Source organism: Pleurodeles waltl, chromosome 5 (assembly GCF_031143425.1).
Source record: "Pleurodeles waltl isolate 20211129_DDA chromosome 5, aPleWal1.hap1.20221129, whole genome shotgun sequence".
Lineage (NCBI taxonomy): Eukaryota > Metazoa > Chordata > Amphibia > Caudata > Salamandridae > Pleurodeles > Pleurodeles waltl.
In genome coordinates, this window is record NC_090444.1 from 1,491,179,587 (window position 1) to 1,491,251,675 (window position 72,089).

Sequence of the window (72,089 nt, forward strand, 5' to 3'; positions counted from 1 at the left end):
CCCCTAACTCTTGAGGGCAGAACTAGTCCAACACCTATCTGTGCTCCATCTGAATCATAGATGGACGCCCCAAGCCAACAATTAAATACCGATGATCGCTAATGGGTTGCTCAACACCCACATTTATACAAGATAGTCACGAAATAATGAGGAGACAAAAACGAAGAGAAAGGGAATAAAATTAACGATGATAAGAACATATCTCGTAGTCCTTTCTATGACTCAGTTAATCCACTAAGCCCCATGTCATAGTCACGCAATTTGTAGGAATAACCCGGTGTTATTTCATTACGTATTGAAAAGAAAAATCGTCCCGGCAGTTCAATTCCCGCAAAAATAAACATTAACCCCTTGTCGTAGCCAAACATATAATGTTCTCTGGCCCCAAGGATAATCGTGCTTTATTGGTAACTCAAACAAAAGACCGCCGTGCTTCAGAAGTTACCAGTGTCCTTGTCGAACTGAAAAAAGAAAGGCGAGGGATTCCGGCACCAAATCGTCTCACCGCTTACCACCTCTCCTTCGTGGCAGGTTCCCCTGGGAAAATAAACTCGACACTCCCCCTGATAATTGGGAAGGTCCCCGGCTCCATGGAAAACCGGAGGAGGAATTAAACCTCCTAAGCAAACAACTCAACCTCGGAAACGCCGACAGCAAGAGCCCTCGCTGTCCATCCGACTGGTTTCAAGGAAACGAATAACGCACATTACTTCCTGTATGTGCTTGCTTTTTAAGCGACCTCTTCCCCTCTAGGCGTCATGGGATATGTAGTCCAAAAGGACTATGTATCCCGATCGGCAATGTAGGCGCCGTGGCTAACACCTGACAGTACGCCCGCCTCCAAAGCGCCTCTTAGGACCAGGTTTAGAGGGATGACGGGCATGAAACAGCCGTACTGCCCTAGGGGCATGGACATTGCTTTCCGGCTCCCATGAATCGTCCTCAGCATTGTACCCCTTCCATGAAACCAAGTACCACAGCTTACCCCCCCGTCGTTTGGAATCCAACACTCTGCGCACCTCGTACTCCAGCTGCCCATCTCTGACCACCGGAGGCACCGCCTGCCGGGTCGCTGAAAGAGCCGGTTTCAAAAGGCTGCAATGAAATACCGGATGGATCCTTAAGGAAGCAGGTAAGTTGAGACGGTAAGCCACAGGGTTTATCTGGCGTAACACCTCATAGGGACCAATGTAACGAGGATGAAAGACGCTACGCATCTTGAAGCGTATATACTTGGTGGAAAGCCACACTCTATCACCTGGCTGATATGCCGGCCCCTCACGCCGATGTTCATCACCCCACTTTTTATACTGTTCTTTGGCCTTCTCCAGATTGAGTCGTATCTTCTTTTGCACGGATTGGAGATTCTTAATCATGGCATGAACCGTAGGTTGATCCGTGACTTCCCTAGGTATGTTTATGGGCAACATTTCCGCGTGGAACCCCGTGTTAGCACGAAAAGGAGATTCTCGTATCGAGCTATGCCAAGCATTGTTGTATGATAGTTCTGCCAGCCATAGCAACGAAACCCAGGATTCGTGAGCGTCCTTTGCATAGCACCTCAGATATTTTTTCAGGGTTTGATTGAGGCGCTCCGTCTGGCCATCGGTTTGTGGGTGGAAACTGGTGGACAGTGCGGATTCAATGCGCAGTACCTTGCACCACATACGCCAAAACCTAGCAACAAACTGGGGGCCTCTGTCCGAAATAATGGTTCTCGGTAGACCATGTAACCGCACCACTTGAGACAAAATTAGATGGGCGGTTTGACTGGCTGTAGGCAGATTTCTAGAAGGAAGAAAATGACCCATCTTGGTAAGGCTATCGATTACCACCATGATAGCGTTGTACCCCTGATCCATTGGTAATCCTACCACAAAATCCACGCTAATGGTTTGGCATGGTTTATCCGGAGTGGGCAAAGGTATCAGTCTGCCCTGGCTCTTCGCGTTTTCTCCCTTGGCCCGTGCACATATCTCACACCGAGCCACCCAGACCGCAACGTCTTTAGCCCAACCTTCCCACCTGAAATGTCGTCGAACTATTTGCGCCGTTTTGGTGTAACCAGGATGACCAGCCGTTACCGCATCATGACACCAATTAAAGGCTTGCACTCGGAGTTCACGTGTTGGCAAATACAAACGATTACCTTGCAACGGTATTCCATGCTTAAGGGTACGGTCCTGACTTAACTCCGCCCATTTCTTCCACTGAGCAGCAGACTTATGCTTAGAAACCTTTTCTAAGAAATGGGAGATATGAAGGGCACAAAGCACTCTTTCAGGTTTGATGATTGCTTCCTCAGGTCTTGAAGCGATGGTTCTCACGTCCTCTTGTCGAGACAGTGAATCTGCCTTGCGATTGTCAACCCCAGGACGGAAGGTCACCACAAACTCGTATTCTGAAAAAAACAGCATCCACCTCATTTGCCGCTGGGTAAGTTGTCTTGCCTCCTTCATATACTGCAGATTTCGGTGATCAGTATATACCGTGACCGGGTGTTGAGCTCCCCATAGGTAGTGTCGCCATTCCTGGAATGCCTTTTTTATGGCTAACAATTCCTTTTCTGCCACCGTATAGTTAAGTTCCGCAGCCGATAGTTTCCTAGATAAAAACGCAACAGGATGAAGCTGTCCGGTGGTTTTGTTTCTTTGTGATAACACGGCCCCTATCGCTATATCCGAGGCATCCGCTTCGACGATAAAAGGGGCATCCGGCTGTGGATGTTGAAGTATAGGTGCGGAGCAGAAGGCCTGTTTCAAAAAGCAAAAGGCCTCCTCTGCTTCCTCTGACCAAACAAAAGACACCCCCTTTCTTAGTAACCTTGTTATAGGTGACACAATGTGAGAAAAATGAAAGATGAATCTTCTATAGTAATTGGAAAACCCAAGGAAGCATTGCACGTCTCTCACACTAGTGGGTACTGGCCACTCCTGAACAGCCTGTATTTTTCTTGTCGACATGCAAAACCCTTCAGGGCTTAAATCCACCCCCAAGAACTCAACCTTCCGGACATGGAACTCGCATTTGCTCAGTTTGCAAAAAAGACTATGCTGTCGCAATGCTAGGAGTACTAAGGAAACATGGTCAGAGTGGCGCTCCAGGGATGTGGAATACACCAGAATGTCATCTATATAAACGATCACGAAACGGTCTACGTATTCCTTGAGAACATCGTTCAGAAAATACTGGAATGCCGCCGGGGCGTTACACAACCCGAACGGCATTACCAAGTACTCAAACAGACCATAACGGGTTTTGAACGCCGTTTTCCACTCGTCCCCTTCGCGGATTCTGACCAGATGGTAAGCTCCCTTCAGGTCCAACCTTGTATAGATTACCGCCTCTTTCACCTGTTCCAATAACACAGGAATGAGAGGAAGAGGGTATCTATTCCTCACTATATTCTTGTTCAGCATTCGATAATCGATGCAGGTTCTCAACTCTTTATTAGCTTTAGCTATGAAAAAGAGTGGAGAGGCTGCCGGAGAACAAGATGGTCTAATGAACCCGATCTCCAGGAAGTGATCCAAGTATTTTCTCAAATGCTTGGTTTCTGGGTCTGATAGAGCATATACCCTACAGGAAGGAAGGAGAGCTCCAGGAATCAGATCTATCTTGCAATCATATACACGATGGGGTGGCAATGTCTCAGCCTGACCTTCGTCGAACACATCCTTGAACTCGGCATAAACAGAGGGCAATATCACTGTTTTCTCCATCACTGTGGCCAACTGTAACCCTTGAGCCAATGCTAACATGGGGGATTCGTCATACAAGAAGCAGTTATTCTCACACCTCGAGGACTGAAAACTAACCGTCTTGGTTTGCCAATCTATAACAGGATTGTGTTTTCTTAACCAGGGCATTCCTAAAATAATTTCATACTGAGGAGCCTCTATTATATCCAGTCTAATTCTTTCTTTATGTTCCGGAGATACCCCCTTGAAGATCAACCCAACGTCCTCAGTATGTTCTGTAAGGGGCCCAGATTTCAGCGGTGTACCATCAACCGCCAACACTATTTCGGGGTCCTTTCTCGGAATGCTAGGAAGTCCCAATCTCCTAACCACCCCTGCATCTATGAAATTTCCCGTGGCTCCGGAGTCTATCATCGCCCATACTGGAAACTTTCGTTCTTTGGACACCAGCTCCACTGCTAACAAAAGGTGGGACGCCTTTTGCTCCTGTGGAAAAAGGGCTAAGGAAGTTAACCGTAACACCGGTTGGGGTTCTATAACGGGCAATTCCTCTTTCTCCGATGTTTTTCCTGCCGTAACCGCTGCCTTTTGAGTGGGGGAGTAAGAGAATCTCTTACGTGGTTTCTGGGGACACTTTCTTACATAATGACCCTTCCTGCCGCAATACATGCACAACCCCTGTACCCTCCTACTCTCCTTCTCGGACTTCGACAAGGGTGCCCTAACGGCTCCCACGTCCATAGGCTCCCCACCTATATCATTGGGAGTAGAAACAGATCGCACTTCCCTTTCTGGAATGCCTGGTCGCCTATCCCCCGCTCTACGCTCTCCCCTTCTTTCTGCTAATCTGTGATTCAGTCTCAGGGTAAGATTCACAAGATCTGTACAAGTGGAAGGCTGCGGGTCTATTTGAGCGAGTATATCCTTCATGTCGTCTCGTAAACCTTGATAATAGAGAGACATTCTCTTCTCCTCTGGCCACCCTGATTCTGCTACCAATCTATTAAAGGTCGTGAGATAAGAGACCAGATCAGACCGCCCCTGTCTCAACTCCAGTAATTCCCTGTCAGCACTAAAAGTGGTTGTTCTATGATCAAACACCCTCTCGAAAGCCGTCCGAAAGGCATTCCAGTCCGATAACAAGGGGTCATCGTTCCTGACTAATGGTACGGCCCAATTGGCTGCGTCTCCCGAGAGATAAGAAATAGCGAAAATTACCCTGGAAAGATTAGAGGGAAAAGACGCGGGTCTACAAGAGAATTGTAGAGACAACTGAGTTAGAAAGGCCTGAACTTTCCTGGGGTCCCCTGAATACCGTTCCGGGCTGGCCAAAGGGATAGGAGGGGAGACATTCACGGTTACCTGTGGTGTGGATGCTGAAGCATCGAAGGGATTCCTAGTAAGCCTTTCTACCTTTTCCTTTAACGCTGCTGCCTCCACCCTAGAATTAGCCAACTCTTGTTGCACTACTACTAACGCTTGTAATACATCATCCATAGACGCCATCTTTGTATCACACCGAGCGGGAGGAGCGTTATTCGTGGGTGCGTTATTCTGTCACGTTGTAGATGCTCCTCAGACTCGGCGCGATGCAAATAAGGGTCCGCCTCCTGACTCCACCAAGTCACCTATATAAACCACGGTGCATTGGAGTAATCGGGTGAGGGAAGGAAGGGGAAGGAACAGCAGGGACGGGATATCTGTAAAGAGAGGAATACACAGTGTTAATATCACATTGCCTGTCTACTCTCGCAATGTCTCGCTAAAGTACCAACGACCGTACCTGCCCCTAACTCATGAGGGCAGAACTAGTCCAACACCTATCTGTGCTCCATCTGAATCATAGATGGACGCCCCAAGCCAACAATTAAATACCGATGATCGCTAATGGGTTGCTCAACACCCACATTTATACAAGATAGTCACGAAATAATGAGGAGACAAAAACGAAGAGAAAGGGAATAAAATTAACGATGATAAGAACATATCTCGTAGTCCTTTCTATGACTCAGTTAATCCACTAAGCCCCATGTCATAGTCACGCAATTTGTAGGAATAACCCGGTGTTATTTCATTACGTATTGAAAAGAAAAATCGTCCCGGCAGTTCAATTCCCGCAAAAATAAACATTAACCCCTTGTCGTAGCCAAACATATAATGTTCTCTGGCCCCAAGGATAATCGTGCTTTATTGGTAACTCAAACAAAAGACCGCCGTGCTTCAGAAGTTACCAGTGTCCTTGTCGAACTGAAAAAAGAAAGGCGAGGGATTCCGGCACCAAATCGTCTCACCGCTTACCACCTCTCCTTCGTGGCAGGTTCCCCTGGGAAAATAAACTCGACACTCCCCCTGATAATTGGGAAGGTCCCCGGCTCCACGGAAAACCGGAGGAGGAATTAAACCTCCTAAGCAAACAACTCAACCTCGGAAACGCCGACAGCAAGAGCCCTCGCTGTCCATCCGACTGGTTTCTAGGAAACGAATAACGCACATTACTTCCTGTATGTGCTTGCTTTTTAAGCGACCTCTTCCCCTCTAGGCGTCATGGGATATGTAGTCCAAAAGGACTATGTATCCCGATCGGCAATGTAGGCGCCGTGGCTAACACCTGACACCTTCCCACTCCGCCGGCTCAATTCTGAGCCGGCATCCTAGTGGGAAGGTTGATTTGCCCTGGGCTGGCGGGCGGTCTTTTGGCGGCCGCCCGCCAGCCCAGGGCAAATGTGCGATGTTCTGACGGCGGTACCTTGGCGGACGGCGGAGGTCAGAATGACCCCCTGAGTGTGGGCATTGGATCAAACCCTTTCAGCCTTTGGTCTTCATGCTTTTTAGGTCAAGCATGCAAGCTCTCTTATATGTTATAATCTATCTGTGGGCTTTCAAACACACCCACTGCACGGCCATCACTATCAATTGGTCATGGGCTTGCCTTCCAACCCTTTGTTATCATTGGGAAATACTTTACATTTGTCCCTCCTTGGGACAGTTTTGTTGCTGCATTCGTTATCAACCCTGTTACATGAATAATTGCACATTTGCCAATACGTTTGACTGTAAGCAAACTTCTTTTTCCTTTTGTGTCCCTCCTTCGTGCTTATGCTCATGGTGGTTGTGGCACTTTGAATTGGCTTGCTTATGTCAACTGTTTTACTTTTACTTTTCAATTTATGTGGCTAGTAAAGTTCAGTTAGGAATTTACAACGCTAATAGCTCTAACTCGAGCAAACGCGAGACCCATTGCATTGCATATGCTTATTATGTTTGCAATTATTTGGGGGTTCTGGCCATCAAACCCATAGCATTTTGTCCGTGCTTACACTGTCACACTTGTCAATCAATAGGGTTCAGTGACAAAACATCACTTATTCCTTTTGTTAGACTGTAGATATAAAATTTGCAACTGAGTGAAGGTGAGGAAGAAGGGGTTTCGTCAAGTGAAAAAAGATTTGTGAGGAAAAAATAAGATTTCATGCATAATTTACATTTAACATTGCATTCCCAAACAAATTTTCCACCAGTTGGAGGTTCTGCCAGGATCAATTTTGCTCAGTTGCGTTCTCCGGGAAATATAAAAATATCTTAAATTTCCTGAACTGCTCCTTGATTCAAGAGACGCGATTCGGAAAGTTTTTCCATGTGTAGTTGTCACGCATTGTATAACTGCTGGGAGGACTACTACTGATTCCTTCTTATGGGTAAAAGCTTTGTTATTCAGCACCTTATATACATTGCAAATATCGGAAATATATGCCACATACAGGGATAGTCCTACAAAAGCTGACATCCTATTTTTAACACAGAGTTTTGCAAATCAGACCCTACGGAATTACACTGGAGACATTCTCTATTTATTGTGACCACACCGTCCATTAGCACTAGAAGAAATGGACATCCTGAATCGTGCATAAAAAGGCAGTGTTCTGCCCAGTCATTTTCTCTCCCTCCACCTGATGCTTGTATTGTTGAAAGGTTGTTATTAAATTACAGGTCTGCATACCTAAGTTTTTTTTGTTCATCATTGCATTCACTCTCATACCAGCTTTTGGACCTTGGTGACTGTCACTGTGATAAGTTTGCTCTGTAAGTTTCACAAGTAAGTTAAAATAGGGCTGCTCTTGAACAAAGGGCGAACTGCTGCCAGTCTCTTTTCAGCCCGGCTTCTTGGCAGCTAAACTCTGCAGTTATACAATAGATGTATTTACTTACTGTAGAAATTCCTTGTATGTGTGCCTTCTGTACATAAATATTAATTAAATATATTTTCATGTGTCAGGACACATAAAGCAAGCTCTATTGATTACAGAGGGGAGAGATGATATATCTTAGGCTCTATGGCAATATATAAAATAATGCTTTCTTTAGAAGTTATGAAACGCCAAGGTTCTCAGTAAGCTAATTTTACCCTTCAACAAAGCACAGTTTGAAACTATTCTTGTTAGCCATCCATCCACTTTCCTTTCCTTCACCACCTCCGATTTCCAGATAGTGGCTTCGGTTACACTACTTTGTTTCACTGTATTTTCTTCCTTGGATCTCTCTGCACCATAAAGTCTGCCTTTGTTCGGCTGAACCATATGTGTTTTCATCCATTGTATCTTTTTTTTATTTTTTTTTTAGCAAACATGGGATCTTGTTTGAGGTACTCTCTTTTTGCTGCTTATTCTTCCCTGCATTGCTTTAATTGTGTGCCTTAAAGATAAACTATTGTTAGGACATTAGCTAGTCAAATTTAAATAGAATGTGTTTATATTGATAGTACACTGACTTCACAGGTTGTGTTTCAATGACTCTCTTTCACTTCTAAGGAAAGATCTTGGATGGATGCATTTGGCGTGTGTATCATCATGAACAATATTCAAAAACAGGACCTTGTTGAGATCCTATTTCAAAAGTTAGCAAACTACGTGTGATATATCAACGAAAACGAGTGTCCTTCATCATGCTTTATATCTTTGTTAGAAAATTACGCAGTTTGGTTGAGAAGAACGCTACTATCTCTTTCTGCGATTTCAACACATTAATAAAAATGGTTTTCTCTTAAATATCATTTTATCCTTAGCAATATCTCTTGGCCATTTTACAATAATTACAAGGTCCCCTTTTATACTTTTAGCGTACGCGTTTATTATTTAAGTACAATAAAAAAATGTTATTAGCACAGTCATCAAGGATATGATGCCATGTGTGACCTTGTAAGCTGAGTATTGGAGAAAGTTTATTTGAAATGATAATACATTTTCAGGTTTGGAAAATAGCATGAAAGTTCCAGCAGTAAAATCTGTTTAAAATGTTTTTTTAGGACTGTAGTAAAACGCTTGTACTAACCAGGTAACTTAACATACATTCAATTCATATTCCTCTTTTTAATGACATACTGGAAAAAGGTTGCGGGTAAGGTTGCTAAATCAACACTTCAAACATCAGCTTGAGAGAATATCAAACAAGAATAAAGGTTGGAAGTGGCCGCTGTCTGCATTAGAATGCCATGTGCATTAAGCATCCTTATGTCTTATATCGCATAGCTTTTGTATGACAATGAGGCATGTTACATGCAAAATAAGACTGATTATATGTAAACATGAATGCATTTAATATTAGAGGCTTATGAACTTGCGTAGGGTCCTGGGAAGAGAGATCAAATGGTGATGCTAACAAATGGGTACATGATTGTCGTGTTTTTAGTTTAGAAATGCCATGTTTTTCAGACACCATTCAAAGAACAAAGTAGAGAAGGAAAACATCTCACTTTTTGGTGCATGTGTTGTAATCGTGTCCGCAGACGATGACCAGTCTAGAAGGAGTGAAGGAAAAAGTAGCAGTAGCGTCCCTAGCATTGTTCGTACATTTGTCAAGCAAAGTAGTTTCTGAGCATGAGTGACTCCTCACTCCACGAGACACCATTAGCAATAACGGGATGTAAGGTACTGGTGCAAGGGCGGGGTTAGATAAATGGCCCCTTTGCAGGGGAGAGATGCTGAAGGGCTTAATTCCGACTGCTGGCCCGATCACAGCATAAGGTATGCGGGGAACCGTACGTGGGTTGTCACAATAAAGCTCAATGAATCAACACAGCCCTTTAGCTTGGATAGCTAAAACTATTAAAGGCACATTGGGTCCGAAATAGATTGACTGGTCAGTGATGGTTAATGAAATATTATTACTCATCACAATCCGGTTAGTCTACCTCCTACTCAGTGTGCCTATAATAGTTTTAGCTGTACAGCCTGTAGGACTTTATCAATTCAGTAAGCTTTATTATAAAATGAAATATTATTAGGCTCTTTTTAATCTTTCATCCTAAATGCCTGTTATCTGCTGATGTTTACATCAATTGTGATTATTCTAGTACACTCCTTATGTAGACACGTACAGTATAATAATCATATCATTGTAAATTACAAATTACTTTGTGTGCATATTTATGTGGGGTACAAGGAGGTGGTTCTACTTTATCACCACCTGCACATAAAAGATTATTTGACTAGATGGTCTGACTCCAATCCCTATAGCCTGGTGAAACATACCTCACCAGATGGGGATCGAGTGACAACTTTTAGTTCTCGTCTTCTCCACAATGGGCACATTTCTTTGTAGGGATAATATAATATTGGAGTCAACACAACAATGATTTCAATAGTATTCAATGCAGATTTGTCAGCTTGGTTCATGTAATGAGTGTGGTCTAAATTTGAATATCACAAATGATAAGTATAAATTAGGATTGTTAGCAACGATTGCTAGTCACGTTCACCAAATGTGAAGCACTGCTTCAAACTGGTCAATGCATCCAGCGTGCTACAATGTACAGTCTGAATTTCAAATAGGGCCTATTTAATCTGCAAAACAGTCAAAAGTGAACTAGGTCCTTGTTCACAGGTCAAATCAACAGTAGTGACTCTGTTACATCATGGTAGAAGGGACTTAACACGTTTTAAACAAATCTTCCAATATAATGAGATGCACATAGTAAACGCCCATTAAAAGTTGATGATATAGTTTGACACACAGGACATTGACTAAAAAAAAGAATAAAGGATCAAAGTAGAAAACTAAAGCATAGCCGAAGTAAAATGTAAGCACAGGTGTACTGGCACTTTTTAAATATATGTGCACTTGTGGGAAAATGCAATAACTCACATTGGAAGAAAGACAATGGTTTAGGTGCCACCCCATTGACCTTTGTTGTATGCTGTGGTGGGTGAAACAAAATGTGAATGTCGATGGAACAGGCCAATGGATGCAGAGGGCTGGCATGAAGGTCCTTAATGTATGTACTAAGGTTTGTATTTTATGTTTATGATTTTTTTAATTGCACGTGGCTGGCAAGATGTCTCCAGGCAAGATGTAAAAATCACCCCCTCACATGAGCAGTAGAAACCCACAACTCATTCAATCAGAAACAATATAAAAGAGAAATGCTCCAGATGTGGAGCAAGCAAAAGAAGATGGATTAAATCTAATGAATGAGGAACAAAGACAAACAAGTACTGTTGCCTACTGCTTCCACTGAGAGAGTTAATCCCCTCACGCTCACCGAAGCACTACAAAAGTAATAGTGGTACCAGCAGTGTCAATGCCTGGCTTAAACTTCAACCATTATGTGAGATGAGTCTTGGCTGGGTAGTACCTATCTCACAAGGGGCAAATGATGACGGAGGAATGGAAGATTGCCTTTACAGTCTTCCCAGTATAACTTCAGATGGGCGCACACAGGGACATTTGTTGAAAGCACAGGCTAACTTTGGAAGAGATGCAGATGGAAAACGAGCAGGTGCTGGGGCTGCATGTAAAGTACAGTGTAGATCTCAAGTATGTGCCTTGTACTGGATTAAAAAAGACCCACACTTTCTCCATCTTTGCCCATCTGAGGCATCACCTGATGGTCCCAAAACTATTTTTAAGAGGGATTAAGTAAAGTTTTTGTATTGCCTAATAGGTGCTACTATGCTGTTGTTCCATGGTAGATTTGAGAGGTTTGGTTGCACATATAAAAAGAGAGGAGACTGAGTTCTACAAATATAACTGGAAACAAAAGAAATTTTCCAAAGAAGCATTATTTGAAAATGTTCAAACTTCTGCTCATACTGATGTGTGGGGAAAATGTTCTACTCAATGCAAGTAACACTCTTCATATTAAGCTAATTATTAGAACTGAAAGAATTGAGAAGGAAAACAAGCAAGGAAGAGCTATTGGCTTTGCCATTGTTTGCTAACTTGGGCATGGTGCATAATTATTTTAATGTACCATTAAGAAATGGCTGCTGTCCACGCGTTGGCCAAGCCAGTAGGTCTTGCCGTTGAGACATATTTGTTTTGCCACCAAGTGCCTTTTGGCAGTGCTGTGGAGCATGCACAAGATGATGTGCAGAAAGTAAAAAAGAAAGGCACGGTGGCATGGTCAGGGCATCCACATTACTCTGTATGCAGGCAGATGTGTCATTATTGATGCCCATCTTAAAAAAAAATTATTTACTGATCCGGAATGGATTGGTAAAGAAAAGAAAATGAAAAGAGAGGTGCAAAATTGCTTTTTTACGGCGCTGGCAGCAGTTTGCTGCCTGTTCCACCCTGCAGAAAACAAATGTACTAAAAAAAGACGGAAGGCATTGTGTGCAAGAGAGGCACGTGTGAGGGGAAAAATAGAGGAATGAGTTTTGTTTTCTGAATTCAAACTCCTGCTTTGGGAGTGTGTTTTTTGAAAAACAAAAGTGTTTGCTGGGCTGACAAATTAAACATGTTGCCAGGTCCTCCAAAGTGAGTGAATTCTCCATGGGGACAGTAGATATCTCAAAATATGTTCTGCTGCAGTCCAGCCAGGGTGGGGGAGGTAATGACCTCTGTCACCATGATGGGTACAGGCCCACCTGCCAAACTCTAAATCCACCTCTAAGTATCCAACTGCTGGGAAAGCTTTTTCTGGTCAGTTCTACTGTCCCTGGTTTTTCGGGATAAGCTTCTCAACACTAGGTCTCTCACCAGTCCGGTCTTCTTAAGGGTCCAGCCCTCTGTGGTCAGCTAGTGCCTCTTGCAGTTATTTCATAAAACTTTATTCGGTAACCCGTTGGCAACCATAACATTCAAACAAAATACAAATATATATAAAATCTCAGAAGAACAAAAATGCATGGATATTGGAACATGTTCCAGTAGAAGTATAATACAAAAAACATCAGGACATTGTTCTGCGAGAGCATACAGCACCTTTCAAAAATGAACCAACATTAAAAGTTACCTCCTGATTTTCTAAAAACAATGAACATCTGAACGCAATTCTACAAAGGTGAAGTTCAGAGTAATACTTCTTTGCAACAGGAATTAAAAACATTCTAGTGTATCGCATATAAAATTTGAAAAAAAAACACAAAATGAAACATTGTCTGTTCGGAAACATTATCACATGGACCTGGAAAAGATTAAATCTGATCTGAATGTCCCATTGGGAAACAAAGTAAGTACTTAAGAGTAACAGGTCTTAAGCGAAAGAGCAGGGAGCATTCTCACCTTTTATGAACAAGCCATAAATAATTATTAAAGTAATGAAATTACCTTCGATCCAGATAGCTGCCCGAATTCGCACTCCCTGCAAAACTTCTTACCCACTCAGATTCCACAATGTGATAAAAAGTGCTCACCACAAACTTTTTCATCATAGAAACAAAAGAGGAAGGATCAGAAGAGAAATGACTCCAACCCCAAGCACTTCTAGGGATATGCAAGCTCGTATCCACGGAAAGACAATCCATTATTATTTCCTTCGTTATGGTTTAACGAGGCTGGTTGCCTCTGAAGTTTTCCAGATCGAAAGTCAAAGTACAACTGGGCGAATCTGAATCAGATCTTCAGGATAAGCCAACTTAAGTTCTTAATGACTAGTGTAGGTAGCAGAAGATACAGGGAGGGACAATAAACTGCAAAATATTCTATTTTCTTCTCCTTGGATTCCCATACAATTTGATGTGTCTCAAACATAAGCACCATACGTATCAATTGGCAGACATTGGCACTTCTAAATATGGAGCAATGACAATATTGACCCTCCCCCCAAGGGTTAAGGAAGGCTATGTAAAGCCCCATTAGCCTTAGAAAATTTACCTGGGTGATAGGCAGTGTCAGCTGACCAGAAAACGAGAGCTGAAAGAACGACACCTAATTATGGAAAGGTGCTTTTACTAGTGAGTCAGGACCAATGGACAATGTAGTCAGCGTTTTACACTTAAGGCTGCAGGACATAATATGGGACTTAGTGAAATTAGTCCTAAGATCAAGTGAGGACATAAAATTATCAAAGGCCAACACAAGAAGGCGCAGTTGTTTTGGAGTTCGTTCCAAGAGCACCTCATCATCTTTTGTACAAAAGTGCAGGAATGGGCTTTTCCCCATTCATTGGACCATCTTTAGTAGCACCTATAAGTGACAAGTGGAAATCTTTTATATGTAAAATAAGCCAAAGAAGGGCCAGCACACAGCCCTGCTTGACACTGTGGTGAATTTCAATATCTATGAATGGATGATGCGGACCCTTGCCTCATTGCCCAAGCAAGTGGGCTAAAAAATGTACCAGGACATAATCACAGTTTAGTTCTGATGAAGTAGTCGAATGCTGAGGTCAGGTCCATAAAAGAAAGATACATGGATGATTGTTTAGCCACAATATATTTAACTAACACCAGGTTACGTTTAAGGCATTATTCTATAGTACCTAATTTAAGTCTGAACCAAAATTGACAACCACTTACAATTGACCCAGCATCCACCCACTCGATGACCCTGTTATATATAATCTGACCCAGTATTTTAGCCATGCTGCCTATAAAAGAAATTGGTCTGTAACATGAAGGAAGGGGACTATAACAGACATGCTCCTTGAACTGGGTAAGGTGGCATGCGGTAAAACATTAAGGGCCATATTTATACTTTTTGACGCAAAACTGCGCTAACGCAGTTTTGCGTCAAAAAAATTAGCGTCGGCTAACGCCATTCTGAAGCACCATGCGGGCGCCGTATTTAATCAATGACGTTAGCCGGCATTAGCCGCCGGCGCTGCCTGGTGTGCGTGAAAAAAAATGACGTACACCAGGCAGCGCCGGCGTAGGGGGATATGGAGCTTGGGCGCCAAAAAATGGTGCAAGTCAGGCTGAGGCAAATTTTTCGCCTCAACCCGATTTGCGCCGTTTTTTCCGACTCCCAACCCCCATTGAAATGACTCCTGTCTTAGCAAAGACAGGAGTCATGCCCCCTTGCCCAATGGCCATGCCCAGGGGACATATGTCCCCTGGGCATGGTCATTGGGCATAGTGGCATGTAGGGGGGCACAAATCAGGCCCCCCTATGCCACAAAAAAAATAAAAAAAATACTTACCTGAACTTACCTTAATGTCCCTGGGATGGGTCCCTCCATCCTTGGGTGTCCTCCTGGGGTGGGCAAGGGTGACAGGGGGTGTCCCTGGGGGCATGGGAGGGCACCTCTGGGCTCCTTCCGAGCCCACAGGTCCCTTAACGCCTGCCCTGACCAGGCGCTAAAAAACGGCGCAAAAGCAGCTGGATGTCATTTTTTTGCCCGGGAGTGTAAATACGGCGCACATGCCTCGGAGTCAATTTTTTAGACGGGAACGCCTACCTTGCATATCATTAACGCAAAGTAGGTGTCCACGCAAAAAAATGACGCAAACTCCATGGACTTTGGCGCTAGACGCGTCTAACGCCAAAGTATAAATATGGAGTTAGTTTTGCGTCGGAATTGCGTAAAAAAAAACGACGCAATTCCGGCGCAAACAGAGTATAAATATGCCCCTAAAGATGTTAGTAAGAAGTGGGGCCAGAAAAGGATATTAGATCTGATCAACTCAATAGGCACCCCATCTGGGCCAAGTGCTTTACTACTTTTACTTAGGTTGATTGCGAGCTCTACCTCCAACAATGTAACAGAAAAGTGAGAAATTAATGACAAATGGACTACAAATGGGGCAACAGAGGGCGGTGCCACTTAGGTTTATCTGAAATGCTCCTCCCACTTACTACTAGTAATATTACAAGATATAGACATATGAGAAATAAAATTAGCCTTTAATTCGGAGATAAGGGTCCAGAACAGCTTACAACAGCCCTGATGTGAAGCCTGAAGGAGTGATTCCAAGTGCAAGGAGAGAAACTCATGGCAGCTCTTAGAAACAGATGTTTTTATGCCTTGCGTAAACTGTGCACCAAATCAATATCTCTTTGTTAAGCCATTAATGCAGTGAGAAGAACCCTGTTAGCTGCAGAGCACTCAGCATGAAACCATCTAGGACTATCAGGGGTTAGTTTCAGTGATATAAGTAAGATCTCCTTGATCATATCGCAAACTTTAATAAATGCCTCTACCACTGGATGCCAGAGTTCTTATCAGAAGAACATGCAAAAACTAAACTCAGAGTGTGTTCCTGATAAGTGTAATAAAAACACATCTGCATTACATAATCTCCAAGAAAACCCTCAGCTTATCGTAGTGAATTGGAGATTATAAGCACCCACATCTCTCCTCAATTTATTCCTATGTGGGATAGCCAATTCAATTGCTATTGGGTTATGGTCACTAATTTCACCAAAACAACCGAACCATGTTGAAGACAGTCAACCAAATTGTCAGTAACAAAAAAATAATCTATCACAGGGGGGCTCCCATTCCCCTTAACTGCAATTTGGAGACAAATCCACTAGTGCATTAAACATACTTGCAGCATCAAGAAAGAATAGTAATTCATGGCCGCCCGGGAACTTTTCTGTTGCATGAGTAGATTTACTACAGGGCTCAGAAATGTTCACCACATGTACATTAAAATCATCAGCTAAACAAAGGTAGAAAAAAATGGCCTGCTGTCACTGTCCTGTCCACTAAGTGAGAAATTAATCCAAATAATAATGGAAATTTTGAATTAGGGATGTTAATAAAATCATTATTATAAAAGTTTACAATATGTTAAACATTTTAGACCTACAAACTATAGCTTGGAAGCTATTCTCATACGTCTTAACAACTTTGACAGTGCCTCCTATTTTAGTATTAACTCAAATGGCCAGCCCCTCAGAGGCACAACCTCTACAGAAGGCATGGCTGGATTTGAGAAGCATTAGTACCTATCAAATTGTGTAGAAATAGTATCCCAAGTTTCCTGGAACAGAATAATATAGGCCATAATAAAGTCCTGCCAACCCAAAGTCAAAATCTTAGATTTTAGACCTGCCAGGTTCCAATTTAGAATTCACAATGACTCACTCCCTACATTTGAAGTAGCCTTAAGTGGGATGGGGACTGTCAGGCTGAAGGCACCAGCAATTGGAACTTCGCTATTTCTGGTACCGTACCAAACCTCAGGTTGTGTAAGCACTGAAGAATCCTCTGCCATTCAGTCCACGGATTCTAGAACATTCAAATGCATTATAGCAAGGAAACACGTCAGGGGGTAAGATATAGAATAGGAAAAGCCTTGCTGAAGGATATATGGGTTATAAAAGAACCCCAAAGGCAAGGTAACAATATTAGTTTCATTCTGCTGAGTGAATTTGTTTATGCTAAGTCTCCGCTTAACATTAGCTGGTTTCCTAAACTTTTTTACAGTCCCCTTGAATGGTTTTCTGTGGGCAGCCAAGCCACCCCACTCTGTGCACCATCAAAATCTCATACAAATCCTGAGTGACAACATTTTTATGCCTAAATAACCAATATTTAATCTACCACTGAAGTTGACTCCATGACTCCTGCTGGCTAAATTTCAGGGCAGGAGCCCCGGCCAGCACTAATACATAGGGGCACGCTGCAGGAGGAATATTCAAAATATCTTTACATGAAGCAGACACAGAATCAATAGATGATTGACCAGAACATTTACCTAGAGCTGTGGCAGGGCCAGATTGAACCACAGGGGCCAGTGAATGCCCTATAACATTAACAGTGTTAATAGCAGTGGTAACAGATGATGTCTCAGGTAACCCCTCAGGTGAAAGGGGACAAGTAACAACTGGCCCCACTGATGGAGTCACTGAGTTGGTACACAAGGGATGGGCTTTAACAATAGCACCACTCTGTAAATCAGGCACATGAAGGGAACACAAATTGCTCAAATTCAAAAGGTCAACTTATCAGGAGAAATAACAGCACCCTCTTAGACACACCCTCTAAGCAGCCCTCAGTACGGCCTAGTCGCTCTAACAGTGGCTGAAGTTTAGCCTCTAAAATAGATGACACCTTAGAGCAAGCATGTCAGTCAAGCATTGAACCAATGGAAAAGAGTCACAGATTTGAGTAGCCATAGAGGACGATGTAGCACAGCCCTCTGAGCCCACGAAAGGATCTGATTAGGAGCCTGACTGCTTTGTCCACACAATGTTTCCTTCCTTTTTGTAGTAACATTTTTGTCCAACTGCCTCTTGTGCTATGCACCACAGTCACATTTAAAGAAATGGGATGTAGAAACATTAGTTTGATCACATGAGCCCACAACAGCGCTACAAATGGTTTAATTCTGAACTACCGGATGGTCTGAGTTCTTATTTGCGCATTCAATGCTATTTAAATTTAAGCGGGAACTAGAATCAGCACCAGCAACATAGGGGTGAGACCCACCATTTTCCGCCAATAGCCTGCATTCGGTGAGCTCAATCTCTCCAGCAGCTATCCCAATGGCATGCTCAAGCATGCCTGAAGTAGTAACTGTAAAAGATGATTGTGCTATATCCTCTGGTGCTTTATGTTTCCCCATACTCAGCTCAGCATCTCTCACCTTGCTAACTGAGCCAATTAATGTGGCCGACCCAGGACTGCAGCAATTGCCCCTCTGGAGCAACAAAATAAAAAACAAAGGCGAAGGTGAAGAACCAAGGGAGGATGTCAGCCCAGCCATGTCTGGCTGTGCGCCTGGGCAGACAGGCTCCGAATGGAGCCGGCGGTGTTGCAGGGGTGCGACGGGTGCAGTTGCACCCGTCGCGATTTTCACTGTCTGCTATGTAGACAGTGAAAATCATGCTGGGGCCCTGTTAGGGGGCCCCTGCACTGCCCATGCCAGTGCATGGGCAGTGCAGGGGCCCCCAGGGGCCCCACGACACCCGTTCCCACCATCCTGTTTCTGGCGGTGAAAACCGCCAGAAACAGGCTGGCGGGAAGGGGGTCGGAATCCCCATGGCGGCGCTGCTTGCAGCGCCGCCATGGAAGATTCTCCCAGCCGGGGGTAATCCGGCGGGAAACCGCAGGACCCGGCTGGGCGACAGCCGCGGTCGGAATGCCAGATGAAGCACCGCCAGCCTGTTGGCGGTGCTTCCGGCGACCTCCACCCTGGCGGTCATAGACCGCCAGGGTTGGAATGAGGGCCATAATGTTGTTCCCTTTTAAATATATTTCTTTTAAGCTACATACGTGAACTATTTAGATATAAGTGACAAATATATATGGCAAGTTTACTAAAATGATTCTTCTTTGTAACATGATAATCAACCCTGCTTGAAAATATTCATTTTTAATCTGAATTTAATTCTTTGTTCTAAATACCTGTGTATAAGTTCAGAACAAGACTTCATTGATGTTGTCAGTGTAAAAAGAGGTAGCTGACCTAATTCTGATTATAAAATTCAGATATGACCAGATATGTGAAGATTAGAATGTGAGGAGCGAGAGAGAACTTCATGCCAGAAGACTGAGATTAGACAGGCCATACAAAATCACTCCTATTTTTTGTGAAGGCTACTAGGAGGCACATTTAGCCATCACTTGCTGGGCTTATCAGCCTGCCATCCAACTCTGGCAAGAATCACAGACCATGATATAATATTGAACAGTAGCCTCATTGTTCAAAGCAGGTATGCAAGTGTGAACTATCTTTGAAACTTGAATTAGGCCTATCTTTTGGTACTGTGTTTAGCTTAATGAGTCAAAGAGATGAGGGTGGGATTGCCATGAAGTTACATAACCAATATGCTACAATAGTTTCTGCTGTTCACATTTCTCATACATGTTGCCATTACTATTCTGTTTGTTTTTTGTAATGGTTACTACACATGTAATGTGCAATGAGATAAGATTTTGATTTTAAAATATATATTGAAAATGTATCCATTGTTTCCTAGTGTGCTTGAGTGTGCCTTAATACTATGAAAGAAGGTTTGGATTCCACTAATAATCCCTGTGATATTTTATATAATTGTTACCTGATATGCATCTCACTCAAGTACCTCTCAGTGGTTTGCAAGGTGGTTGCATTCTGTCTCATTTTGGCAGATTCACAATGTCCTTAGTGTCAGGGGCTCTAGAAAGCCTATTTCCAGGCCATGATTTGGAAAATTCAGAAAATGTATCAATCCAATATGTAGTGTGTTTTTTTATATATTGGATCCCTGCCCTGTGGGCTTACACACCACATTTCAGAGTTATGTAAAAATATACATTTCCTATATGCAAAGGTGTGTTTTTGCAGTGTGTTTAGACTGCATCCCAGTTCATGGCAAACATACATTTGTGTCATACATGTAGGTCCTGTAAATCACACTGCAGACCACGTATGACATTTTAGCTACTATGACATAGGTGCATTTCATGAGCTATTACAATAGATTTATAGGGAAATTAAAGTGCAGTTGTAAAGTGTGTATAGTTCTAAAACCAGCAAAAATAAAAAAGGGGGATAAGGCCAATAATCTGGAATGACAATGCACAAAGGCAAATCTTCTACATATCCATTCTCATAGAATTGGCTGACCCAAATCCCATTAATATGTAGATTTCATGTACACAATCATTCTTCGAAACACAGTTAAATTTACCTGTATGCAAAACATAAGAAAAGATCACACAGGAATTATTTATTGACACTCTTGGAAATGAGAGTTTAAAATGTGGCCACTTCAATATGCAAAATGCATTCAGTAGTATGCTGTTGCCTTTCAAAAAAGACAGAGAGTGCAGTTTAAAATCTGGAGAATGGAGAATCCAAAGCATTGACGACAAGTAAGAGATCCTAGAATACAGCCTTGCTTCCTGAGGAAGAATTAACATAGGCTATGTGAAAAACCTATTTGTGATCATGGAGTGGGCTAGTGACATTGATACACAGACTTGTTGGTTATAATGTTGCTGTGATTCCGAGAACATAGAGAGAATATTTAAAGGTGCAACATAAGGAACAGGCATCGAAAAAGGGAAAACATGAAGAATATGTATAGTGCTTATGTACCAAGACACACCATGTATGGGTACAGATGGATGCATAGTATACATGTCCACAGAACAATAGACCGAGAGAAACCTATTTTCACAAAACCAGCCAACACACATACATCTATGGACAAGGAGTACCACCCATACAAACATAATTGACTACTACTTATCCATAACCATGTGTAAGGTTGATTTGCAGTAGTGGAGCACATAATGAAGAATATCAAGAGGGCATATGAAGAAGTGGATCAGGGGAGCATCAGGCTAAGTGCGCCATTGGAGCACTAGATATGCACCTCAATGGGAACACTGAGGGATGAGCTTCAGAGGACTAGTGGGTGATATGACTCACTGAGCAGTCCTGTCAGGGGAACACTGGGTTTTGTACATGATGTGGGCGTGGGGGTTTTACATCAAAAGTATGTACAATTCAGGAGCACAAGGCTCTATGTATTATTCTGGTACAATGTTCAAGCAGCACTTAAATAAGTTCAGGTACCATCATACTGTGTACTAAATATAGTGCTGAAAGAATATCACAGCAAAGCTATCCACAACCATTATATCTACATGGTGTAGGTAAGTATAGGTTTACTATACTTAATTCTAACCATATGTATCATAGCATTAGAAGAGTTAAGTATAATAAATCTATATTTATCAATGAATACTTCAATGTTCCTTGTTGTGAGAGTAGAGACCTCCATAGGCTGGTTGCAGCTCTGGCAAAAGACTGCTTCAGGACTTGGGGGTCATGAATTTAGGGGTTTAGATATATATTAAGGGATTGATTATGATATTGGCGGATGGGATTACTTCATCACAAATGTGATGGATAGCCTGTCCGTGGTATTACAATTCCATTATATCCAATAGAAATTCCGTGAACGAAATATCTGTCACATTTGTGATGGAGTATTCCATCTGTCAAGATCATAATAAGGCCCTAAGTCATTTCTCTTAAAGCCCTATTGCACACAAATTGGTTAGATAAGATAGCTTTTTCAGATAGTATTATCATGTAAGGCATCAGCATTTACATTCACTCTGTCTTCTTTGTGTAGTAGGGGTCAGATTATGTTATGTTATGTTGATTTGTATAGTGCATTAATCACCGAAGCGGTATGTAGGTACTTGGGCAAGGTATGTAGGTGTGTGGTCCCAAGGTGCTTATATAAAGAGCCAGATCTTTTGCTTCTTGTAGACCTCAAGAAGTGAGGAGGAGGGTCGGATGTGTTCAGGGATCTTGGGTACAATGTAGGAGAATGAGCTACCTCCAGTTTTGCTCCTGTGAATACAGAGTGTGTGTGTATTAATGAGTGAGAATGTAACAGAGTGTAGATGCCTTGTGGATTGGTGAAAGTGTATGCAGCTGTTATGGTATTCTGGTCCTGGGTTGTGTAGAGCTTCGTATGTGTCCGAGAGAAGTTTGAATTGCCTGCATTTGTGGATGGGGAGCCAGTGAAGCTTCCTAAGGTGTGGTGTGATGTGGGTCTGGCATGGGAGGTCGAATATGAGTCTTGAAGCTATGCTTTGGTTGGTTTTGAGTCTGTGTAGGAGTTGTTTGGAGAATCCAGCTGTCAGAAAATTGGACTGATTGCAGAAGCTCCCTAAAAATTTGTGACCCCATTTTTCACTTTTTGCTGATGTTTTCCTGACTCTGATGGTGCCCTGGGTACTGTTAACCAGTCCCATGGGCTGTGCTCTGTGTAAAATGAGTATTCAAATTAGGCTAATTATAATTGGCTATGTCAACCTACTTATAAGTCCCTAGTGTATTGTAGGGCATGTAGGTTTAGGGACCCAGCATAGGTAGTGCCCTCATAGGTGCATTGCTGAAGTACCCAGGGTCATTTCAAAGGCAGGCCTGCCTTGTTGGCTGCTTTTAAATTAAAGTTAAATGCAAATTTGACTTTGGAATTAGGTGCACTTCCAAAGTCTTAAACTACCTTATTCTTACATATAAGTCATCCCAAAGGTGGGCCCTAGGTGCCCCTAGGGATGGGTGCAGTATAACTATAAGCAGGGACCTTATAAAATATGTTTTATAAGCCCTGGTGAGGAAAAATAGCCAAATTAGTTTTTCCCTCATTATATTGAGTAGGCTTCATAGGCTAAAATGGGGAGACTTTATTTTAATTGATAAAGTCTCCAATGGAGCTAGATATGGCACATTTGGTCTCAAACTGATTGTTATAGTAAATGCAACAATGTGCCATTGTTGGATTTCATATAACTAATTCAGCGAAAGAGTTTTAGAACTCTTCCTAAAAGTGACCAGTTTCAGTTCTTTAGTGCCCTTTTCTATTTGGCCTTGATGAGGTGTGAAGTTGCCTGAGCTGAACACACAGGAAATACCTAGGGGAGGAGATCTGCCTTAGCAGATGGTGAAACAGGATCGGGGAGAGCAGCCAAACTGGTGTTCAAAGGAGGGAAGGACATTTGGAGCAGCTCAGGACTTCCCCCAGTTCCTGCACATCCAGACAACCAGGTGCCCTCTTGATTAGATTAGTAGAGGGGAGGAGTGAGGTGTGTTAAGTACTTTTAGCTACACCAGTGGGTGGGCTCAGCCAGGACTAACCTCTAAAATTCAGTTTCTGTCATTTTTGATTGTTAAAGAATGTTGCTCCCTGGGATTACATTTTTTCCAGGAAGTGGTCATCCAAGAGGGTACTGGCCTCTCTGTGTTGGACAGTTTCCCCCATGCATTTTACCACAGGAGCAAGGATAAAGTTGGCAGAGCTGCACCCACACCTCAGATCCCTACCAGGAACTAGACAAGAAGAAGAAAGACGGCCTTGCTGGACCCCTGACCTGCACTTGGACACTGCACTCTGAAGGTCTGCATGAGCTGCACACTTGGGCATCACCGCTAAAAGGACTTTGCCTGTCTTCAACTGGTTCAAGAAGGGACTCCCTGCCTGTTACAGGTTAAAAAAAGCTAACCAGAGTCCCTTACATCAAAGCCTGAAGGACCTGACCAGCTGACCAGCGGCTAGTGGTCATTTTTGGATTTGAACCAGGTGCATTCTGGGAGTTGAAGTCCGAACCCTCAAGCAGCAGCTCAGAGCTTCTAAAAACTTTGGATGAGCTGTGGACTCCTAAGGGACCTTTTCCGGAAGAAGATCCAGAAATTTGGAGAACCTTTAGAAAAAAACTCCATAAAGGGACGACCCCCATGGTGAGTAAAGCTAGCTTACCTCAACTGCGATCTGACGTGCAGGTTCATCCCGCTGAAAAGCTCTAGAGCCCCAGACTTCCATAATTTCACCGGTGGCTCCTGGAAAGGTGATCGGATGACCTTGCATTGGAATCGACTTGTTGTGGAGGGTCGATCCCCATCGAAAGGAAAAAGCTCCAAAAAAGTCCAATCGTAAAAAGTTGACAGGGACCTTCCCACACATCATGTCCGAGGAGGGCTCCAGGGACGTAAGATCAAGATTCAGCTTTGGCCCAGATGAAGATTTCCATCCTTAAAAATCATCTAAGTCTGAAGGTAGATTATTCATTGAGGTCTCCTGCAGCGCATATCCGAAGAGGGCTCAAGGGAGGTCGGATCGGATTGGTGACTTTCCGCTGAAGAAAATCTTCAAGAAAAAGGCTAAGTCTGAAGGTAAACTTTTGACCGAGGCACCTAGCTTGCTGTAGCTGAGCTGAGCTCCATCACGATCTGCCTCAAACTTTGACTTCGCCCTATCTAGTGGGACCAGATGTCTAGATTGGCGATTTTAGTTTCGATGCACTAGAAAACATTAATTCTTTAAAAATTCATATCTCCGGTTCCCCTTATCCGATTCTAATCATTTTGGTGTCATTTTAAAGATAGAAATATAACCTATCTTGATAAATTGGTGCTGGATTTTTATTGTTTTTTGTGGTTTACCTATTTACTGTTTTGTGATTTTTAAATGCTTTTCACACCTGTCTCCTAAATTAAGCCTTGTCACACGTTGCCAAGTTACCAAGGGTTGAGCTGGGATTAATTTACGGAGACCTGAATGGACCTAGTGGAGGTTAGTGGCCTTTTGCTAAGTGCAGGTACTTGCCTGCACTCACCAATAATCCACTTTCCAACACCAGCATAGAGAGGGTTGCAGTAGTCCAGCCTGCTGGTAATGAGTGCTTGCATGGCGGTCTGTCTGGTGTTCTGAGGCAACCATTTGATGATCTTTTGAATATGCATAGGATGCAGAAGCAGAAGGTGCACACTTCATTGACTTGAGCTGCAATGTTGAGCTTGTCATCTAGAATGATCCCTAGATTTCTTGCATGGTCTGTGGGTGTAGACACCAGGTGGAATCCCATGGGGAAGTCTTGTTCCCGAAGACTAGTACTTATCTCTTGTTGACGCTGAACTTCAGGTAGTTGGATCACATCCAGTTTACTACCATGGCCATGCAGTTGGTAAGGCTGTTCCTCTTTGTGTTTGTTTTGTCAGGGACAGGATGAGTTGGGTGTCATCAGCATAGGAGATGACAGTGATGCCTTGAGATTAGATGATGTTGGTGAGTGGGGTCATGTATCTATTGAAAAGAGTGGGGCTGAGAGACGATTCCCCGAAACACCACATATCAGTTCCTTAGTCTCTGATATGAAGAGTGACAGCCTGACACTTTGGGTACTTTCTATAAGGAAGGAACAGATGCATTTGACTGCAAATCCTTGTATGCCAATCTCATGGAGTCTTTTGTTGAGGGTGTTTTGGGAGACAGTATTGAAGACCACAGAGAGGTTGAGCATGATGAGGCCCGCTGTTTCGCCTTAGTCCAGGATGTTTTCACTTTTATAGGTGGCAGAAAGGAGAGCTGTTTTGTGCTGTGTTTTTTTCTGAATCCTAATTGTGTGTGGTCTAGAAGATTGGGAGGTTCTATGTGGGTTGTGAGTTGCTTGTTAGTTGCCTTCTCACTAACTTTGGCTGCAGAGCGGAGGAGGGAGATTGTCAGAAGTTGCTCAGTTGATTCGGGTCTGCTGTGAGCTTCTTGAGGAGGGCATTGATTTCTGTAACTTTCAATTCACCTAGGAAAGTGGAGGACATGAATGAAGGTGTTGTTGATTTGGGTCAAGGTGGTGCTGATTGGTGATGTTCCTAGGTTGTAGATGTGGTGGTGCATAGGTCCATTGGGGGCGCTGCATGGGTGGTCCACATGATTGCAGCTGTGTCATTTCTGGTGAGGGTTGTCCATTTTGTCGGGGGCTGTCTTGGTGAGTGATGGGTAGGTTAGCAATGAATTATCTCGGGTTGGGATGGAATGCAAAATTGTTGTAGATGTTTGTGATTTTGCTGTGAAAAAATTGAATAGTGTGTTGCAGAGTTGTTAGGAGGCAACTTTGTTGACAGTGGCTGTGAGCAAGTGAAATCCTTAATGATTGAGAAGATTTCCTTGCAGCTGTTGGAGCTTCCTGCTGTGTGGCCCATTAGTGCTTTTTTCTTGAGTTCCTAATTTGCGGGTGATAGTGGTTGAGTGTAGCCTTGTAGGAAGTTTTGTTGGTGGTTTCGTGGCTGGCTCTCTACTTCCTTTCTAGCTGTTTGCAGTGTTGTTTGGTGTCTCAGAGGTCTTCTGTATACCAGCTGGCCTGCTTCTTTGATCTATTATGCCTCTTGGGTTTGATGGGTATGAAGGAGTCTGCACAGTTCTTGATCTAATTGTTGAAGTTGTTGATGTCCTTGTCAAGGTGGTCTGTGGGGGTAGGTTGATCAGTGCTGAGGGCACTGAGCCAACCTTCCTCTGTGATTTTGCCCCAGCTGTGGCTTCGAGTACTGAATCTGGTAGGGATGTGTTGACTTGAGGTGTGTTGATTTGGAAGTGGATGATGGAGTAGTCAGTCCATGTGAGCTGTGTGATGGACTTCTGTTGTTGCTGCCTCTGGTACTGACGTTGGGGTCCAGGGTGTGTCATTTGGTGTGTGATGGTTCTATGATGAGCTGGGTGAATACGATATTGCTCAAACTTTCAAAGTGCGCTGTGAAACAGAGGTCATTTGGTTCTTCCAGGTAAAAGCTGAGGTCACTGAGGAGAATGTATGCCCTGGAGTCAATGCTAAGTGGAGTAACAAAGCCAGGTGGGCGATATAGAAGGGTTCCTTTCAGGGTGATTATTTTGGAGATTTGCAACTAGTCCTATCAAGTGATGTTGTAGTCCACTGGCATTGTCATACTGATGTCAAGAGCCAGGTTTCTGTGATGAAGAGGATGTCAGGTGCGTCGCTGCTCAAAAAGTCTGGAATTTTGGTTATGTGTTGTGTGATTGTGCAAGCATGCATGCATGTAAGCGGGTGTTGATGAACAGGTCTGCTGTGGCATCTGATGTAGGGTGGGAGTGTAGATATTCTTGTTGCTTGTGTGGGGCGGGAGTTGGGAGGGGGTGTTGAGGGCATTGTTAGTATTTGCATAGGTGTGGATTGGTGGCTTCTGGAGAATCAGCAGTGGGTACATAAAAGCTCCTATGATGGTGTGAGGTGCTTCTCAGCAGTAGTTGGGGTAATGGCATCTTGGGCCTAGCAACCTAAGGAGTGCTGCAGAGTATTGCTGGGTGATGATCAGACCAGGTTTCCTGGTGCTGGGCACAGTCCAGGCAGACAGCACACCCACTTTGTGTGTTTATTGAGTGTCCTTGCTGCAGTTGGCAGTAAGTAGGTCCTGAGAGGGAGGAAGAGACCATGGTATCATGATTTAGGGGGTCATTCTGAGTTTGGCTGGCGGCGGGCGCCGCCAGGCAAACGGGAACCGGCAGAATACCGATGCGCGGTCAAAAGACAGCCGCGGTTATTCTGAGTTTCCCGCTGGGCGGGCGGGCGACCGCCAGAAGGCCGCCCGCCCGCCCGCCCGCCCAGCGGGAAACCCCTTCCCACGAGGAAGCCGGCTCCGAATGGAGCCGGCGGAGTGGGAAGGGTGCGACGGGTGCAGTTGCACCCGTCGCGATTTTCAGTGTCTGCTATGCAGACACTGAAAATCTCAGTGGGGCCCTGTTAGGGGCCCCTGCAGTGCCCATGCCATTGGCATGGGCACTGCAGGGGCCCCCAGGGGCCCCACGACACCCGTTACCGCCAGCCAGGTTCTGGCGGTCAAAACCGCCAGAACCAGGCTGGCGGTAAGGGGGTCGGAATCCCCATGGCGGCGCTGCCTGCAGCGCCGCCATGGAGGATTCCCCAGGGCAGTGGAAAACCGGCGGGACACCACCGGTTTTCCGTTTCTGACCGCGGCTGTACCGCCGCGGTCAGAATGCCCATGGGAGCACCGCCAGCCTGTTGGCGGTGCTCCCGCGGTCGTTGGCCCTGGCGGTCCATGACCGCCAGGGTCAGAATGACCCCCTTAATTTCTTATGTGGGTGAGTGGTTGGAAATTAAGTCCTTTTGCTTGGCTTCTTTTACAGATGATTTTGGTGGGAAAACCAGTAATGTCACTCCCTGTCCAGATGGGTGATGGGAAATTTGGTGATGTCACTTCCTGTGCAGGTGAATGAGGGGAGATCCAGTGATGACACATCCTGTGCTGATGGGTGGTGGCAAATGAAGTCCCTTTGCCTGGCTTCTTTAAAAGATGGTTTTGTCAGGAAAACCAGTAATGCCATTTTTTTGTCCAGATGGATGATGGACAATTCAGTGATGTCACTACCTGTGCAGGTGGATGATGGGTGATCCAGTGGTGTCACTTCTGTGCTGATGGGTGGTGGGAACAATCAAGTACAATTAATTTACTGTAATACAGAATTACATTAATTTACAGTGTCATGAGCAGCCCACCAGCCGACTAGTTCAATGGAGGTTGTCACCTGGCCTTCCTCGGAGAAGCCCACCCACTTGCCATTTTTAGATCTCTGCACTAGGCAGGCATGGTTCTTTGTACAATAAGTAGAGCCACCAGTGGTAATGGTACTGGAGCTTTGTCAAGAGAGCATCATATAAAAAGTGCCCCTTTGAAAAGTGTTTTTGTTTTCAATAACAAATTTGCAAAACAGGCATTTGTTTTAAAACAAAATAATGGCCCTGGCATACTTAGAGTTTTTATCCCAGCAAATGTTGTTTTTTTTGTTTCCATTTCAAGGCTGCCAGTTTTCTTTGTGGACACAATCAGGAAAAATGTTTGTCAGAATGAACAGTCTCAGTGGGGCAGATATTATGAAGTAAATTGAATCAAGGCCCATAAGCAATTGGTCAAAGCTTTCTGCTAGCAGAGTGTTGGAAAATGGGTTATTGGTAAGGGCAGGTAAGTACCTACACTTAGCAATAGGCCACTAACCTCCACTTAGGTCCAGTTAGGTCTCAGTAAATTAAACCCAGCTCAACCCTTGGTAGCTTGGCAACAAGCGAAAAGGCTTAACTTAGGAGACAGAGTGTAAAGCATTCAAATTTCACAAGACAGCAATTAAATAAAACACAGAAAACAGTGTAAAAATGCAAAACCAATTTAAAAAATAGACTATATTTTTATCTTTAAAATGACACAAAAACAAATAAAATCGGATAAGGGGAACCGGAGATATTAATTTTTAAATAATTGTTATTTTCTAGCACCTAGAAACAAAAAGCGCGAATCTGGTCATCTAGTCGCACCTCAACCGGGGCAAAGTCAAAGTTTAAGGCCGACCGCGATGGAGCCCTGCTTGGCTACAGCTTGCGGGAGGCCTCGGTCAAAAGTTTACCTTCAGACTTAGTCGTTTTTCTGAAAATTTTCTTCAGCGGGAAGAACCTGCCAGTCCAATCCGACCTCCTGGAACTCTTGTTCGGATACGCGTCGCGGGAGCCCTCAGTGGAGATTTTTACCTCCAGACTTAGGGGGTTATTACAACTTTGGAGGAGGTGTTAATCCGTCCCAAATGTGACGGATATACCACCAGCAGTATTACGAGTTCCATAGGATATAATGGACTCGTAATACGGCTGGTGGTATATCCGTCACTTTACCGTCACTTTTAGGACAGAATAACACCTCCTCCAAAGTTGTATTAACCCCCTTAGTCTCTTTTTTGGAGATTTACTTCACCGGGACGAACCTGCAAGTCAGGCCGGGTCGCGGTTGAGGCAGGACGGCTTGAGTTGCCACAGCGGGTCGGTCCCTCTATGGAGCTTTTTTCCAAAAGTTCTCCAAAGTTCTCCAAACTTCTGGATCTTCTTCCAGATGTTCCTTTAAGGTTCCTTTGGGGTCCACAGCTCACCCCAAGGTTCCAGAAGCTCTGGGATGATCCTTGGGGGTGTGCACTACAACTCCCAGAATGCACCTGGTGCAAACTCCTTTTTGGCCACTGGACAGTGGTCAGCTGGTTGGTTTCTTCAGGAATTAGTGCAGGGGACTCTGGTTAGCAATTTTTCACCTGTAGCAAACAGGGAGTCCCTCCTTGAACCAGTTGAAGCCAAGCAAAGTCCTTCTTGTGGTGAAGCCCAAGTGTGCAGCTGGTGCAGTCCTTCAGAGTGCAGGGTCCCGGTGCAGGCCAGGGATCCAGCAGGGCAGTCCTTCTTCTCCTGTGGTTTTTCCTTGCTTGAATCTGATGGGGATCTGGTAGGGAACTGAGATGTGGGTGCAGGTCTGCCAGTTTTATCCCTGCTCCTGGGTGAAACACAGGGGGGCCCTGGTTCTCCAATCAGTGACAGGGTCCTTCCCCCTGTGATGACCACTTCCTGGGAAGTGTGGCAAAAATCAATCCCACGGAGCAACATTCCTCAAAAATCCATCATGGCTGAAAGTGATTTTTGGAGGTTACATCTGGCTGAGCCCACCCACTGGTATGGCTAAAAATCCTAAACACACCCCTCTCCTGCCCTCTCCTGATCTAATCAAGGGGGCACCTAATTGTCTGGGTTTGCAGGATGTGGGGGTGTTGCTGGGTTGCTCCAAATGTCCTTCTCTGCCTTTGAAGACCAGTTTGGCAGCCCTCCCCCTTCCTGCCTCACCATCTGCTGAGGGGAGATCTCTTCCCACAAGCACATCTCTTTGTGTGAAGCCAGGCCACTTCACACCTCATCAAAGCAGCCTGGCCAGGCTGCCAGAGGCTGGCCAATCAGAGCACAGCAGCAAAAACACTGCAGGGCTGAAGTTGGCAACTTTTCAGGTAAAGTTTAAAACTCTTTACCTGAACAAGTTATATCAAATCCCACAACTGGAAGTTGTGGGATTTATTATAACAATTAATTTCATACCAAACTTCTGGTATCTGTTACTTAAGGGGAGTTAAAATAAAGTCTCCCCATTCTAGCCTATGGAGGCCATTCACTACAATGAGGGAAAAACACATGGGGCTGTTTTTATCTCACCAGGGCTTATAAAACTATTTTTATAAGGTCCCTGCGTATAGTTACATGGCACCCAGCCCTAGGTGCACATAGGGCACACCTTAGTGGTGACTTATATGTAAAAATATGGTAGTTTAAGACTTTGGAACTACTTTTAATTCCAAAGTCGAATTTGCATATAACTTTAATTTAAAAGCAGCCAGCAAGGCAGGCCTGCCTTTAAAATTACACTGGGCACCTCAGAAGTGCACCTATGGGTGCACTACCTATGCTGGGGTCCCTAAACCTACATGCCCTACCATATACTAGGGACGTATAGGTAGGTTGACTTAGCCAATTATAATTAGCCTAATTTGCATACTGATTTTACACAGATCACAGGCCCTGTGACTGGTTAGCAGTACCCAGGGCACCATCAGAGTCAGGAAAACACCAGCAAAAAGTGGAAAATGGGGGCAAAAAGTTAGGGGGCCTCTGAAAATCAGCCCTGTTCTCTCACACAGAGCCACCGGAAGCTTAGCCATCAGGTAAGTGCTGCTTCCGCTGATGCTAAGGGAGGGGCAGATACTCATTTGATGAATAGGCCATGTACCACCCTTAGGCAGATGCCCACTAAATTTCTCAAAATGTTGCCTGATGCTTATAGCTGGAGATTTATGAGGCAAGATTGAAGAGCCAGGAAGTCATTGGTGGATGGTTTTTTTAGATAATGTTATGTGCTATCTGCATACTGGTGAATACTGACTCCTGTTCCCACTGATAATGAGCATCGTGGTTAAAGATACCAGTTTAACATTTCAAGAGCTAAGAAGCGGTTTTGGGGATGCATTGGTAAGGTGGACTGATGTGTGTTTAACAATATTTTTTGAATTGTCTTATTGAGAAAGAAAATAAGAGAACCAAGTCAATGTTTGGTTGCAATGTTGGTTCTCTGTTCCAGCGTAGGTTTCATCCTTTGGTGGTTGAAGGCTGGTGATAGATCAAACATGAGAAAGCACAAGCCACACGATCTGAAACCAGTGTCTATAAAAACATAGTAGTTATGTGCCAGGCCTTGTACTCATAAAAGACTCACTGTGCTAGTCATCTTACACTTGTGAGTTTGCTCTTACATTTACAAGTAACTTTAATACTTTTGGCTAATCACCATTTACTGGTGTAAAGTTACTCAAAAGTGTAGAACAATATGGTGTCACCACTTGAAAGAGGGGATGGAACCAATTTTATGAGTGTAAGTTACTTCTTGTACCAAAAAGGAGCACCAGTACGTTCACACATACTTAAAAACTCTCCCGCAGAAAAAAATGGAGGCATTGACTTAAGATAGAACCTGTTAGGAAAGAATGTTACATTAAATTAATTCATTTTGAGTTTTTTTTTAAACTGTACTCTCCACTGATACCCATGGATATCACTGCACTCCATGGCAGTATGTAGACAAAGAAGGTTTATTTCACCCACAGCAGGGTAAACATCAACACCTTTGTTGTGATATTTTAAGCACTGGACGCAGCATCACACACAAGCACACCCAATGATCAGGAGCCCGCAGGCATACTCGGCTCTTTGGGACTAACATATATATATATATATATATATATATATATATATATATATATATATATATATATATATATATCTTTTATGGGCCACATTAGTAAATCACGCATTGAATTGCTGGATTTTGAAGTTCAGGCCCAATGGAACAAACTTCACACTAAACTGTTCCAAAGAAAACAGCATTTAACAGTTTACAATTTTCTACTAGTTCACATCCCAAGAGCCTTCTTTACAGTGTCCCTTATGGGAAACTGCTTGGGGCTAAGCCGATATGCAGTACCATTCAGTATTTTGAGAGTGAGAAGAAAATCATGTTAGAAAGATTCAGAGAATAGGGATACGCCAATAAAGCCATTAGACAGGCTGGTACTTGGGTGGATTTGATGAGCAGAGAACAGCTATTAAATTCTAAGGAGAGGAATATGTGGTGTACCGGCTAGAGCTACAGACTTTGCAGCTGGGGAACCAGGTTTGAGTCTTAGAGTCAGCTCAACATCCTGTGATCCTGGGCAAGTCATTAATTTCCCTGTGGCTAACAAAAATGAAAGTCACCTTGTCTAACGTAACTTTTGCTCATGTAATGTGCTCCAATACCTCTAGGTTGAGTTTGTGCTATAGAAAACCTCAAAAATATGAAAGAGCCTGAAACTGTAAAGTTCAATATCTGTTTTTTCAATCAAGCACCCTTTATTCGGAAGGTATTTACCACACACTGGCATGTGTTCAAGACGGATGATATTATTGCTAAATTTGTACATGACATACCACAAATCATTTTCCTCAGGGATGCCTCCTTGTGTGATAACCTTAGCAAAATTATAGTGACCGTCAAATCAAAAAGGCTTCAGATCAGGCAAATAGTGGGTTTTACTGCTGTATAAAGTGTAAAGCCTGTACATTAATTACTAATTGCAGTACACTATTAATTACAGCTACTTCCAGAAATGTCAAAATCAGCAGGTTACATACTTATAATACGTAATATTGTGTGTATTGTCTGATTTGTCTGTGTGGTAAGGTATATGTGAGTAGTACATGTGTTAATCTCTGATTCGGTCTGAAAGTGGGTCTGAGTGGGTGCATGAGTGTCTGAGTGGGTATGTGAGTGGCCACATGAGTCTCTAAGTGCATGTATGAGAGATTGAATTAGTGTGTGAATGAGTCTGTGAATGTTTTTTTCTTTGTTTTGCATATTCTCAAAATACTCTTGATGATCCTCAAATGTTTGAGAATATTCTGGAATGTTCTCGAATATCCTTGAAATTCATAATTTGACACTAAAACACCCCTTTATCACTCCCCTGGGGTCAGGGTACCTCCACTATGACTGTTTATACTGCTTATCATCTTTTTTTTCAGCCCCGGGGAGTCTCTCGCATAACATAAAATGGCAGCTGCAAATTTCTAGTAAGGCCGTGGCCAGCCAATTACAGCACTTCTATTCAACGTGCATTCACACAAATTTGTGAATTTTTGCGATTTATTCGAGGCTAGAGATCTACATTTGGATTTTCCTTAATTTCTCATAAACTACTGAACGAATTTACACCAACTACCCAAAAGCACAATCCTTGTACCGAAAGCTAGCTTTCTGCTAAATTTTGTGTAATTCTGTGCAGTGGTTTGGGCTGTAGTCGTGTCTAAAGGTCCTATGGGAATTAACATGGAAAGTGCAACTTTTTTCACCTCTCCCCCCTTTTTATCGGCCCTGATTGACAGATCACCCCGAAACTTTACATGGGCAACAAGAACCACTAGGGAACTTTTCTTTTGGAAAATTTCCAGAAGATCCATCAAATGGTGCCAAAAATATAGGCAAGCATAAAATGCTTTTTCTATGGAAACCTGGCCCTAACTATAACTACCTATGTATGTTTTATATATATTAATTTATTTGGTTCTATATTTAAAATAAATCATTAATATTAAGTTAAATATAGATTTAACATAAATGTATCAACCCTAATAAACTTTTTTATTTTTCCCTGTACTTTACTATAGGGAGAGCTCCACGCCAATGATAAAGTATGAGGAAAAGTATACTTTTATTTTAAATTGAGTAGACAATTTTAAAAATGCTTCAGCACTATGAACTTAACTTTAAATTACAATGTAAGTATTGTCACTTTATTGAACTAATGTTATTTTTCAGAAAAAATCCAGCATAAAATAAAAATACTGTGTTGTTATTACATTTAAACAACTATCAAAAGTGATAAATTAAAAGTATTTTAGTAATATCTCAATAAAAAATACATTCAAAAAAGGATTTTAACATTTTTCAAAATTAAATGTATATTTTATTTTTAGAATTAACATTAAATTAAAATGTATTTTTATTGTTAACTAGTTTAAATGATTTAATTTCACATAATTTCCTATGATATTTTATTTTCAGTCCCAGCCTGCATTACCTTCTATGGGAGGGTGTTGTAGTGCCAGTGGTTCGTCATTTGTGGTGCTGTATGTACTCCATCTCTGAGCTAAAGCACATTTACTTTTTTTGTGATTCCTTAGCTGTAGTAACTTTAGAAGTGCAGTTTGTGAAGATCAATAGATTATGGGCTGATTTAAGAGCCACTAGTGCTAACCTAACGACACATTAGCGTAATTTGTTTTACTATAATGTGGCGTTAGATGGCCAAAAATGCTGCACCATATTTACAAAGTGGCACAATGTATTCTGCGCCACTTTGTAACCCTTTGCGCTACATTATGCCTGCACCAGGCGTAAGGTATGCAAAGGGGCCGTTCTCCCATTGTGGGGGGGGGGGGTGAAAAAATCTAGGAGATTTCCTTGCACCATTTTTTAAAGCTTGCTCAGAACAGGCGTTAAAAGGGGGCATGCCTTTGAATACAATGGGCCCCTATGTACTCTGCAGGAGTAGCGCCAAAAATGTTGGCGCTACTCCTGCAGAGTACATCAATAGCGTAAAAAATAATGACGCTATTGCCCCGTACCCTGCGCCAGACTGCGCTTTATTTTAATTACCTCACACACATGGTGGCAGTAGTGGGTGCTAAGGGGCACAGGGAAAGTGGTGCTGCACATAATTCTCCTTAAACCTTTTCTTTATTCTCCCTTCCAAAGATTGCATATTTTTTCTGGGTACTGGAGGTCTGCAGATTTGCATTGTCAAGGACCAGGACAAGAAAGTACACTGGTCTCCCTTTTATGCACCCAAATATAAGTTGCAAAAAGAAACAGTAAGTTTCATTTTGACAGGTGTATTATAGCTATATTTTAAATTGGTAAGAACTGGTGCATCTACCATAGAATTCATAGGTTTGATAGTGCTACTAAATACTGCCACAAACAATATTGAAGGCAGAAAATCGAGGTTTAAAATACTGAAAGGTAAGTGCATAATTGAAAAGTATAGACTTACTATTCATAACTCCACATCTACATACCAGGAAGATTTATGTGCGGTGAAGGTACATATTTCGAAGTTATAATCTAGACTTACTTACCTGTTGATATTTTATTTTTAATATTCTGCCCTTGATATTGTGACCCATCTATATTGTTGATTTAATATTCATGGCATAAATCATCATTTCTTGTAGACACTTTGGACCTCATTACGAGTTTACGAGTTTGGCTGAGGGGATTACGAATATCCCGTCTGCTGTATTACAAGTTCCATAAGATATAATTGAACTCGTAATGAGGACCTTTATTGGGACAGAAAACTCTTATTCATGGTGATGGGCATGCACTCCAACCCTGAATGCCTCAACTATACTGCTGTCTGTATCTCTAATTCTGATTCTTGTTGTCATGGGCGAACACAGAACGTGCGTGTGTGTTATGACATAGGCCTATCTCACAGATTGCCATCTTTTTGGACCAGGAGGTGCCCCGAAAGCACTATCCTCATAGTGTTGAAAGGTTACTGCCTTTGCTAGGAGTTAAGCAGCATGATCGTGGTGGCAGCATACTGTGTAGTGATCAATAGGAGGCAACTTGTCCTTTTTACCTGTGTCACTGGGCAGAGTCCTACAGGCTCACTCATTTAAAGTTCAGTTGCAGTGTGCTTAACTCAACCTTGGATTATATCGGTTTGGTGTTTAGTGCTGCGCAGTGTTTGTGTGTTATACATTTGCTGGAGAAAATGTGTGCGGTACAGTGCACGTGTATTACACTCATTTGCTGGGTGTATTTGAACTTGTAAATTGTACAATACATGAAGGTTGTAATGCTGTGTAGTGCATGTATGCTGTATGCACGTCCTCAGGGTGCGCATATCCGTGAGAGGCAAAATACATGGAAGACTTTGGATTCCATCTGGAAGATGCGGGCAGAATGGAGAAATATGGGAGATGAAGTGGATTGCGGCATTCCTGTGAGTTGAAAGAGTTGAGCTCTCCTGTACACTTCAAAGGGTGCATCTTGATTCAGAGAGAGGCCACTAGGAAGGGGGTTAGGTACATCTCAGAAAGTAGATGGGGTTGATAGAAAAATCTTGAACAGTAGGGCTGAGTTCCTGTGGTAGCCTCTGATACACAAACATCTGTGGCTGATATCCAGGTGTGAACCTCTAGTCACTCCCATGGCCCTTTTTGTGGGGCACATTTGGATTCACTCCTTCTGTGACAGACTGCTTTCTGGAGGACAGAGAGCAAAGGAGAGGGTACTTCTATAGGGAGAAGACCCCCAATATAAACTTCAAAGACTCAGACTCTAGGACCTCATTATGGGTTTGACGGTCGGACTACCAGACGGCCATGGTGACGCCCTCCCAAACACAGCCATGTTGGCAGTCTCACAGACTGCTGTTTTACGAGTAACACAGCTGGGCCTTACAAAAGACAGCCAAAAACCACACACCGCCTCGACTCTGGAGAGTGGGAAATAGACGGTCCAATCACCAAAACCGTCATCTAGTCAACCTACCACCGAACATATTACAAGTTGAAAATAGGCATGGCGGTCATGCCATGGCGGTCTTCCAACGGCAGTGCAAACCGTGGCAGTCAACGGTCACTCAGTAATACACAATACCACATTGGTGAGCTTTGAAAAGCACACAGCTGACATACATTCACACACTCGACACACATACAAATTACACTATAAATCACACCCCTTCACACACCACAATCCTTTGCATCTACAACAGCCCAAGTAGAAGACAGAGCACCATATAAAAAAATACAGAATCTTAGAATAGGCACCCATCCATCTTTCAGTGGGCACACAGCCTCACAACACCCCCACCACACATAACAGCATCTCTACACAGATTTCGGCATCACCCACTCATTACACAGCACCCAAATTGAATTGTTCCTTGTTTCCCACCACCATGTCATGACAGAAACATCCCTGTTTCACAGATGACGACTTAAGAGTCATGGTGGATGAAATCATTAGAGTAGAGCCATATTTAAGCTATACATATAACAGGACCGCTTTTTATCAGAAACAAAATAACCAAATACATCAAACAAAGAAACCTCCGCTCAAGATTGGCACCCCGTCTTAGAACACCACCATATAAGAACAAAACTATAGGTGGTACATCCTTCTCCGTTCAAGCAGCCAAACTATGGAATTAATTACCCCCAACTATAAGAGCTACTCTTGGCTCTTTCCTTCATAACCACCATATTCAAACAACTATGGACTGCACATGCCTATGTTGCTAAACATTTTTTTTGATTATGTGAATATTTCTAGTTATGTATAGTTCTTAAAAAATATGTATTACTACTATGTCATAACAATAAAATACACACACACTCTTTAAACCTGTTTGACTAAGTATATTTACCCATGGTTCTAATTATGTATTGTATGTGCATCTGTGTGTGTATTCATGTGTGTTTGTATGTGTGTGTGTATGTGTGTATGTATATATATATATGTATGTATGTATGTGTATATGTCGTTTCTGTGCTTGGCATGTTCGTGGATCATTGCATGGCTCCTGGGTGGGTTGTTATACTAGATATCTATGAATTCCCGCTCTCCTCTTATCACACTTATCTACCCATCATCATATGTCATGTCTCTATCAAACTATCCTCCATTCGCACTCTGACTCATCCCAAATCCTTTCTACTACTTTAATCTTCTAAATAACTCTGCCTAAGCTCTTCCCTCCGCTTCCACATCTAACTCACCAAACCTCACTCTACTACCATGACCTCCCACACAACCCTACTAAATTCTCCCTCATTTATCTCACCCTGATACTATGCTCTCCCTAACCCTTCCACATACTCTTCCCTCCTCCATCCCCCTTTACTCATCCCTAAGCCTTTGGGTTGAGTAAATGAAGGATATACTCCCAATTAACACTTCTGGATTTCTTTCCTCCTCCACCCTTCCATTTCTCCAGTCAATCTAACTAACAAACTCTCATATCCGTGGCTCCAATTAACTCGTAATAATACTAAAACTGTACTCATATTTCCTGATACTAATCCATCACTAATTCTTGTTGGGTTCCAGAGTAGCGTGCTACTCACCGAAAAGCACTTCAACGCCTCGTCAGGGGTAGTAAGCACTATATAAATACTATTACAATACAATACAATTTATTTGGAGCCCAATTTGGAGCAGACTACAATTATGAGGAAAATGGAAAAGTGGCAAAGGATAGTCAACAGAATGAATTCGGTAGGCAGCTACCCGTGCACAAGGGACAACATCGGGAAAAGGTGGAATGACCTCAGGGGGAAGGTACACTACCTGGCATCCAGGCACCAGCTGCATGTCCAGAAGACTGGCAGCGGTGCCCTACCTCCTTCCCTGCAGCTCACATTGTGGGAGGAGGAGGTCTTGGCCATCCTGCATCCTGAGGGCTTGACAGGAACACTGTCTGAACATGTTGAACATAATGGTGAAATCAGAATATTGATGTTTCTGAGGTAATACATTTATTAGGCCATTGTTTGTAAATGTTGGTACGCCACACAACTATTAGGAGGTTCGAAAAGTACGACCTGATAATCATTGAATCTGAATTTTGTTTTGAATGTAGTCTTTCATTCATCACCCTCTGGGACTGTAAGAAGGTAGTGTGCTGTCAAGAGATCAAATATCATGAGCTGTTCATAGGTGATTATACAATAATCTTATTAAATGGAATTGAAAGCATTTCTTACTATTCCCTAGATTGGTAGGATCTGTTGGTGATGCAAATTTGCAGATCAGGACAAAGTGGAGTGGATAAAATGTCAGAGACTTTGATTGCCAAACTAAGCCATCAGCTAGGTATCCCTCTCTGAACATGAATTTATGTGTTTGGTTCTGTGTTCAGTTAGCATAAATATTTTACTAAAGATAAGATAGTTCTGTGAGTGTAGATCAATTTGGCAGGCATAGTTTCTGTGACAGAAAAAACACCATATTTCTGCTTGTAAAATATATCCTGATACTCTTCATCTCAATAGAAAATCATGGTGATGAACACCACATGATGTTCAACAGATTCAGTGAGTATACATCTGGCAGACTTTTCTGTTGCACTGGAAAATCCTAGAATTGATTGGATGTGCAATGATCTGAGTTTGACTGCATTGTGCCTGGCTGAGCAGTGCTTCAAATCATCTAAAAATGTCATATATCTTGTGAGAAAAATGCTTCAGGTGGGCCTAGCACTGGGAGTATTCAATCTCTGTTATCCTTGAGTCAATCAATCAATCATTCAATCAATCATTCGATTTGTACAGTGCTGCTAATCACCCATGAGGGTATCCAGGTTCTTGCCGGTGTGATAGACTCAGTCGACAAGACAGGTCTTGAGTGCTTTTTGAAATTTTGGTAGATATGGGGAGGAGCAGAGCTGCAGGGGAAGGTTTTTTGATGCAAGCTAGAAGGAGCATCCTCCGCTGGTGCTTATGTGGATGCGGTGGGGGGTGGCAATGGATAGATAGGGAGGCGGAATGGAGTTGTCTTGCCAGTTGGTGAAAGTTCTGGTGGTAGTTGATGTAGGCCAGTCCCATGTTGTGAAGAGCTTTCTGTGTGTGAGTCAGTAGCTTGTATTGAGATCTCTTCTTCACTGGGAGCAAATGGAGTTCCTTGAGGTGGGGGGAGATGTGGATCCATCGGGAGGTTGAGGATGAGTCCAGTTATGGTGTTCTGGATGGCCTGTAATCTGCTGAAGGGGTGTGTAGAGTTCCCATACTAGAGGGTGTTGCAGTAGTCAAGTCTGCTTTAACAATGGTTTGAGTGATGGTGCGTTCGATTTTGGTGGGGAGCCAATTGAAGATCTTCTATAGAATGTGCAGAGTGAAGAAGCAGGCTGAGGAGACTGCAGTGTTCTGGGATTTCATGGTCAGCTTGTTTTCGAGGATAATGCAAAGGATCCTGGCATGATTGGACAGGGAGGATGCACATCCTAGTTCTGCCAGCCACCATGAGTCATTCCAGGAGGTGGAGTTTTTGCTGAAGATCAAAACTTCTGTTTTGTTGGTGTTGACCTTTAAGCAGTGCTCTCTCATCCAGTTGAAGACACTTGTCATGCAGCTGTGAAATCTTGCTCTGATAGTGGTGGGGTCATTGGAGTGAGACAGGATAAGTTGAGTGTCATCTGCATATGAGATGATGTTGAGTCAATGGGATATGATGATGTTGGCCAAGGGTGTCATGTAGGTATTGAAGAGGGTGACGCTGAGGTATGATCCCAGAGTGACACCGCAGATGATAACCTTGGGTTCAGAGGTCGATGGGGATAGGCTGACATTCTGTATTTTACCAGTGACGAAGGATGCAATCCATCTTAGGGTGTTACCTTGGATACTGATGTTGTGTAGTCTGGTGATTAATATGTGGTGGGATACTGTGTTGAATGCTTCAGGGAAGTCAAGGAGGATAATGGCTCCATTTCTTCTTGACCGAGTAGGACTTGTATCTCATTTGTTGCTACAATGAGGGAAGACTCTGTGCAATGGATGTAGTGGAATCCGGACTGGGAGGAGTCAAGTAGGTGGTTTAGCTCGAGATGGACTGTGAGCTGTTTGTTGATGGCCTTTTCCAGTTCTTTGGCTGGGAAGGGGAGCAAGGATATTGGTTGGTAGTTCGAAAGTTTGCTGGGATTGGTTGAAGGTTCCTTGAGTAGGTGTTTGATCTTGGCATGCTTTCAACCTTCTGGGAATGAGGCAGTGGTTATAGAGGTATTGAGCAGGGATGTGAAGTCTTGGCTGATTTAGTCTTTTCCGAGGCTGAAGATGTGTGGGCTGGAGTCATTCCGTGCTCCTGAGTGGATGGAGTTCATGAGGGTGGTGGTTTCCTGGGTAGTGAGGGATATCCAGGTGGGTAGTCTGGGTTCTGTTCTGGTAGTGGTGTAGCTGGGTAGGGTGAGGAAGTCAGAGGGCTCAAGTTGGGGCTCAAAGTTCTTGTAGTTGTTTGAGATCTAGTTGTGGAAGAAGATTCCAAGGTTACCGCAGAGCTCCTGAGAAGGAGTGATGCTGTTCTCTGTGGCTGTGGGGTTGGAGAATTTACTGATGATGCTGAAGAGTTCTATGGTGTAGAGCTGCTTTCAATGTGGGTGTTTAAGGTCTCTGTTGGTTCTCTTCTGCTGTTTACAGGTACATTTAGCTGTCCTGAGTTCTTCTGTGTACCAACTGGCCAGTTTGGTGGACCGTTTGTGGTAGTTGACTTTGATCGGGGTGACACTGTTCGCACAGTTGGTGATCAATTCATTGAAGTTCTTGACTCCCTGGTTGAGGGAAGTGGCAGGGTTGAAGTGGTTGAGACGATACGTCCATTGGGTATAGGTTATTTTTCCCCAGCAGCTGTGGGGGGCAATTGCTTCAGTGGAGGCAGTGGTCAGTGTGTTGTTGATGTTGAAGTGGATGATGAAGTGGTCGGTGCAGGTGAGTTCAGTGGTATAGCTGTACGTGACTCAGTTGCTTGAGGTGAATATGGGGTCCAGTGTGTGTACTGCAGTGTGAGTAGGTTATGGATAAGTTGGGTGAGTCCAATATTGTTCATGCATTTGAGGAGGTTGGTGGTATTGAGGTCTCTGTGGTCATCAAGGCAGAAATTGAGGTTGCCGAGAAAGATGTAGTTGTTGGAGTCGATCGCGAGGGGTGCAATTAAGTCAGTGATGGTGTTGCAGAACTTGGGGCGAGGACCCAGTGGTCGGTAGGAGAGGGTGCCACTGATGGTCGACTTGCTGTTGGGTTGGAGTTTGAAGCTGAGGTTTTCCATGGTCGAGGTGAGGGCATCTGTCAGGACCTAACAACCCTGCCTAATTTGTCAACATCCTAAGGGGCGTTGTTTTAATCATGTGTTTGTAGCACCACTTGGTTGCTGGTAACATCATTGTACTGTCTGAATTTCACAATTGATATTGCCAATGTTTGATATGTACTTGATGTTACCAAAGCTTGTTGAACACATGTGACTGTGTCAAGTCCTCATGAGTGTCAGGTTCACTTGTTTATTGGTTGCCAGGCAACCACCACGGCCCCAAGGTCTCCAGGGGGCAGCTGTCTCGTGTTTTCGAAAGCATGAGTCAGCTTTCGATAATTACTCTTGCTGTGCACATGACTCTGCTTGGCTTTCTTCCTGTCTGGCAAGGAAAGCCGTCTGCACTCTGGAATTCCATCCAGGCCTCACCTGCTGCCATCTTGACTCGGCTGGCAGCAAAGAGTCACAGCAGAGATCTTCTGGAAAGAACACACTTCTGTCAGCTGCGTTGAACATGCTGTCTGGAATCTGTTTGAGTAGAATTTTATTATGGTCGCTTTGTTTTTTGGTGAAAGCTGAAAACTGAGACTAATTGCACTCTAGCCTTCTTGAGACTTTGAAAGGCATGTTCTAAGGACACAGACATGATTTATGAGTGAGGGCACGATGAGGGTTGAATAACAGATTTAGCGCGGGGCCTTGACAACTTTGATTTTGTAACTGCGAACTGTGACAGAACTTCACTATTCCCCACTTGTTTATTTTTTTGTACTAATAGTGATTATGCAATTCAGTGCTTGGATCACTTTATGTGTGAGTTTACTTGCTTTTGGTATTGCAATTCATTTTATGTTAATGGTGATTATGCAATACAGTGCTAGGAATACTCTATATGTGAGTTTTCTTGCTTTTGGTTTTGCAACTCGTTTTATGTTGTAGTTCTACCCTAGAAAACCTAATGTGAAAGTACAGATCCGTGAAAAGAGACTTGCAGAACTTCCTAATTTGTTTAGAGACGTTCAGATTTCATCACCTTTTGTATATATTAATCGGTGAGAAGAGAGAGAGGGCCAAGTTGCTGATATTACCAGGTGAATGTGCTGTGCTAACCAAATTAGACAAAATTGATGAGATCAGTACATGCCTTTTTGAATGCTATTTAATGAGACCAGTGCGTGCTTTATTGAATGTTGTGAAACAGTCTCTTAATAGCCCATAGCTTCACCAATACAGAAAATCATCACAGAAAGGCAACTTCCAAGGGATCCACTGACAGTCCTCCATAACCCGAAGAACCACACACAGGTGAACCTGATGAATAGGAATGCAGTGTTTTTTTATCACTTTCTCTGAATCCCCTTTCCTTTTGGGGCACTTGCCGGGGCTCTTGGTGCCATCAGAAGCACCGAGAGGTGCCTCAGGAGGTGGGGAGAAAAGTCATCGCCCCTGCACACAGCCTGGTTTTCAGGAGAGTGGCCGGGCCACAGCAGCACCATATGGATGGTGCATTGAATGGTTTCTTTATGGATAATGGTGAGTGCTTCTCTGGATGGAGGATCTTGTTTCTTTTCAGTACTGCTGCAGGGATTTTGGGGGTGGTTGTAGGGGTGAGCCATATTTTGGTGAAGAAGGCGACGTCGGGTGCTAGGCTGGAGATGAGGTCCCATATCTCAGTGGCATGTTTGCAGCATGGAAAGAGGTAAGTGGTGTGGTGGCATGATCGGAGGTCTGTGTGGTGCTGGACAGTAAGCTTATGACTGTGCTGAGGCAGGTGAAGTTACAGAGGGTGCAGGAGAAAGGTTCATCTGTAAACTGTGGGCATGACAGCCAAGGTCACCAGTGTGTGCTGTGTTAAGTGTGCAAAGTTCAGTGGTGGATTAGCAATGGTGGGGGCAGACCTGCGGTTTCTGTCACTGGGCATGGTCCAAGCGGGGACGAGCATAGACAGGCTTCCCTGAGGCGTGCCTTTGTTCTCTGTTTAGTACTTGACTCTGGGGATACCAATGCACAGAAGTCAAAACATTACTCAAGGTAGGCACCGTGGGCTAGAGACTCAGAACTCAGAAGTGCAAAAGACAAAACGTAATAAATTGCACTTCCGTCAGTGCTTTTACTTTAAAATAATACTTTATTACACACAAAACTAAATGCTGTTCACAAATAACAAACATGTAGACTGTTGGTTGGAAATTCCTATAAGGACATCTTCCAAATTACCTCTCAAATGACATGAGCTGCACAACGCATGAAGGTCACGCATGTCATATGAACCTTTAAACATGTATATTTTAAATGCAGTTGATTCAACAAAATTAATTGCCTTAAAACATAAAATACAAACTCATACATTCAATACATTCAATTGTTTAAAAATGTACCAAATAGTACACACATTTTATTATTTTATAACTTCAGGATTACCTGCACTTCTATCTGGATAGAAACCATATTTCCTTGACATCAGAGTCATACACCAATCCCCTGGAATACTAAACCTAGGACAGATCAATAACAAGTGGTGCAATATGTTTAATTTTTAATAAACACAAATACAATATTTAGGACAAAAGATACCGTACAGTTAAAATAATGATAAAAGATTAAACTTATACTTTCCATCAATAGCACACAGCACATTTTACTATTCTTAAAATATCTTAAATAATGAATCTCCATTAAACACAGAAAAACATTGAAAAATGTTTGTAAATTTCTCATATATTTCAGATCATTCATCACAGATTAAATCTCCAATAACATTTTTATAGCTTATTGTTTGGTGTATCATTAATAAGAAAAAGTAATAGAATCCCCATGTTATATGTGTGAAAAAGATTAAAACAACCTTTTTATAGGAATAGCCCACATGGTTTGAATTGCCACCATTTCTTTTAAATACATACCAGCATAGGCATCCTTTTCATCGCGTAATAACTTACACAAAAAAAGAACCATGTGGCGTCTGCTTGAAAATTAAGGCTCCTCAACCCAATCCATATAGATTCAGGCGGTCATTCTGGCTTTCCCGCTGGGCCGGCGGGCGACCGCCAGAAGACCGCCGGCCGGCCCGGTGGGAAAGCCCCTTCAACAATGAAGCCGGCTCGGAATGGAGCCGGCGGAATTGAAGGGGTGCGACGGGTGCAGTGGCACCCGTCGCGATTTTCACTGTCTGCTAAGCAGACAGTGAAAATCTTTGTGGGGCCCTGTTAGGGGGCCCCTGCACTGCCCATGCCAGTGGCATGGGCAGTGCAGGGGCCCCCAGGGGCCCCACAGCACCCGTTCCCGCCATCCTGGTTCCGGCGGTGGACACCGCCAGAAACAGGCTGGCGGTAAGGGGGTTGGAATCCGCTGGCTCCCCTTTTCCGACCGCGGCTTTACCGCTGCGGTCAGAATCGCCAAGGAAGCACCGCCAGCCTGTTGGCGGTGCTTCCGCCGCACTCCGCCATGGCGGTCATGGACCGCCAAGGTCAGAATGACACCCTCAATGTCAGAAAATATTGGGAGCATTAGCGACTTTTTCCAGCACAAACATTTAAATATATTAAAAGTTCCCTTAAAATTAGAGCAACAGCTCCATGTAAAACCAGAGGAACTAAGGCCCAGATTTATCATTTTTCACGCAAAACTGTGTTAGCACAGTTTTTCATGAAAAAGTAGAGTGCCGGCTAGCGCCAGTCCAAGACGCCGTCCGGGCACCATATTGATGGAATGGCTCTAGCCGGCGCTAATGGCCTGTTAGTGTGCTTGTAAAGGACGACAACAGGGTGGGGGAGGTGTAGGGGAAACCAGAGCTTAAGCGCCAAATTATGGCGCTACACTGTTTAGAGGCAAAAAAATGCCTCTAAGCAGTGTAGCGCCATTTTCTGGTGCACAACACCCATTGACATGGCTCCTGTCTTAGTGAAGACAGGAGCCATGCCGACCACCACAATGGCCATGGGCACGGCCATTGGGGCCAGCACCATGCAGGGGGCCCCAAGTCAGGGGCCCCCGGGTGTGGAAAAAAATAAATACTTACCGGGACTAACCTGGGATGGGTCCCCCATCCTGTGGTGTCCCTCTGGTGTGGGTGTCCCTAATGCCAGGGAAAGGCACCTGCCCATACCCAGGCATTAAATAATGGCACTAAGCAAGCTTAGCACCATTATTGAAGCCCCCCCTTACTGGATTTGAGCATGGGGGATAAATATGTCACTTTGGCCATATCATCCTTTTCTGGACAGGAATGTATACCTTGCATCTCATTGACATAAGGTAGGTTTTCACGTTCAGAAAACAACGTTAACTCCATTACATTGGCGCTAGACGTGTCTAGCGTCAAAGTATAAATAAGGAGTTAGGTTTGTGCTGAATTAATGTAAAAAAATGATGTTAATTCATCCCAAACTGAGTATAAATATGGGCCTAAGTTCTTTGGGAAATGTACACCCAATTACTTACACTTGTTGACTACAGTTAATATATTGAAAACTAAATACCAGACAAGAGACATTCCCTTCCTACTCAATTTAGAACCTGTGTGTTCTATGTATCTTTAAAGACAGTAATGTAGATTTTTCTAATAATTTATGATGGAATGTCTTCATTTTATTAAAGACACGGAGGCGAGTATTATGCATTTTCTTTTCTTGTTTATTAAATAGCAGTAGTCAAGAAAAAACAACAACTCCCATAAGGCCAAACGAAAAGTGGCCAATGGGAGCAAATCAGTAGTTTCAAGCGTCAACCAATGGTAGAGCACCAAACCCCTAAATACGTATCTTGACTGTGAACAGCCCTATTTTCTTGTGCAAGGGTCAAACAGTATGAAACAATGGTAGAATAGAACAAATAATGGAAAAGGCCATCACGAATGCCAGAAAGTCTTGACAAAAGTTCAATAACTGGATCTCAGAAGGGGAAAGGATGACATCCGAATGAAGCCGGTGTAGATGAGGTAGACAAATCCAAGGAGGTAAACAATGGTGGTCCGCTGACGAATGACAATTACGTTGAAGTCTGTGATGGAGTGGTTGAAGCTGCAAGGGTGTGAAAATAATGAAACCATTAATTGTTGAGGCGGGATAACACTCGCCTCCGTGTCTTTAATAAAATTAAGACTTTCTCTCATAAATTATTAGGAAAATCTACATTTTATGGCAAGACCGGAGGCTCATATTATGCAAGTTAAAAGCAAATTAACAACATCCAATGCAACATGATGAACAGGCTTGCAATAAAATACTTTGAATACATTATCATTAGACCAATCAGCCGATTTGAGAATATCCTCCAGACGAGAACCACCCCAAAAGGCCTCAGATGCCATAGCACCTCTGGAGGAATGGGCACCAAAAACAGAAGTGTCAATACCAGCTAAGGACATGACCCATTTTATCCAACGAGATAGGGTTGGAGAAGAGACAGGTTTGAAGGGTTTTTAAAAAGAAATAAGTAGTTGGGAAGCAGAAGATAATCTCAAATCGGCTGTTTGATGTTCATATGTTTTTAAACATTGACCCACACAGAGTTTAGGATGGTCAGGAAAGTAAGAATAAAACACAGATGACAAATTAGTCTTAGTGTGTCTGAAAATATTGAATAAAACACCATGCGGGGTAAACTGACGAGCAGTGATATCTAGAACTCTAACACCGGAAAGACGTTTAAATGAAACCAAGCATAGTAACATAGCTCATTTTGCAGACAATTGTTTCAAAGAAAGCATATCGTTGTCTGGCCAGGATAAAAACAGATTAAATACAGCATTGACGTCCCATAGTGAACTGTATTTGGGTAAAGGAGGATTAGAAAACTTTACTCCCTTTAATAGTCGACAAATCAGAGGATGTTCCCCAACATGTTTACCATTGATATATGGGTGGTGTGAGGAAATGGCAGATCTGTACAAATTAATAGTACGATATGACTTACCTTTACTAGTTTCAGCTGCCAGGAAATTAACTATAAAAGCTACATCAGTTTAAAGGGAATTAATACCTTTTCCCATGCACCAGCTATGCCATAAGGATAAAGCTGAGCTGTAGGCCTTTTTTGTGCCCGATGCCCAGGACTGTTCGATGAGGCTAGAAGCTTCTGCCAAAATTTCAGGTACTGGTTGGGGATCCCCGACAATTTCCAAGCTGAGAGGACAAGAAGATTGTGTAAAACCAGATCGTGATGAAATCCGAGAGGGTTGGTGAGAAGGTCGGGAAAGGAAGGAAGAAGGAAAGGGAAATCTATTGTTAATTCTAGAAGAGATGGGAACCATACCTGGGATTGCCAAAAGGGGGCTACCAGCACCATAACTGCTTGTTGGCGTCTGATGTGGGCCAAGAGTCTGTTTATCATAATAAAATGGGAGAAGGCGTAATTCAGAGAGGCAGACCAATCCTGAGAAAAAGCATAGAAGGCTAGAGCCAACGGATCTGGGTGCCAACTGGAGAACTGAGGCAATTGATTGTTGAGACATGACGCAAAGAGGTCTATTTGAAAAGGACCCCATTTGCGAGAAGTAGCTCTAAAAAACCCCGAATGGAGCTTCAAATTGCTGGAATTGTGGAGAAAACTGGAATGCCAGTCCGCTGCGGTATTGAGATTGCCTGGAATGTACTCCGCCTGCACTGAAATTCGTCTTTGAAGACAACATTCCCAAAACCCTTTTGCTAATTCCGCTAAAGGTTTTGATCTTGTGCCTCCCAGATGGTTGATATACCTGACTGCTGAAATGTTGTCCATCCTGAGAAGAACTGAACAACGGACTTGATCTCTTACCATGCTTTTCACACCAAAGGAGCCGGCAAGCATCTCTAAACAGTTAATATGCAACTTTGACTCCTGAAGCGACCATGCATCCCCGGTCGAGATTGTACCACATCGGGCTCCCAAACTGGAGAGGCTTGCATCGGATTCTAATACTAGATCTGTGGCTGACGCAAAAATGGTCCTGCCGTTCCAGGCATCTAAATGGTCTATACACCACTGAAGCTCCTCACGAGACTCGTGATCTAGAGCAATGCTGTCTGAATAAGCGAGTCCTTTCTGAAGATGTTGAATTTTGAGTCTTTGAAGGGCTCTCTAATGTAGAGGACCCGGGAATATTGCTTGGATGGAAGAAGAAAGCAGGCCTACTATCCTTGCCAATGACCTGAGGGATATAAGTGATTTGCGTAGAGTGTGAATAAATTTGGACTTGATAGACTTTATTTTTGCGGAGGGAAGAAGAAGAGTTGCATAAACAGAATCTATTAGGAGCCCCTGAAACTCTATGTGCTGGACCGGAACCAGGGAAGATTTTTAGTTGTTTATAAGGAAACCTAGGTCGGTGAGAAGATTGGACGTCAAGAGAAGATGATATTGAAGGACAGTCCGTAGGAATTGCAGTTCCATCCAGTCTTTGAAACTCAGTCATGTGATCTCACTACTAAACTACTTCAGAGACACTATCCTCAGCACACTATAAAAACTGCATATAAGAGGGCACGTAACAATCATAGAGAGGCACTACTCGTGACAACAGTAAAGGAACCTGACACCAGCCTTACTTGTGTCTCAACTTTCACTCCCTTGTCAAACACGATAACAAAACTGATCACCAAGAGGTGGTCCATTCTCACTAGTGGTGGCACTTGCATCCAGAAGCCTCTTTTTGCCTTCAAAAGAACTATCAATATTAGGGACATGGTGGTCCATACACGCCCAAGTAGTAACTGTGAAGCCACCAAAGAGTCTACATTATAGAACTTACCCTCGGTTCAGGGCCCCTTCCCTTGTGGAACATGCAATGTTTTCCCTTTAACCAAACATTTTGACACTCTAGATTTGCACCCTATTGGCATTTGGCATCTCAATAGGCACACCAACTGCAATACTTGCAACTGCATATATATGGTCACCTGTCCTTCCAGTTTGCGGTATGTTGGAATGACCACAAGACAAGTGAAAACAAGGAAAAACAAACACCTTAGTAATATAAGGTGTGGCAGGCCCACCACCAAATTGAGTGTGCATTTTTTGGAGGCAAAACACAGCCCTGATGATTTGTGGTGGGTAGTCCTACAAGCCTCGAAATGCCAGAATAATGCTTCTAAAGCACTGTTCAAGTTGGGTATTTAAAGTCAACACACATGTTGATCGACTTAATGATGACATCCCATGGACCAGTCTGTAACACCTAGTAGGTCTCTAAAATAACCTTATCTTTTCCATGACATTTATTTCACTTTCCTAGCCCACTGGCTTTGTCATTTCCAACATTCAGGAATTCTCTACATTTTTACGTTATATATACACCATAGGAACTATTCCCTGGACACTAGGTACCCAGTTCCGTTCGACTTATGGTTCATATATATCACGTATTCTACTCTTAGGTGCTCCATCATCTGTCCCCATTGTTTTGAGCACAGACCTATCAGTCCTTCCTTTATGTCTATGACCGCTCTATTGAGGACAGGTTCCTTCCTCTATTTTTACTTTTTCTGGGGAATACATGACGCTGCATGAACGCTTAAGCTGCGCGGCCGCAACAACGTCTGGTGACCACGTAACTTTTTCTAAGCCAATCGCTGTTGACGCTCGTCTTCGGGATTTTTTTCATTGAAACCCGGGATCTTGATTATGTATATAGAGACGGGCCTGCCGGTTCCTTTTTACCATTCAGGAACACGGAGTTGGACAGGTTCCAGACGCTCCCGAACCGCGCTGTATGTAAGTATGCTGGCGCTATTCCAGGCGGAATTTTTTAAGGCACCTTTACCAGTAGTGCTGGTTAAAGGATTTTGGAAAGGGATTCAGTCACAAGTTAGGGCACTGTGTTATTGCGATACTGCGATACTGTGAACATCATAGTCCTCTACCAATGCTTTGTATACTTGAGTGACATAAGAACACTTGCTGAATCTTTATATGAATGGATACACCTGTATACTCATGTACCCAGTGGAGCTGGCGTGGATCTTTATACCCCACAAGACTATCTCTTTAGATACAGATGACACACACTGGAGTGCTTGGGGCTCACCAACAGCGAGCCCTCGTAGATGTAGGAGGCAACTATAAAGTGTATGTGTTTCTTGTTACTTTACAAAATGTACTTTACAGTCACTGACTATGCTCTTTGTCCCTTTATGAGTTTTCTAAGAACCTATGTATGGGCTGTTCAGAGAGTGGTTAGCCTATTATTATCAACAGTCTGTGTTTGGTTATGTTTTATTCAGTTCTGCGCTCTCTGTGAGAATTCCATGTACCCCTAGGGCGCTGCTATCTTTAATTGGGATGGCAAGCTATATACCCCTTTTTTTACCTCTCCATAATTTGTCTATTTCTATGCATATTGAAGAGATGTTTTCTTTAGACTGTATGTATTATGGATATACTTATATATTTACAGGGTGACCCCCCTTTTTTTGATGAAAAAGATTGACAAGACGAACAGTGGACTCTCTCTGTAAGTCATCTGTACCCTAATAGGGTAATTCTACATTTAGAGAAGAAGTGTTTTCATTAAGGTCCTTAAGAAGCGTCATTGGATCCTCCGGGACCACTGTAAGACGCGAAACATGTTGACCTGTACTCTATAGGTTGGGGACATTGTCCTTCTCCCTATTCTTTCCGTTGTGAGTGCATAGGAACATTAGTCCGTTTAGCACTCCGGTTATATCTTTTTAATCTTGGCCTAGACACAGTTGAGATACATTAAATTTTGATTGCTTGTGCTTAGAGCCAATTTTAATTTGTCTTTTGTCTCTCACCATTGTATCCAATCGGATTTAATGTTGGTACCACCCATTTTGTAGTACTTCAGTTAAGAGCCCCCCTTCTTTCGAAGGGTTGCCCGCCGGATATTGCAGTGCCGGTCCAGTGAGGAGTGAGCCCAGTGATGATGCTTTACATCCGGACGGATGTGTGAGGGCTCTCTTTACTCCTGAATTACAGGCTCCCCTGTATGTTACCATTGTTTTGTGTTAGGAAAAGAGTACCCTTTTTGTCTGTATTGACTATATTGGGACGCTGTACACTAGACCGTCAATCTCCCTGTCCCCCCTTTATATATAGTCTGATTTTGATTCATGATGAGGATATCGTCTAGATAAATAATTATTCTGATTCCTTGAGCCCTGAGGAAAGCCAATATCGGCTTCATGAGTTTTGTGAAACACCAAGGGGCTGACGAAAGCCAGAACGGTAGGGAAGAAAAATGATAAAAGTGATTCTCCCATTTGAATTGAAGATATTTCCTGGAATCTGGATGCATAGGAACAGCCAAATAAGCGTCCCGTAGTTCCAAACGTACCATCCAATTGCCCTGAATAAGAGTATCTCTGAGATGGATAATAGTCTCCATCTTGAAATAACGGTAAACCACAAACTGATTGAAATGTTTTAAGTTGATGACTGGACACATTTTTTTGTTCTTTTTGAGGACTAGGAAAATAGAACTGATGAAGCCTGAAGGATCTGTCTGACAGGGGACGGTGGCGTGTTTCTGAAGTAAAGATTGGATCTCCGCAGAGATTGCCAACATCAGCTCTTGTGAAAATTTGGAAGGTTGAGGAAAGTGAGTCTGAATAGGCTCCGAATAGAGTTCGATATTGTCACCCTGAATAGAATTTAGAACCCAATGGTCCGAAGTGATCGACTGCCATTTTGGAAGAAACAACAAAAGACAACCCCCTACGATAGGATGGCCAGAAGCCAGACATACCGGTTTGGGCTGCAAATCTGGAAGATCGGCCACCTCTGTTTCGGAAACCGCGTCCTCTTTGCGGGTAAAATTGTGGTTTGTAGTCTTGGTATGAGACGTTGGAGGCACCACAGGAACCTTGGTTGTAATATGAGCAGCCGGCAAAGCGGTTCCTACTTCTGCCGGCCCTGGCAAAAACCTGATTATGGAACATTTTCTTGAGGGATTGCTGGGCCTTGTCCAAAGAGGCAAAGGTAGAAACATATTTACTCAGGTCCTTTATAAATGAATCTCCGAAAAGGAGCCCTTCTCCCTTGATGCCAGGGTCTGACACAGCCAGATTGACTAATTTCGGATCCAGCTTGAGAAGCAGGCTTTCCTTCTTTCATGCATGATTGCCGCATTGGCATTGCCTAAAAGGCAAAAGGATCTCTGAACCCACAGAGACAGATCCGCTGGATTAATGGGACAATTGTCCAGACGTGCCGCTTCAGCCAAGTCAAAAAAGCGGGTGAGAGGACCCACCACATCCAAAAGTTTGTCCAGGCACGTGGACCAAGCTTTGTCAACACCTTTCCGTGGGTCTTTCCCAGACTTGGAAAAGAAAGTAATAAGTGAAGGATCGATAACTGGAGTGGCAGTAATTTTTTATGTGAGATAAGGTTGAGGGCATTCTGAGCGGAGTTTGGCTCTTGTTTGCTTGTCAAAAGATGAACGTAATCTAGACGCCACATGATTTGCTGGGAACCATTCTGTTGAATTAGGGTGATGGTTATCCTTCTGGTTGAACATGGTAACCCCATCAGCGTCTGAAATAATTAGAGGTTGGAAAATCTCTTGCACCATAACTTTCACCTTTTTAGGAGGAGGAGGTAAAACAGAATCGTCATCATCTTTATCATGTACGTCAGAAACAGAATCTGAACCACCACCATCAGTATCTGAAATACTGGCAATCACAACTGGCTCAGAGAGATGCTTGTTTTTCTTAGTACACTTAGTAGACAGTTTAGAATGAGAGATGGAAGAACCCTCTTTAGCAGGAGCCTTGTGAGGAACCACGTCCTCTGCCTTATCTGAGGAAACCTCGATGACTAACACCTTTTTAGCAACCTTTTTTGTAATAAGGCGTTTTCTGCATTCCTCCGCAGATTGGGCCAAAACGGTCTGTAAAACCAAGTTCAAAATAGAATTTTCTAACATTTTGGATAAATTGTTTATAGAAGTAGATACAGCTTGCTCAACAGAGCTTTGAATGAAATCACAAATACTATCATCTAATTGTTGATGCATTTGTTCCTCCTCCTCCAAGCTATTTCGGCTCACTGAGATTTCCATTTAAATTGAAAAATAATTCCCCCAGCAAGAAAAAGGATAAGAAACCCCAGAAAGGGTTACAAATCCCAAGCAGAGTGAAGGGAGTGACTAGGCTGTGCCTATGGGCGTGAACCTGAACAGCTGTGTGAACAGCAGAAGCAGGAAATATCGGTAGTGAAGACCGGTACAACGAGGATTCCGGAATGTGGAAGCGAAACCGGAGTCCGGAAGAAACAGGTGAGCATAACGCTGAGGAAAGCCGGCGAACCACCTTTTCTGTCAAGCTGTGCCCGAAATAACAATGCGTTTGACAAAAAACGTCAGTTTGGAACGCCGGAGCGGAGCGCACACACGGGGCACTACACTCTTAACAAAATAAAAGGAAATTGCGGCTACAAGCCGACTGTTCTGCAAAAACATGAGTAGATGACACGCACGTCAGTAAAACCAATAATAAAGTGGTATAAATAGAAACAGACGAGTCAAACATTGAAAATATGAGCAGACAAATGAAATACTTATCTTGACTACGAGCAGAAAGAAAAGAGGGCTGTTCACAGTCAAGATACGTATTTAGGGGTTTGGTGCCCTACCATTGGTTGATGCTTGAAACTACTGTTTTGCTTCCATTGGCCACTTTTAGTTTGGCCTTATGGGAGTTGTTGTTTTTTCTTGACTGCTGCTATTTAATAAACAAGAAAAGAAAATGCATAATATGAGCCTCCAGTCTTGCCATAAAATTAATAATTCTATTAAAATTGTCTTCCTACCCAAAGACAGACCCTGTGTTTTCTCTGTGGTACTTTAAGAAACTAATTAATGATTACCCTTGGACCCCTGGGAACATTCAAACCAACATAACCAGACATGACAATCTGAATTTTGAAGGAAAAGCATTTAATGCCTTTAACATACATAGGAAATTTTCAAAAGAAAAATGGAAACTAATTTAGGGCTAAAACACTGCTTTGTTTTTGGGCTATTTCAAAAACGAATTTGGCTTATCAATTTCCATAGTCACATATTGCACCCAGGTGTAAGTAGTTAAATATAGAGCTTTTGTTAGATACATGAAACACAATAAAGTCTTGTATATCCCCATCACCACATGCTGTTCCCACGGGATCAAGCAATTCACCCATTCAAATACTGGCTTGAAACGTTCCTGCTCTATCAGTATCAATTAAAATAAATGTACCCTAGACCCCATGGCAGTGGCTGCTCAAATGGTTTGTGCTGCAGCATCCCTAACTCAGACAAACGCAAAACCTCCATGTGTGCTTGACACAAACAAATAGAGTGCATTAATGAATAGTCAGACCCACTGGTTTTGTTAGGGTGTTACCATGCTTATCATAAGTAGAACATACTTGGCTCAATCCCAAAGAAACATGTCAGCCATTGGAAAACGACTCAGATGGCAGCATACAGGAGCTTTCTATTTGCAATATGGTATTTCAGCAAGAAAACACAATGAAGCAGGGAGCATTTCATTTTTATAATCAACTAAGTGGTCTAAAAGTAATGGAAAACAAAATAACAAAGACATGTACCCCCAATGCATCTAGACAAAAGATCCAACTCCTGGAGTGTTTGAAAATTGAGAACATGTCTTCAAGAGTCATGTCTGAAATGAGTCATAAGACTGAGGATGTCAAGTTTAAAAATTACTGTTGGACTTCTATGGGGCATTGCCCATCTTTTCTGAGCCCCCAAGCTAAAGTGCACTGTTGGACTCCAAGGGCACAATATGTTAGTTATGACAATTTTGCAAGCCATGTGATGAAGCAGATAAATGTTTCAAACATAGGTACCTACTGGCACACTTCCCAAAACTACCAAACATTACTCAGTTGCACACGTTCACGCCATATAAGATTATTCGGTGGTAAAAATGCCTACCACCAGAGCACAGGAACATCATATGAGTGGTTGCTGGCTGCTGTTGTTCATGTTCTGTTGCATTTAGTGCTAATTTCTTCAGGCAAAATGCATCCTTGATTCAGTTTTGGACATGATTGTGCATTTTGTGCGAAGCTCCTCATATAGTTGTGCTTAATTTTGCTGAAATTTTACATAAGTACTGTACAGCAAATTACAAATTACTCCCACCCCTAGTGAAATTGTCCAATGTAGGCATGTACAGAATACTATTACAATGGCAAAATGGGAGGGACACAGTCGACATGGTCAGGCTGACTCCCTGTGTGCTTGCATACCCGTTCTTATATTTCCTTACTTTCCTGCTTACCTAGGCTGAAATATGCAAACACTGAGGAGGACTCCATGGTTGCTTCATCTGAATGTGTGGTCAGACGGATTCCGCAGCCTGCCCCCTTCACTACTGGTTATGTTCTGGAGAGAACCCTTGCCGTACACAACATGGCAGATAGATCCAGATCCTCACTGAGCCAAGATAACCAATGCGGTCCAATCCTAAAGGGAGAAATATATTACTATGTGAGCACATCTGAGCTTGTCAGTCATGTGGGAGAACCACAGCCGAACAAGCTCTCTTGAGGAATTCTCAAGGAATTGCTGAGTGCAATAACAGGAATCTGAATCCAACAGCCTAGAAAAATGCTTCACACAAGTGGTGTAGGCATTATAGGATATTTCTAGCCCAGATGAGCTTTGTCCAATAGATTTTCACCATTTTATTAATATTAATAGAATGTCTAAACATGATAGTTACTTCAAAAAACTGCCAGGAACAGTTATCGGAAGAACCAGATAGCTAAGCCAAGTTTTCAGATGTTTCCCTAATGGAGCCTCTGTCTTTGATTGCCTAAGGGAGAGAGGAAAAGAGTTCCATAACTTGGGTGCCAAAAAACAGAAGGAAATTCACCCAAAACAGACCTTATTTACTTGGGGTACTGGAGACAACAAAGTCTCAGAAGACCTGAGACACCCCATGGGGGAGTAGGGCTTTATAAGGGGGCTCAATTAACTGTCCCCTGTCTCCGTAAAGGCCTTGATAGCAATAGCAGAGACCCTTGAAGGAAATACGTTGCTTGATCCCGAGCCAGTGCGTTTACTCACAGCTGTGCTCATAGATGCCGCTTAGAGAGATTTAATAAAAGCCTGGCTGCAGAAGTCTGCATGCACTGTGGTCTCATCAGTCGACACTGAGAGACCCCCAAATAGAGGATATAACAGTAATCTAACCGGGAGATAACAAGTGCCTTTTTTTGGCTGACTCTGGCAGAAGGCAAATTATTTTCTTCAGGGATTTTAAAGTCCCAAAGCATTTGCCTGCCAGGGCTGTGATTTGACTGTCAAAGATGAGGGTTTCATCAAACCACATGTGAAGGTTCTTGACCTTAGGCTTTGGTGATGGAAGGGGCCTAAGGTGGATGGCCACCAATCAGGACACCAGATGGACGGATGCTTGCCCAAAATAAGGACCTCAGTCTTGCCCAAGATATATTTTAGGCAGTTGATTTCCATCCATTGGGCTATCTTGACAGACAGGCTTTCAGAGAGACCACCGCAGGTCTGGGTTAAGGTGACAATCAGCTGTATATCATCGGCTTACAATATGATCTCAAATCCATGATGCTCGATATTTGCCAGAGGGTGCAAATAAAGATTGCAAAGAATAGGGCTCAATGAGGAACCCTGTAGCACCCCCTGCTGCAGTGGCAGAACCCTAGAGTGAAAAGGGTTTCAGTATAACCTCAAAAGAGCGGCCCACCAAGAAGGATGCAAGCCACTGCAGTGCTGTGTATCCAACACCTCAGTTCCAGAGCCTCTAAAGAAGGAGATTGTGTGATATGGCATCGAAAGTAGAACTCAGGTCCAGTAGCAGCAGTGGTGCAGTGCCACCCTGCTCCAGCATCTGAGGCATACACTCAGAAGCCAGCAAAAGGGCTGACCATTCTGTATGGGGGCAACAAAAGCCCAATTGAGTTCTATGGCGCAGGTTCTTGGCTTCTTCAATAAACATTGAGAGCTGTTGATGCACGTATTATTCAGTCATTTGTGAAAGACAAGGTAGCAGCGAGATTGGTATGAAGTTCTCAACTTTAGTGGGATCAAGAGAAGGCTTTTTCAACAAGGGCACCACAGAAGAATGCTTCCATTTTGCTCGAACTTGTGCAGTAGGGAAGCAATTAATAATGAGATCTATAAACCCTGGAAAAAGTTGATCCATTCCACGCTTCAAGATAGCAGGCACAGCCAGGTCAGAAGGTGAACTGGATTCAACAGATAGAAAAAGAGACTGAACCTCATCAGGGTCCAAAGATTTAAATGTTAAAGGTCTGTCATGGTCCGTAGATGGCTCGAACCATGCTTCAAAACATGCAACATTTCTGATGGCCTCTGGGAAGGAGGAATAGATGGCCACAACTTTGCTTAGTAAAAGCTCAATAAGAACATTTCATCTGTCCTCCGAAAGAGGAATAAGTGAGGAAACCCTGTACAAGGTGGGTAAGGATGTTACAATAGAAAACAAATTCTCAGGAAGATTTTTGGTCCTGCCCAATTTTATTGGCATAAAACTCGAGACACATCTGCCGAATGCATCTATGATAAATCTTTACAGCTGAGCAATGTATGTCCTTGCTGGCTTCTGCAAAATCTTTATGCCAGATGCGCTCACAGAACTTAGAATTCTTTTTAAGTGTGGCTAGTTCCTCCTTAAACCATTCCACAATGGGCTTGTTCTTTATGCTAGCCTGTCAGTTACTGGAGCAATTGAATCCAAAGCCGCATATATCCAGTTTTCCACTTGTAAGTTGGCTAATGTGACACAATTCCCCAGTTCGGGCTGATTCATGGCCAAGGCACTGGTAAAATTAGTCCTGGTAACATTAGCCCACTTCCTAGATGAAACCCTTGATCCAGGAACAGAATGAGACAGAAATTTGCCCATGTAGACCTGGAAAGGATTTTCCAAATGATCTGACTACAGCATAGGCAGATAAATGACTAGCCATCTATAGCTGGAGAACAGAGGATGCAATTTATCCTCACAGCTATGTGTTGGTGGAGAAACTAATTGTGATAACTTTTCTCCTGGTGGCACGCTCTTATACACCAGAAAAGTAAGGTTAGCACCTCCTAGCCTCTAAATTTCATTTTATTCCTTGGAAGATGTTTAAATGACCTCTGGAGACCTTATTTCCTCTCAGCCAGCTCCTAGTAGTCTCCCGGCTCAAAGTTTTCTAGCAGCAGAACCTTTTAGCTCTGAAGTAAGACTACAATATCTGCCTGCACTTCCCAGGACCCAAGGTCTACTGGCTACTTACATCATACCTGTGTGTCAGCAGGATCTGAAATAATTAGTTTCCTGTTGGGGGCCCTGAGGACAGGGGCACTAGGACAACAAAGGCAAAATACCCAGTTGCCATAACTGAGATCCTGTACCTTCTGACTGCACTGGAACTCTCCAATCTGAGTTTCTCACCTGTGTGTCTTGCATGAGCCTTGGCTACTTCTGTCCAAGGCAACTTCAGCCAGAACAGAGCCACTAACAAGCCCACCATCTACTATTTCACTTAGAGAGTGGGGATACAAGTAGATTCAGAGTCCAGTAGAGTCCAAAATGTACAAACCCAGATTCTCTACAATCAGGCAAATATGAATCTGTGGTTCTCCTCTTCTCTTCAAACCTCTGTCCCTAGGCAGGTCTTTAAATGATGGCAGATTCGAATGGTGGTCTAGAAGATCCATGTCCCTTACCTAGCTCCGGCCATAAATAACATGACATAACTAGCAAGGCATGCCCAGGTGTCACAGCATCTCTGCTAATCACTCTATGCAGATAGCTCACCTGGCCCTACCTCTTCTCAGGAGATTGCTAATCTTTCCAAATTAGCCTGTTGTTTGGAGAGGCTTTGAACTGACAGCAGAATAATTAGTTTAGCCCTGAATAGCAGTGCAAGCACCCACTCAGACTTGCTAAATATGCACTTGGGGTAGAATTTCCCGCAAGCATACTTTTAGAATTTAATGCTAGTTTCTTACAGCAAAATGCACCCTTGCATCCAAAATGGATTAGATGATGCATTTTGCTCTAAGAAAATAAAACGAAATGCAACAGGACATAAACACAAGTGTGAAGAGCCCCTCATGCTCTCAAAATGTGCCCTACAGGTAGAATTGTTTCTCCCAAATTACCATTAATTACATAAGCACTTCTCAATATGGTGTCAAGTCTTGTAAGATGGAGATCAGGGACTAACTTTGGGCTTCCAGAAAAAAATTGTCTTGAATATATTTTATGTTACCTACTTTTCTTTGAAAAGGATTGGGCTTCCCTGCAAGTATTAGGGTTCAACCATTATCCTGCTTATTATATGCAGATGACATTGTAAATCTTGATTTAACCCCTACAGATTTGAACTGCCACTTAGCAGCACTACAGCAGTACGCAGGCCTGCATAACCTGAAAATCAACTCCTCAAAAAAGAAAACGTCTCATGCTTTCAGGGGAAGAAAGCATTAAACATTTTAATAATTTGTGGTATTTAGGTTTGCAGAAACTGGCAAAGGTCAGAACCTATACTTTCTTAGGGCAAATCATATGCAACACTTTAAATGATTCAGATCACATTTCAAATAGTGATAGTAAGGCACAATCACGGGCCGGGGGTAAGGCTCATTCTTACAATGCTTTAGGTAGGAAACATTTTTCCCATCTCTTATCTGTGTACCAGGCTAAAATCCCACCCACCTTATTATATGCAGAGGAGCTAATTGATATGGCAAGATGGGAGTTTTAGCTAAGACTGAAGGACAAATATTAAGGAGATTTACTTCTTGTAACACATTAGCAGATACTGCAGTTTTAAGATTGGAAATTAGAATTAAAAGTTCATTTGTACAATGCCTTGCAGGAATGGTAAGGTAAGCGTTTTGCCTATTGAGTAGTGATGGCAACTCCCTTAAGCATTTTATATGTAAGGAGATTTTTTATTGAAAATAAAGTCTCAGTTTTTTAGAAATTTGAAGTATGCACTAGGCCAGCTTGAGTTGGACCAAAGCCTGGTATCTTACATATCACTAACTCCATTAAAGTCCTGTTTTGAACAAATTGTGCTCAATCTAAGCCTTTGTCTGGATAGTAATTCCTATAGTAAAAAAGAGAGACATGAAGTAATAATGATCTCTATTATTGTGAAAAGATAGAAACCATACTTGTCATGGAATGTGACTCATGGGCTTAGACGCTTCTGGACACTAATGAGATTAAATATTCTTCCATTAAAAGTATTAACATCTAAATGGTATGGGTGCTAACATTCATGTAATCTCTGTCAAAATGGTGTTTAGGACTTGAAGCATTTTTTATTTGACTGTCCCACCTTTTTCAAATGTTTTCTAAACTTGTACTGAAAGCTTTAGTATGAATTTTGTTATTTTGATTTTGAATTTCAAATGTATCATGAGGGGTAATCAGTTTCACAGGTATACTTTCGTTTTATATGGACCTCTTGGGAGTTCCAAATCCTGAAATAAAATGACATGACTTAAAGCAAGCTAGCATAGTTGCATTATTATTGGTAACTGTGCATCAAAAAGTAATGAGGAATTACTCTGATTACTCTGGCCTATTCAAAACCCTTATCTAATTGGGACTGGCTCAGCAAAATATAATAAAAATCAAAATGCATCAATAAACACAAATTAGTCCACATTTATATATTATAAGTGTTCCAGACCTATAGAAACAGACAATATTTCATGGCAATGACTTTTCTATGTTGACCCAATTTACACTTGTATCCTGCATGGTTTTCACTCAAAAAACAAGATTGCACATTACACAAAATAAAGGGGGCATTTATTTTTCTGTTCCCAGTTACATTTTAAGGCCTGTACAGTCCATGGTCAATTTATTCTTGGTCCCATCCGTAACAGGACTGCCTGTGTGCAGATATCATGCTGAATCAAAATATAGTCTACCTTGCTTAGTCTGCAGACAAGGTCAAATGTAACCAGTACAGAACCTATTACTCACACTGTGCAGCAGTGGAAATAAGTTAAAAAGCAGGATGCAGAAGTTACAGCTCAAAATCATTTGAAATAAATTTACATTGGAAGAGACTCTATGGGTGTTCTCACTCACTAACCCACTTTTTCACACATGTGTGGTTGAATAAGCATGAATTCAATGTTTTAGTCATCACAACATATCTGCACGGGTCTTACATTTAGCATGTCCAGACAAGGCTGCCCCACTCACTATCCTAAAGAGCAATTTTGTGTTTTCTACTTTGTGTACATTAAGGAAACAAGAAATTAGTGAAGTAAACCACTCACATGTCTTATTTGTGTCAGAAGGTTTTCTCATTATTGGAGTGGTATGGCGCCTGGGTGTAGAGGGCAGTGGGTCTTCCTGACAGGATAGCTGGGGAGGAGTTGTGTCCTACCTTGATTATACTTCAAAGGATCCTACTTACAGCACACACATAGGAACCCACCACATGGCCTACCCTTACCTTTGTTTCAATAGCCAGACAGGAGTCAAACCTAGTGGAAAAGGAGGTACTGACTGGAACTAGTTTTAGGGTTAGACAAAGGGGTATCCCCCAACCACAGACTGGCACTGGGCATAATAGTGGAATCCCCAGAACATGAAAGAGAGCAAGATGATGGGCCTGACAGCTAAGACAATAAGCCCCGTAATTCCCTGATGGTCTAAGGACTCTGTCTGCAGCAGGCCCCAGGACTAGATGGGTCTCTCCAGGGCCAGCGATGATGACCATTAGTCTTCCTGAGGACCAGTTGGGGGAAGATCTGGTCTTCTGTGCGCCCACAGGAAGAGAGGAGTGCAAGAATCCAGGCAAAGGAGAAAACTGGGGCTAGGAAGGTAGTGAACTAGCTTCTGGTTCAGTAATCCCTTTTTAGGCCATGAGGTCTGCTGTGGCTCAGTCCAGGAGTGAAATGAGCCCAAGATTGGCCCAACTAGAGCCAAGCTATGGCATTTTAAAGGATTAGATTTACCTGATTTGCTCGAGAAATGTGTGCAGGGAGCCAGTTGGGGTTGCAGTGGCTTGGGGCTTTGTCTGCAACCAGCACCGTGCCCATAGCATGGAGGGTCCTGGGTGGGACCCAGGCATCTGTTTAAATAATGAGAAAAACACATGCCATGAAGCAGCTGCACACAAAGCAAAATGAAAGTGGGCAAACTCACTCAATAAAATTTACTGTACCCATTCAGGATTACCTCTTAACTTGTGCTGGCCTCAGGAGTAAATGAGCACCACCAATGGAACTTGGCAGGATTGTTGGGGGTGCAAAAGGTGCAACGACCACTCTGAGAATTTTGTAAAATTACCCTACGTTTCTAGGGTCAAGAAATGTATGGACCCCCATCTGTTATCATTGGATTTAAGCTGTTAGAAGGCTGGAACATTTGTTTTTTCAGCCTGCGATTGCAAGACCCTAGTGGGTGGTTCAATGCATTTTATTTGGCTTAAAAGGGTAAAAGAAAGACTCAGATATGTGTTGTTTATTCTAACTGCTTTCTTGACAATATATTGCTGACAGCAGTTTTTTGATAAACATTGTAATGCTTTATCGACAATAATGATTTCGTTTAACCCCACCGGTGCCTGGGGCGAGCTGGTCTCGTCTAGGCACACAGTTCCCGTGTGCCCCTCCCTTCCTCCAAGACCCCCCAGTCAGGGATGGAAGGGAATCACTTCCCCTTCCACCCCTGACCCCCCTCGGCAATCTGATGACGTCAGCACACTCACAGCACGTCAGCAGGAGAGGACTTCTTTAGGTAGGTGTCTCTCTTTTTGGGGGTTTTGAGGGGGGAAAACAGACCCAGGGAGAAAAGAAAGAGTTTTTCCTTCCCCGTGTGCCTGTTTTTAGTGGAATCCTGCTCCACGTTTGTGGGCCCGTCCGCGATCGTGGAGTAGGAATCCCCACTGGGCACCAGGGATTTCAGGAGCCCACTAAAACCTGGATGAATGTGCAAAATGGCTGCCTCTGGATAGAAGAAGATGAAGATTCTACAACAACGAAAGGTACTAGGACCTTCTCCTTCATGCAGAAGATGTTCCATGGGGAGCTGGAGGATCCTGAGTTGTTTCTTTGGCAAAGGACCACAAACAAGCCTTGCTAGCTGCAAGAGTTGCAGTTGAGGAAAAAGGGTGCTGCCCGGGCCCAGGAAGGACCAGATTGTCACCCCTTGTCACCCCTTGAGAGAGGAGACAGACGGAGCCCTCAGCAATGTAGAGAGCCCACACACAAGAACGTAGCACCCACAGAAGCACTTGAACATGGGTTCAAGAAGAATGAGCACAGCGGTCATCTCAACACCACAAAAGAAGGTCCCACAAAGCCGGAGTTCAAGTCAGGGAGTTTAGCAATGCAAGACCGAGTGCTGGGGACCTGGGCTTGGTTGTGCATGAAGGATTCCTTGGAACTGTGCATGTAATCCCTAGCAGATGCAGTTCATGCAGTGCAGAGGATTACTATCTGGAGAGGGGAGGAAAGACCTTACCTCCTCCAAGTTTGGACAGTTGGACCACCGGACAGTCCGGGTCACTTGGGTCCACCACCTGTATTCCAGGGGCCATGCTCATCAGGATGAGAGGGGTCCCAGAGTACCGGTGATGCTCAAGTTTGGTGCCTGCTGGAGCAGGGGGAAGATTCCGTCAACCCATGGGAGATTTCTTTGTGGCTTCCAGTGCAGGATAAAGGCAGGCAGCCCCAAAGCATATACCACCAGGAAACAGTCGAAAAAGTCAGCAGGATTAGGTGCTACAATGTCGCTGGTAGCCTTCTTGCTACTTTGTTGCAGTTTTGCAGGCATCCTGGAGCAGTCAGCGCTCGATCTTTGGTAGAAGTCGAAGAGAGAGGTGTAGAGGAACTCTGGTGAATTCTTGCAAGACGTTATCTGAGGAAAAGCCCACTGGAGAGACCCTAAATAGCCCTCAGAGGAGGATTTGCCACCTAGTGAGGTAAGCACCTATCAGGAAGGGTCTCTGACGTCACCTGCTGGCACTGGCCACTTAGAGGCCTCCAGAGTGCCCTCACACCTCTGGATTGAAGATGGCAGAGGTCTGGGACACACTGGAGGAGGTCTGGGCACCACCCCTGGGGTGGTGATACACAGGGGAGTGGTCACTCCCCTTTCCGTTGTCCTGTTTCGCACCAGAGCAGGGACTGGGGTTTCCCTAAAACTGGTGTAGACTGGTTTATGCAAGGAGGGTACCATCTGTGCCCTTCAAAGCATTTCCAGAGGCTAGGAGAGGCTACCCCTCCCCATCCTTTGACACCTTTTTCCAAAGGGAGAGGGTGTAACACTCTCTCTCAGAGGAAATCCTTTGTTCTGCCTTCCTGGGACTGGGCTGCCCAGACCCCAGGAGGGCAGAACACTGTCTGTGGGGTGGCAGCAGCTGTAACTGCAGAGAAAACCCAACAGAGCTGGTTTGACAGTACCCGTGTCCATAGTGGAGCCTCGGGGATGCATGGGATTGGCACCCCAATACCAGATTTGGCATGGGGGGACAATTCCATGATCTTAGACATGTTACATGGCCATATTCAGAGTTACCATTGTGAAGCTACATATAGGTATTGACCTATATGTGGTGCACCCGTGTAATGGGGTCCCCGCACTCACAAAGTCCGGGGAAATTGCCCTGAACTATGTGGGGACACCTTTGCTAGTGCAAGGGTGCCCTCACACTTAGTAACTTTGCACCTAACCTTCAGCAAGTGAAGGTTAGACATATAGGTGACTGATAAGTTACTTAAGTGCAGTGAAAAATGGCTGTGAAGTAACATGTGCATTATTTCACTCAGGCTGCAGCTCCCTATGGGTGGCAAAATAAATGCTGCAGCCCATAGGGATCTCCTGGAACCCCAGTAGCTAGGTACCATATACTAGGGAATTATAACGGTGTTCCAGTGTGCCAATTAGAATTGGTAAAAATTATCACTAGCCTATAGTGACCATTTTAAAGGCAGAGAGAGCATAAGCACTGAGGTTCTGATTAGCAGAGCCTCAGTGACACAGTTAGTCACTACACAGTTACACACATTGAGGTCACAAACTATGAGCATTGGGGTCCTGGCTAGCAGGATCCAAGTGAGAAAGGCAAAAACAAACTTACATACATGTAAAAATGGGGTTACATGCCAGGCAAGATGGTACTGTCCTACACAACCCCCCCAAATGAGGGACAATAAGGCTAGCCTTGCCCAGATGAGTCTTCATTGTCTAAGTGGAAATATCTGGAGAGTCCATCTGCATTGGAGTAGGTACTCCCAGGTCTATGTTCCACTGTATAGTCCATTCCCTGTAGGGAGATGGACCACCTCAACAATTTAGGGTTTTCACCTTTCATTTGTTTAAGCCATAATAGAGGTTTGTGGTCTGTCTGAACAATAAAGTGAGTACCAAACAGGTATGGTGTCAACTTATTCAGGGCACAGACCACTGCAAGGGCCTCCCTCTCTATGGCAGGCCAACGCTTTTCTCTAGGGGTCAACCTCCTGCTGATAAAAGCAACAGGTTGATCCTGGCCCTCAGTGTTAAGGTGTAATAGAACTGCCTCTACCCCTAATTCAGAAGCATCAGTCTGGACTATACATTTCTTGGAGTGACAAGGGCATTTTAGGACAGGTGCAGAGCACATGGGCTGTTTAAGCTCATCAAAAGCCTTTTGACAGCTAGCTGTCCATAATACCTTTTTAGGCATCTTTTTAAATGTGAGGTCATTAAGAGGGGCAGCTATACTGCCATAATTCTTTATGAACCTCCTGTAGTACTGTGGGAGGCCTAGGAAGGCTCTCACCTGGGTTTGAGTTGTAGGGGGAGCCCATTTCATAATGGTTTGGATCTTCCCCTGTAGTGGTGCAATCTGTTCCCTACCTACCAGGTGGCCCAGATAAACCACTTTCCCCTGCCCTATCTGGCACTTTGAAGCCTTGATAGTGAGGCCTGCCTTTTGCAGGGCCTCCAAAACCTTCCACAGGTGGATCAGGTGATCATCCCAGGTGGAGCTAAAGACAGCTATATCATCTAGCTATGCTGCACTAAAGGCTTCCAATCCTTGGAGGACTGTGTTCACCAACCTCTGAAAAGTGGCAAGTGCATTCTTCAATCCAAAAGGCATAACAGTGAACTGATAGTGCCTCCCAATGGTTGAAAATGCTGTTTTAGGTTCAGCATCTTCTGACAACTTAATCTGCCAATACCCTGCAGTTAAGTCAAAAGTGCTTAGATACTTGGCAGAAGCCAGTGTATCAATGAACTCATCTGCCCTGGGTATAGGGTGAGCATCAGTTTTGGTTAGCTGATTGAGATCTCTATAGTCCACACAAAACCTCATTTCCTTTTTACCATCTTTACTGTGAGGTTTGGGGACAAGCACCTCTGGGCTAGCCCATGGGCTTTCAGAAGGTTCAATCACTCCCAGTTCTAACATTTTCTGTACCTCTTGTTTTATGCAATCTCTGGCATGGTCAGGCTGCCTATAAATCTTACTTTTGACAGGTAAACTGTCTCCAGTGTCGATTGTGTGCTCACACCAGGCAGTTGTGCCTGGGATCAGTGAGAAGAGGTCAGAGAACTGGTCTAGAAGATTTATGCAGTTATCCTTCTGCTCCGCAGTAAGGCAATCTGCAAGCACAACCCTCTCCACTAAGCCATTGCTTCAGTGGTGGAGAAGAGGTCAGGGAGAGGGTTACTCTCTTCTTCCTGCCCCTCACCAGTTGCCATGAGCAGGTTATGAACGCCAACAAGGTAATATAGAACATTACCGCCTGATTACTGAGCACCCTATACCTTGAATAAAAACTACTATTACAGCATTCACAGATGAAGCACTAAGAAAAGGATGGATACGTAAAGCAGAGTATGACTTTTTAAATCAAAGTCAGCTACAAACTCCTCTTCTTTATATTCTCCCTAAGTTTCATAAAGACATAAATAATCCTCCAGGGAGACCGATAATTGCGGCTTGTGGGTCTATTTTCGAGCCTCTAGCACAATATGTAGACTTCTTTCTAAAACCACTAGTATATAACACAAAAACATATGTACAGGACTCCATGCACATGATTAACAAACTTGAGGGTAGTCCATTTGATGAAAGAACGCAACTACTAGTCACTTTAGATATAGAAGCATTATATACAAACATCCCACAAAATGAGGCATTAGAAATAATGAAGATTTGTCTAGATGATAGAACTGGCCCACATAAGGTACCTACTTCTTTTGTAGTAAGCTTGGCCACGCTGTGCTTAAAAAACAATGTTTTCACCTTTGACAATGATATTTACTTGTAAGTCAAAGGTGTAGCAATGGGGTGTAATCCTGCTCCTGAAATTGCAAACTTAGTGATTGCCTACTTCGAAGATAAATCGATTTATGATATAAACAACACCTTTCAAAAACACATTAAAATGTGGTTACGCTACATTGATGATATTTGTATGATCTGGGAAGGCAATTTGCAAGCACTTTCTACCTTTCACCACTGGATTAACCATTTGACACCTGACCTGAACTTCACGTTGGCGTCTGATTGCAAACATATAAATTTTGGGGATTTATGGATTCAATCAAATGATGGGTGTATTTCTGTTAGTCTATATAAAAAAACCTATTGACAGAAATACTCTATTGCATTTTTCAAGCAATCATCCTCGTACTCTTAAGGAGAACTTGCCTTATGGTCAATTCCTACCTATTCACAGGAATTGTTCCAATAAAGAAGACTATTTTGAAAATTCAGAGGCTCTGATATCAAGGTTGTTAGGTAGAGGGTACCCGAAGAAAATTGTCAAAGGAGCTTGCAAGCGGGCATGGTACACCCTTCGAGAACATCTGCTAACCACTAAGCAAAAAAACAAGGAATGTCCTCTAACTTGTGTACTTACTTATAATCCTAAAGCCAATCGAATCAGGGCTATCATTGAAAGAAACTGGAAATTACTTTATCCAGTAGGGCTAAAAAAAAACTTGTTCGCATTTAAAAGAGGTCGCAATATTTAAGAAGCTTTGGTACATGCCCCTTTTTCTTCAAATGCAAAGAAAAGATTGGATTGGAGAAGTATGCTAGACCTTCCACCAATCATTGGCCATTTTCAATGCAATAATTGTCTGGCTTGCAAATATACAGAGAAGAGCAAGGATATAGAAGTGAATGCAAAATACATCACCAACTCCGATTTTCAAATTGTAATACACTGCATGTGATTTACTGCATTACATGTCCCTGCTCGTTGACATATAAAGGCCAGACTACACAGCCAGTTAAAACCCGTATCCTACAACACATGTCTAGGATCAGGTGTGCAGTGCATGGTGCCCCATTGGTCGACCACTACATTGAAAAAAAACATAGACCTGAAGATATCAGATGGTCTACCCTTTATGTGGTGGAAAAAACAAAAACAGGAAGAGAGATAGCTTCCATTCTGGATAGAATGGAAGCATGTTTGATTTAAAAAATTGGAACTGCTAACAAGGGGTTAAATGACCTGTCAGAAATGTGGTCTTTAATTAAGGTGTAAATATATTTATCTTTAGTATGGATGTTTTCTTTATTGAGTATAGAAATGGTATTCATTTTATTGACCCATCGTGTGTCCTTTTATGTTTTTTATGTTTTCTTATGTGGATTGAGCTGGCTCCTTATCCATTATGTCTTTGCTCTGCTACTTTAGTTATGGACTACATATTTAAAGATGGCCGCCCTGCTAACCGTGTGTGTACTCCAATGTATTAAAGATCGGTAGTCCTTTTTCTATGTTAGGTGCTCGCGCGCGCCGCCAGATTGTTCTTCCCGATAGCAGCTTTGATAGTTAACAACAAAGGTCTACCACACTCGCCTTAGTTCTATTTCAGAATGCCCTACAAGTGCGGATTGTTTTTTTCTGTATGAAATCAGATTAAGTAAGTGTAGACGAACAGCTCTGCTACTTTTCTGGGAGCATATTTTTAATCTGTATCACGAAAAACGATGTCACAACGCTTTCCTTGTTAGATAGTTTGCAATACCTGTGATGCATGTAATTTTTGAGCGCTACATTCAGTAATAATAAACCAAAAAGGTTAGTTCCTCTGGCAACATGCATTGGCACCTTTCTAATTGCAACTTCTAAATACATCATTTTTGGTGAGCTTTCTATGCCTGTGCTCCTTCTATCGGACTTTACAACTATGTAAAATGTGTAAAATAGGCAATCCTTGCGGTGTGTTTCTAACATCTATGGCTTTCACTAGTTATGCTATCCTATGGAGTCTCCTTTTGGTGTAGCCAAATAATTTTTCTATAATAATTTTTCTATTTTAATCTATGCACATTGGTGACTTTTAGGGTGAACAGGGGGGTTGTTCACCCCTGGTGGTCTCTGCTGACAAAGTAAGCACCATTAGTGCAGTTATAATTTGATATGTTGTATATATAGGCACTGTTCCTGATGTCCTGAGGAGGCCAGACTTATAAAGGCCGAAGCGCGTCGACTACAACAGTGTAGGAATGCCTATTGGATTTTTCAAAAAATTGGATGTTAAAATCATTGGATCATATCGGGTATTCTCACCAGCGATAGACGTTTGGCTGACGGACGATACGCTCTTCTCATTTGCATTACCTCATTGTAATACTGCTCGCCACCGAATGGTTAAGCAGCTTATAGGCTAAAATATAATGGTGCTTAAAGGAACTATTGGCTCATATGTTTTTGACATTGTTTTGTTATGTATAACATTTCACTATTGTTTTTTGTCATTTTAGGTTTTTGTTTGTATAATTCATTTTGTGATTAGAGGGTTTGTCAGCAGTCACACAATGCAAGAGTGTGACTTGTAGACACTAAGCATAATTTAATTAAATTGATTTAATTTGAATAAAGAAATATTTTTCCAGTGAATAATTCATGTTTACACTGAGGTACTTGGTTCTGTATGTATCCCTACTGGATATTTGTATTTCAGTTATGAGCAGGGTTAAGTCAGCCCTGTCATAACAAGTTTTGAGGCGATTGACATGAAGCACCCTAAGGGGACTTCTGGCAATGCCTAGGTCTATCAGATAGGTAACCTCACCTTTTTTCTCTACTATGAGATGGGGTCTACTCCATTTGTCCTGGAGTGCTCTTGGGGCCACAGGCTCCAATAACCACACCTTCTGTCCTGGGTGGTACTGAGACAGGACAGCCTTCTGGTCATGCCATTGCTTTTGGAGCTTTTGGCTGGCCTGAAGGTTTTTACTAGCCTTTTTCATGTACTCGCCATTCTAGATCTTAGGCCAAGTACATAATCCACAATGTCTTGCTTAGGAGCCTTTAAAGGTTGTTCCCAACCCTCCT